Raw genomic sequence first — 72,089 nt, 5'->3', positions numbered from 1 at the left:
ACATAGAAGGGAATGAATGATAGAATGAAAAGTTTGAAATTCGTAAATAGGTACGAATCAAGTAAGTAAGAATGAATGACAAGAATGAAAGGTTCAAAATTGTAAGTAATTACAGATCAAACGAGTAAATATTCTTTAAAAGTGGATATTTTCCAAGTTATGTTTCGAATACATATATATGAATATAATTATGCTCATGAATTGTATGCAAGAATGGTTGAAAGAATAAATGGGTCATATGGGTCATATGGTGATCGCCATTTGGACTCGGTATCTAATGTTTTGATCTGTTAAGTTTCATACGCATATGTACGAATGAATTTACAAATTGGACTTCCGAAAGTCAAACAAAATAAAATGATAAGTAATAAAACAAGTAATAAAAGAATGGATAGAGCGGTATGGTCCATTAAGTAAGTAAGTATAAAACATTGAAAACGGTTGATGTGGCAAGAAGCTTTAGTTGTAAGAAATAAACATTAGATAAATTACAAGCATGAGATATGTTAATACTCGACTCTAGAGAGTCAAAGTGAATGACGGGTTACGACCCGGGCAGAAGCCTTAAGTTTTAATGGAAAGGACAAGCATACGTGAGAAACACTAAGACATGAAGCGATGAAATTGTATGAATGCTTGAATCGACAAGAAGTACAAATATGTGCATTGTTATGTGTATTTATAATAAGAAGGAAGTGACAAACTGACTTTGAAAAGTCAAACTGTAAGGGTTGACGAAATAAGTAACCAGAGTAAAAGAATTGCATGTAAGTGATGAAATGTGGGATGTGTTATAGCATGTATGTAGAAAAATGTAAAAGGATTATAGGTGAGTAATCACCTAGTATAATGAATGTTTGAATGAAAGATGCTAACCGCCGATTTTATAGATGTTAATGGTAGAATTCTTAACGAGATGAATCCAATCGAATTGGTGAAAGAATGTGCACGAGTGGAAGCCCATTACAAGGATGAATGAAAGCTGGCCTGGTACGGTTAGTACTCGTGAAGGAGCGGATCGACCTGGTTTACGGATCGCTAAAGTATGATATGAAATCGAGGTGAGTAAAATGTTTTAACTCATGCCGGATTGATATGAATTAGTAAATTGAAAACGACTTGTGAGATGAATGATGGAATAGGTTTGGTATTGTATGGTATGGAATGTTTGACTTTTAATACTTGACGTAAGAAGAAAACTATGTCATTAAGAACTAAATCTTAAAGGTTTTGAGTGAAAATTTCAGGTATTGGTTAAACTCTCGCCTAATGAACTTGCATGACACTTCTGCTTATGCAAATTAAGTAATGCATGAAATGAGAGTAATAGTAATGTAAAATGAATGAGATGATTTGAAGGTGACGTAAAGGTATGCATTGTACAAATAACTATAGAAATGTAGAATGATGTTAACTTGGGAGTTAAGCATGTATGTGTAATAGAGAAATAGTAGTTTCATTGCGACAACAAAACAATAATTGAATGTTATATAACATATGAATAGAATATAACCTAAGAGGTGGGACGAAGGTATTAGATCTGTTATGAACGGATCATACGAATATAGGTACTATTACATGTGTGAAGAAGTGTGTATATTGACCCATTGCAAACGGATCAAGGGAAATAGGAATGCCATGTGAAAGTAAGGTATGGGCGGTATGGACTTGTTAGAAAATAGTCAATTATATGAATAGTTATGAATAGAGAATGGATAGTTACCTTTTATTATGATGTACCTACCAAAGTTAAACATAGAGGTGTATGTATAAATTACAAAGTGGGATCGTATAATCAACGAAAACTATATGAATATTGGAAATGAATAAAAAGGAATGTTATTAATGAGATTGTTTCAAGTAAACAAAATGGTATATTGTACGTGATATACGAGCATTGGAATGATGAATAAACCGCTAGCTATGAAGTGCGATAGACACTAGCAATATTGGTGAAAGTGACACTAATAAGAACTCCGGGACGGGTTCTTGAGAATAGAAGGTCATCATTAGATAGGCTCATGGTCTTGTTGTTGGGCGGGAAGGAAAGATAATTAGTTTTTAATAGGAATGAGAAAGGTTTCAGGGACGAAACCTCATTTAAGGGGGTAGACTTGTAACACCCCAAAACCCGAATGTTTATATTTGCCATATGTTCCTATATGACATATCATGAAATAAATGACTAGGCTATTTAGCCTAGTGAAGTGTATGGCAAATACTATTTAAATGAAAGTTGTGCCAATCATGTTTTAGTGGCAAACAAGGAGGGGCTAAATGGACTAAGATGAAAGTTGAGTTACTAAATAACAAAACTCACACACACATCGTGTGTTCGAGAAGGAGCAGGAGGCTCCCATGGAGCCAAAAACCCTAACTTCATCAATTTCATCAAATTGAAATGCTAAATGAAGCTTAAATTCATAACCGAGCATGGATTAATGATTACCTTCACAAGGGGATCATAAGGTATGTCTTAAAATCTAGATTGGTAATTATGCACGAAGTGGGTTAAGTTGGAAATCGCGAAATTGTAGGAAATTGAGTATGAGTATGTGTTAAAATCACCATATAGGTCTTGGGTTATGAACGATTTGGAGTAATTTGATGTTTGGAGGTGAAACCCACTTCTAGTGGTGAAGATGGCGACATGGGTGTGTCACCCATGTCCAATCCTTGTTCAATCTTGTTGTGCTATGTTGTATGTAATGCGTTCTTGTTAGGTAGATTGAATGTGATATGAATTTGTTGATGTTTTTGTGTTAATTGATGAATGAAAGCATGAAGTAGGAAGCAAAGCATGAAACACTTGTACATTATGCATAAGTTGTGGCATGCACACCAAGTGTTTGATGAAATGCCTAGGTAAGATTAATAGATGAAATGGTATGTAAGTAATGGATGAAATCGTATAATATGGGGATATGATGTATTTGATGATAAATAAACATGAGAAATCTATTTTTAGATGGAATTCATGTAGGATTTGGTTGGCCATGTTATTTGGTAAAAGTATGCATTAGAATATTGTACTCTATGTTGGAGTGGTATGATGTTTACTACATGTTTGAATAATTTCTTAATCAAAATTGATAAGTAAAAGCAAGGTTGGAGAACTCGCTAGTCGCTAGCGGGTCGGTGAGGTAGGGACTAGCGACTACTCGGGATTACTCGGGATTAATCGGATCAGACTTTTTACATATAATTTTAAGTTTTTATACATATATACATATATTTTTATACGTAATTTTTTTAAGTTGACAAGTTTTGACCGGAATCTGGGAGGTTTTGGCTGGAATATGTGTTTTTTTCCGAATGTTTCTGATTTTTCTGATTTTTTCCGATTTTTTCCGATTTTTATTTTGTTTTTTCTCGATTTTTTCCGATTTTTCACGACCGACTAGTCGCGATTAGGCCCGACTAGGGCCGATTAGGGCCGACTAGGCCGACTAGCGATTTTTTTACTGATTAGCTGAAAATTACTCAGTTGATGGGCGAGTAGCGACTAGTCAGCGATTAATCGCCGACTAGTCGCGATTTTTGCAACCATGAGTAAAAGTACTATAAATGTGAAGCATATGAGATCATTAGAACATGATGAAGTTAGAATGATGTTGGGTTGTTAAGCATAGGTCATGGTGTTAGTTGTAGAATTATGTTACTAGAATGAACGGAATTGAATATGTTTGGTGTGTGCATATAACTAGATGATCATCTGGTTGTATGCTTATTGCGTCGTGAGTAAAATGTATATAGTGACATTAGTATAGTATACTATAATGACATGGATGTATGAGGTTAAGTCGAAATTGTGGTTGTATGCTTTTTGTCACAATTGTAATATTATAGAAAGTCATATGATGCGTGTTATATCCATATGTATTATATGTGATGACGTGATGAATTATATGAGTTTGAAAAGATTGACTTGTGGAAATATGCCTTATGCTTGTTGGAATTGACTAATAAAAGTCAAATGTGAAACATGAATTTGATATGATCGTTACTATGTACAATCATGTAGGCTAACAAGAATGTGAATGTGATGACATGAAAGTATAGGGATCATGTCAAGATGGATGGAAGCATGGAAGGCTAACGGGTCAAAAGGAGGCGAGGAAACGGATGCGAATACGGACACTTAAGGTAAGTGATTTCCGGAATCACTTCTTATTTATAAATGAAGTTTGGTATGTTGTATATAGGGAACCATGTAAGAATTTACGAGTAAGGGTAAGTACCAAGGTAAGTTCATATGAACTTCGTCTATCCTTAATATAAATTAAGATGCTAGTCTCATCGTGTTAATGGAATGTTCATTGTGTTGCTGAATGTTCATCATGTTAATGGAATGTTCATTATGTTGCTGAATGTTCATCGTGTTGATGGAATGTTCATTATGTTGCTGAATGTCCATCGTGTTAATGGAATATTCATTGTGGTGCTGAATGTCCATCGTGTTAATGGAATGTTCATTGTGGTGCTGAATGTCCATCGTGTTAATGGAATCTTCATTGTGGTGCTGAATGTCCATCGTGTTAATGAAATGTTCATTATGTTGCTGAATGTGCATCGTGTTAATGGAATGTTCATTATGTTGCTGAATGTCCATCGTGTTAATGGAATGTTCATTATGTTGCTGAATGTCCATCGTGTTAATGGAATGTTCATTATGTTGCTGAATGTCCATCGTGTTAATGGAATGTTCATTATGTTGCTGAATGTCCATCGTGTTAATGGAATGTTCATTATGTTGTTGAATGTCCATCGTGTTAATGGAATGTTCATTATGTTGCTGAATGTTCATCATGTTAATGGAATGTTCATTATGTTGCTGAATGTTCATCGTGTTAATGGAATGTTCATCATGTTTGTTGGAAGTTAGTCGGTTATGTTTGTTTGTAATTGCATTGATTTGTGTTGATATGATTGTAGATAAGACTCAACTTACAAATAAATGAAAGTGACTTGTATGTATGTATGTATGTATGTATGTATGTATGCATGCATGCATGCATGCATGCATGCATGTATGTATGTATGTATGTATGTATGTATGTATGTATGTATGTATGTATGTATGTATGTATGTATGTATGTATGTATGTATGTATGTATGTATGTATGTATGTATGTATGTATGTATGTATGTATGTATGTATTTCTGTATGTATGTGTGTGTATGTGTGTATGTATGTATGTATGTATGTATGTATGTATGTATGTATGTATGTATGTATGTATGTATGTATGTAATGTATGTATGTATGTATGTATGTATGTATGTATGTATGTATGTATGTATGTATGTATGTATGTATGTATGTATGTATGTATGTATGTATGTATGTATGTATGTATGTATGTATGTATGTATGTATGTATGTATGTATGTATGTATGTATGTATGTATGTATGTATGTATGTATGTATGTATGTATGTATGTATGTATGTATGTATGTATGTATGTATGTGTGTGTGTGTGTATGTATGTATGTATGTATGTATGTATGTATGTATGTATGTATGTATGTATGTATGTATGTATGTATGTATGTATGTATGTATGTATGTATGTGTGTATGTGTGTATGTATGTATGTATGTATGTATGTATGTATGTATGTATGTATGTATGTATGTATGTATGTATGTATGTATGTATGTATGTATGTATGTATGTATGTATGTATGTATGTATGTATGTATGTATGTATGTATGTATGTATGTATGTATGTATGTATGTATGTATGTATGTATGTATGTATGTATGTATGTATGTAGATATAGATCTGTAGCGTGTGTAAGTAGTGTGAACTTGTATGTACGTACATATGAATGGGATACGTATGAATGTACTTAGATATATTAAAGTGTATACACGCGTTGTAATCTAATGATTGTAGATCACTGGTATACGTATATGCGAAGACGTGAGTTTTCAATATGTTTGAGATTACGTACTCCTAACCATGTTACTATTGAGAATGAAATAAATGGAGTGCAGGTATGGGAACACCGGACTCTCGAGGAATTGATGTCGGACTCGAGTAAATAAAATTGAGAGGATGTTTCAATGGAATACCTTACGTATTTAGAATGTGATATAGCCTTTTAAGTATATGTATTAAATTATATATGATGTTACCATGTACTAACGTGTTGGTTCTATCTGGTGACCGCAGGTTAATCAGATATTCATGATGGACATGTGAACGAGGATCAAGTTGAAGATCATGGATTGTACGGGAAAGCGGTCACGTTGTTTGTAATCATTTTTTATCATAGTTACATTAAATAAATGATGAATGATGTATGTTAGAAGGGTTGACCTAAACGATATTTAAGTTTGTTAGAGTAGTTAAAAGAAAGAAAATTTACGGTTCATTTTCCGTTGCGTCGTTTTGGGTCAAATCGTGAATAGGGTCTTGCACAACCAGTTCATGCATGTTCATTAACTAGCCACACAAAAGTGCAACATCTAAATCGTATCTAAATTATACACCAAACGTGAGCAAGTTACAATGAAACGAGTTACATTAATCAACTACTAAACACTCTACAAACGAATAGCGTGTCGAGTAAGGGCCTTGAAAACTCCGGTTGTCACAGATGACCTCGACTTTTGTTGAGGATAATAATCTAACATTCTAACCAACCGAACAATGCATACCGTGGCAATGCCTGTGTTCCCCGCCGCATCGCGCATGCACCTATCGATTATTAACCATAACCGGTTATCGGTGAGCAATAACTAAATCGTTAACCTAAACCAAACCGAAAACAGACGAAACCGAACCGAATCAACCAAAAACTGAAAACTGAAAACCGAATTAACGAAAAATCGGTTATCAATTTTTTTGTACTCTCGTTTAACCAAAATTACCTGAACTGAACCGAATGATTCGTATTTTCATAATTTCTAACTTTTATACCTTTAGTTCATATATTTCATATTTTATATCTCCATTTAATATATTTATACTTTCATGTCATGTATTTATACCCTGATTTCATATATTTCTAAGCAAAAATTTTAGCTCAAGTTTGGTTTTCGCTATTAACTAAAATTAAATGAACCAAACCAAAAACAGTTAATCTAACCGAACAAATTAAAGTGATTAACCGAAAATCGATTGGTTAATATAATAGACTAACCGATGACTTTGGTTTCGATTTCGGTTGAGGATAATAACCGAACCAGGCAAATCACAACGAAATGGATTACCCGATTACTTCGCTTTTGATGTATATCTATCACAATTGATGCTGCAATAAATATTATATAAATAAACAAAACTATAAAAAACGAGTATCGCAATGCGATATGCCACTCTCACCGCATTACGCGGGCATCCTGCTAGTACTAAATTAAAAACGATAAAATGCATCATCGGAAATCCATTCAAAATATAGTACGTTGCAAAGTCCGTCGTCATTGTCCTTTTTGGATCCGTTGATATCCACCGGAAATCATTGGATACTGCATTTTGTTGTGCAATATTGCATTTAGTCTTTATAAGTATCAAATGAATATATGAACTTTTTCTTGGTAAAAGCCTTAGAACCTAAAAAGTACAAACTATAAATAACTTTAATTGTCTATGTCTAGTCAAAAATGTAATATAATGTCCCAAACCTTCTTTTAATAACTAACTAGCTAGGTCCTAGCAACGTCCTTAATGTCACTATAACTATTCGTTTAACAAACCTCGTGCAACATACTTAGATACCAACAAATCAGTTATTCTATCCCACATATAATCATAGATCACTGATTTCGTTATGTATTGGACTCATCATGAAAGTGACCGTAGGCCTACACACATTTCGACATTTTTGGAGTAGATATAAATAGTATGTATTTTAGCATAATAAACCTAAAATATGATTTATTAATAGGCTTACCATTTAGATCATCTGATATGGGGTGTCCACGAACGTGAGGTGAAAGAGAGAGGGAGCTGATGTGGAGGAGTGAGAGCGACTATCAAGGGAAGGCTTGTTTGAATGGACGATCTATGGAAGAGATAAACCAATTATATGAGAGGAGGGAAATGAGAGAAAAGGGGGGATGAGGTCCATGAAAGGAGAAGTTATTGTGCTCCTTGAGGCAATTTGCATACAACTCTAACGTGAAGGTCCTTAGATTGGGTTATGGATGCTAGTTTTCAAATGTCTATAAATATCATTATTGAAATTCATATACAAACTATGATATCAACGCAATACATAAAGTATCTATAAGAGTAGTTTATACTTATAATTTATGTGGTCATCATTGTAATTCATACATCATATATAGGACACTATATATGCAAAGATTGTTTTCATAAATTTGTCCGGAGTCATAAAAATATTTATGAAATATCAATTAATAAAATTTGTGGACATTTTGCTAATTTTTAGAATTTGTGGTCATTTTACAAGTATCAGCCTTCATGTAACTTAATGAGATTAGATGGTGACCAAAATCTATTTGTATCAACTGCAAGTCTGCATGGCTGTTCTTGGAATTATCTAAAACATTAATAATTTTTTTTTTTTTTTTTTGAACGGCTTACGGTTAGGATATCGCTAACCAGGTTAGTAGTTAGTATCACCAAGTTAGTATAAAACCCCCTTGCCTGGACTTGAACCCAGGACCTCCAAGAGAAGCAAAGCTTCCCACCTCCCCCTTAACCACTAGGCCAAGAGATCATTGGTTAAAAACATTAATGATTAACAACTTTATGTCTAAAACAATAAGCCCACCTGGTAACAAGTAACAGGCCACGCCTGCTTATGCCTAGCAACTCTCGGCCCAAGTCGGAGATGACACTCCCCATAATCCCCTTTGGCCATGTTTGGTATGTTTGGCCCAAAGACTCATCATCACATCGTGTTTCTTCATTATTTTGTACGCACTCGTAAATCGTAATACACTATTATACCATGTATAGTGGTGAGGTATATGGTTTGGTTTTTTTAAATATGCCGTCTACGTCATCTTAAGCAAACCACTTGGTAAAAAGGTGTAGTGGCGACAATGGCATTTCTGAGAATTCATGTACCATGTTCGAGCTCGAAAAAATGTACCATTCCGTAATGTTTTATTATTATTTTTTAAAATTAAATGGTTTTTGGGTTCACTAAACCTAATGCCAAAGGATCTAACTTCTAAACCGTAAAAAATGTTTTGTAAATGGGCCTATCTTGGAGTTGCTATGAGTATATTATTTAAAAAAAATAACATATATATATATATATATATATATCGGATTTTTTTTAAAAAAAACATGTGCTTCTCTAAATCACGGGCCCTGTGCAGTTGTCCTCCCCACACACCCTCATCACCGCCTCTGAGTGGCGAGCATGTGGTACCACTTGGTTTAGATTAAATAAAAAAAGGGATGGGATAATAAACTAGCCTTGATTTGTACAACAAGCATCTCGTGGCCTCAACAACGAGCACCAGCTAAATTTTGTAATCCACAAGTAGTGGGGATGGTGTGTTGCTCGTGGTGGCCTCATGGTCCACCCAACCACGAGCCACTATGGATGGTCTTAATACTTTGCAATCACTAATTCGTTATCCCAGTCGCCATCAAAATTGTCGCACTCTGTCTTACCACCACTACCATTGTTGCCAATCGCACTTCTACCGTAGATTCTCCACCACAAATACCCGTTGTTGTGCCTTTGTAAAAAGAAATACAGTGAGTGAAACCATTTTGATATTTGTATCTTGAACGATCCGTTTTTGAGACTTACATAACTCAACTCACTTGTTTTACGACATAACCATAGAAAGTGATTTTGTTTTTAAATGGTGTCGTCTAACATTTAAACTTAGATGTGACACATATTCAAACTACATCGGTGTAGCATATTTATATTACAAAAACTACGACAATTTGGTCAAATAATGTTTCCTAATTATACTTCACAAAATTAAAATTTCCATTAATATCAATGAATTACGGACTTGAAAAGTTATACTTATTAATTACCTAACAATCTTAACGTTACACAAGACAGTGGTTTGATAGGAGAAACATTATAAACGAAATAAACTTTGATGTGAAGAGTAAAATTAGGAAATAGTTTGTTCGCTTTTGACTAAAATGACTAGTTTTATACTATTCCTTGTCGTGTTATGAATTTACATCGAGATAGTTGGTAAACGGCCAACAAGCTGACAAAAAATTAACTAAATCCATATGATTTTAAAATCGCATCCAAGTATACATAATTGACACCACTGGCAAATAATAAGCATATGATTATTGCAAAACCGTACCAAGAATTACAACTCTAGTCAGTGATTAGTGTTTAGTGTTTAAATTTTAGTCAAAACATGTCCCTTTTCTTCGTGAAGGCTTGTGTTATACTTGTAACCTGGAAATACAATTTTGTTATTCATTTTAGAAAAAAAAAAAAATAGGTCATTTAGTTTACTTACTATTTTATTAACTATATTATAAACATACACTAGGTTACAATCTCGTATATTACAGAGTTATATAATTAAAATATTATATGCTTTGTAATAAAAAGGTTATGTTTTAAAAATTAAAACATATGCATTACATGGTTGAATAAACTCGTATATTATACTAACTATATATAATATAAGGTAATTGTTTAACACATACAATCGTCAAGATATGTGTTTAAAGAAAATGAATATTGACTTAATTGCTTTAAATTTTGTTAAGCTTATGCAGTCGTCAAGATCATCATCATCATACTTAGTAAATCAAACCAATAACAAGGTTAAGGTAGGGTCTGAGGAGGGTAAGATGTAGACAACTTTATCTCTACCCCGTAGGGATATAGAGCTTGCTTCCAGTGAGACCCCCGGCTCGATAGTAGTTTTGCATCAAGCCTTGGACATAAGGCACATAACACTCAACAATTGGGACAAAGGCCAATTAGTGCATGTACCCCCTAATCTTTCGGTTATCAACGCCACCACATGATGCATGATTAACCATCCCCGTTACTTTCATGAACTTAGTAAAAACGCTAAAATTAGTGCACTTTGACTTTTGAAAATTATTTCTTTAAATTGTGTATTAAAGATATGTATTTAAAAAAATGAACATTAACGTGACAATATAAAATGTTGTTAAGTTAATTTTTAAAAATTATTTCTTTAAATTGTGTATTAACTTTGACTTTTTAATACCACCTATTTTTATTTATTTAAAATGTTGTATATGTACCATTCTTACCATCTAATCAAATTAAATATTTGAGAATTTTAGAAATCACTCATAAACAATTATCATCATTATTCTTTGTTTTTTTTTAATATTTTAAGCAAAATAATTTGAATTTGGTCACATTTTTAAGTAAAAAAAATATAAATTTATTTAAAAATTTAATATTTAATTTCATATTAAATTTATTTGGTTATATAATAATTATCTTTAATTAGAAAAATAAGCATTCATAATTAAATATGAGATAGGCAAAAAAAACCAAAAAAATAGATGGGCACATGTCCCCTCATTGATTTTGTTTTATTATATAATACAGATATAAATATAGATTTTATAGTATATTTTTGCTTGGTAATTATCATATTTATATTTATAAACTATAGGATATTACAATTCAACAACTCATAACTTCATATATCGTCTACTAAATATAATTGAAGAAACACCAATCTAATCATATAGACTAGATAATGCCTGTTTGCGTAAATGGGCTCTGGTCTTCACAAGTTCTTTATGTGAATTGATTTCAAAACTAACAACACAGTGAGTCTCATTACGAGAAGGAGGGGTTGGGGTTCTTCTTCTAACCACCAACCGGCGTGAGAATAAGTATTATTCTTGAGATAGTAATAAGTAAATGTGAGTAGAGAGGATGGAATTCAGTGTATTATTTATAGCTGGAATGGCGGGAGATAATTGGGCGAGACATCACTACCAGAATATCCATTTGTTCCCCCCTCATCTGAGCGTTAGTGGTGGCAAAAGAGGATTCGTGTCCACGGCTTGCTATTGGTTATACGTCGCTTTCTGGATGTCTTTGTGGTCTCTTATGTAGCAACCGCTAATAGAGGTTGAGAGGGAGTAAATCTGCAGGCCGTGATTGGCTAGATGTTGTTATCCATTCCACTTCTTGTCTCCCCTGCGATGATCGTTAGTGGAGATATGTGGTACAATGGCTCCGCATAGTGTCATTAGCCACACGTTTGATATAAGATTGGGCTTTTCCGGGACCCATAGAGGGGGGGGGGGTTGGGCCCATATCTCTTCACTAATTAAACAAATGACTATATTTGAATTGAATTTTTACCTTTGGTTTCCACATTATCTCAAACATTTACATAATCTTGTGAACGTATCCAACAAATCTTTTTTTACTTTGGATAGGGTCCCGTGTTTGCCCAGGGTTCGAGAGGAGCCAAATCCCTTGAACCTTACATTAGACTTTTGTGTAAGAGGTTGTTTCCGCGGCTTGAACCCGTCACACCTTTTTGTCACACCCCGATTTCCACACGCTTCACCGGTGGGCCCGGTGGGGGATTACCGTGACGTAGTTGGCAACAATACAGTCAAACAACACAGGGGATCAAAATAAAATAGGAATAATGTTCAACAGTTTGACGTCCAAGCTTGCGAGACTTATTGCGGACGCTAGGAGAAAGCCAGCCTAGTTCGTTTAGTACCTGCAGTTAACCTTTTTGGGAAAATACGTCAGTTTACACTGGTAAATACATTCAACCGACACTTTTGTAAAAGGTTTAATAAAATTGATTTGAATGCACGTGGCACAAACTTTTATAACTTGGGATAATTATTTTAATATAATACTTGTAAACGAATTACATGTTTCTTTGCGTTCAGTAGCCCGTTCCGTAGACCGGGTTAAAGACTAATAGACACACCACTTGTATAATACCCACAAGATTATTCCTTAAGTGAGATACCGTTTTTCATATGCACTTGTCAGGTGTACGCCTACACCCCGTGCTTAGGTCGTGGCCATCTCGTAAGATGATGCCAGGGATATCCGGGACATGGTCATTAACCCCCCAAAGGCTTTAAGCAAACAAATCAAATTTTTAACGGGTCATCTTGATAATACTTAATCACTAATCGATTAAGGTCAAATGCCCGACCAAGCGGTATTCTATATACCGTACCCCAAGCCCGTATAGGGAAATAAGTTAAAAGTATTTACCTTTGCAAGTATAATTCACAAACAGCTAATGCAAGTAGCTTTTACCGGGTCTCCTATTCTGGAAGGAAGGTTTATAATAACCTATTAGAATCCTAACGGGTCTTTGATTAAGCTTAAGCTTAGACCGGTTAGTTTTAATGAAAAGATACGGTTCGAACGCACGATTAAGCGAAGACCGGAATAAAATGTGATTTAGACCCTACAAGTTTGAAGACTTGTTTAATATGGGTAATCCAATCACATTCTGGATTTTGAGATAAAAACGAAAAGGTTTGACCCGTTTCGGCTAATTTATGTGAACTAGTTACATAACCCGAACCGAACGCGTAAATGGCGTAACGGGTAACCATAAGAGTCCTACACAGGTTTCCTAAGTTAATATGCTCTAAAGAGGTTGTGGTATCAGTAGGATACCTTCCATTATGCCCATAACGAGTTTAATCCCAATATACGCCCCGAAGGGGTATTTTGGTCATTTTAAAGATTATAAAAGAGATTTCCGGGTCATACAGGAAATCTGAGTTTTCTGATCAGGTTATAAAGTTCAAAATACTTTATTTATTATATGAAATCACTAGCAATTGGATTCGGGTCAAAATACCATGTAGAACTCATTTTAGGTCCGAAAAGGGTATATTCGGTATTTACCGAATCAATGCCATAACCACATGTTATGAGCAGGTTAAAATAATTAAAAATCTTTAAAAATTATTTTACATCAGTGTGTAAAAGGTTTGGTGTCGAAATCCGGGTTTAGATAGGCTTTATGCTAATTGCACCGTTAAATTACAAAAGTTTTCTTAATTGTGCTATTTAGCATAACTCCTATTCTAGACCTCGGATTGACATGAAATTTTAGGGACATGCTTAGAATTCAGTAACTAAGGTTATTGTCCTTTCACATATTCAAAATTCTCGTTTTAAGGTCAAAAGGGCATTATGGTCAACTTTAAGCATATAACGGAAATGTGCAAACGACTCGGACAAACAACGGACCAGCCACAGAGGGTCATACCATCATGTAACCTGGTCCTAAGAGAGTCCTAAGGCATATCTAAAACATACCAAATCGGGTCAGAACTGAAGTCAAAGCAAAAGTCAAAGTTTTGCGTCTTTCGGTTCCGAACCGGGTCAAAATAGCAAATGGTTGGATCAAACAAGCTTAGACCAGTTATAATACTTATTATCAAGTTATATGAGTGATAAAATAGGTTACATGCCATCTACATTGTTAATTATGCATTAAATCCAAAATTAGCATTCTGTTGACTTTTTCTAAGCAACTTTGACCCGACATTTGGACTAGTTAGAGTGGGAATCAGAGGGTGCCCTTTTAAGGGTTTAATGCCCACATAATTACCAACATATAACTACCTTTGATTCGACTAATCACCGGACCATTTGTGATTAATCGTTAAGTCAACCGTTAATTACGATGGATTGACTTTTAAGCTAAAACTAAGCAAAAACTTAACTAAGAAAGGTTAAGGGTGCTTACCAAAGTCTTATGCACGACTAGGGATGACTTGGTTCTGCTTTGGAGCTCCAGAAGTCTTCACAAATACAGATTGAAGTTGTGAACACAATGTTGCACATGAGGGCCTTTTATAGTGCTTATAAATCACTAGATTGTTGACAACCAAGGCTACAATGATCATTGATCATCAACAAGTGTCCCTAAGGGCTCTAAAGCATGTAGGGGGCGCCCATGCTGCATCATTTATGGTTCTATGTCGGTTTGAATGAAAAAGGCAGACATGAAGCAAAGTTTTCGGATCAGATAGGCCCTCGCGCCACGCGAAGCCCCCCAGGGACCATCGCGTCGCGCGATGCCCCTTCTGATCAAATCTTCAACTTTTGATTTTTAAGCTTTGGTCCTTGCCCTTTCAAAACTTTGTTTCGACTTTATTTCTTGCATTTTGAGCCTTCCAAGTTGACTTATAAGGGGTTCAAGATATATACCCACTTTGTTAAGTCCTCGGTTAACTGTATTGTCACCCGAAAGTCACAAACTTCATCGTTGACGCTTTCAACCCCTCGTATACGTATTTGATCATAACTTTCTCATACGATAACGAAACCTTATGAAATTTTTGTCATGTATTCTAGTGAGCATAATTTACCGTTACAACGCCTCGGGTTTGCTAAAAGGTCACTCAGAGGTATGACTTAAACATGTTGACACATTTAACCCCTGTAGTTTGTAATCTCTCACTTTCTTCCACTTTTAGTTCCGTATGATCCACGATTCATTCGTTTGAAGGTACGAGCATCATGTAGGGTTACTGTAAAGTATATTTATCCCTTGTTGACATTTTGAATCCTCGAATTCACATACTTTCTATGTTTGTCAACCTTAGTCCCTCTATGGTATTTGTTATCACGTTCACACTTATGACACGTGTCAATACATTATAGGACGCAAATTTTCGAGGTGTTACACTTTTGGTCACAAAGTAGGAACTTTACCGGTTGTTCCAAGGTTCGTCCTCATATTCTGGATAGGCAACAAGCTTAATCTCTATTTTCTATATTTCATAAGTCATTCATTATATGGTATAATAATATGACTTTTTTAGCACGATAATATCAACACCAACTTATAATTTAAAACCGCTTCTCCTCGAAATGATTAAATTTACCAAATTGTAAAGCTAACAATTTAGTAAGTCTAGTTGGTTAGAATTTTTTTCAAACTAGTGGATTCTCGCGACGAGCATTCGATCGGTATTGATTTGGTTCGTCACAATACTGGTACGATGTCGACACCAGAATTCGATATAGCAGGAAAAGATATATGCTCAAGATGATACTTGTTAGGGCATAGGTTTTGCTAACTATGGAGCATTTATCCTTAAGTGGTGTCTGGATCACTTATCCTTAGCGGATAGTGCAGGAAGCCCGAGGATCAATGATCCTTATATTTACTTACGTTTGCAAACAATTGTTCTCTGTGTTTTCAAATGTTCTATGCAGGTTGTGGACGACGTGGACATAGTCATAGCTGGAATCTCAGTCAATATTCTGATACATTATTTCGAGAACCGACTAGCAACCGTCTTGGAAGAGGGGGACCAAGAAACCAATCATCTCTACTCTAAACAGCAACTAATAAGGCCGAATCTTTAACTCGTCGTCAATCGAGAATCCAACTTCATCATGTCAATACTTAATTAAAAACACAAACACACGTGACAAAACTCCATCACACACGAGCCTTTTCATGCACAAGCTTTAGATTAACGAAGAAAATAGGAAAATTTTTAACTGATAAAGCACAGTTACCAGCAGGAGCTGCACTTACACCATCTAAAGAGTGTGTAGTAGTCTCAGGATCCAAGATTGATCGTAAGAGTTTTTGTTAAACAAAGGCCATGTTTGGCTAATCTCTTATATCACTTGGTGAAGACAACTCATTTATGTATTACTTTTAATTTCCAAACTCTGGTTAACTTTTTAATTGGATTTGTATTAATGACTTTAATATTTAGTTTTTTATATTAAAAGTGAACTTTATTCTATCATTTCTTCATGTTTTGTTGATTCACTCATTCATGTCTATACGGTCTATATAAAACGCGTTAACTACCTAGAAGGGGGTTAGAAGGGTGGTTTAGGTAAAGTTTGTGCCTCGTTCAATTTATAGATCCTGCGAGGACTTGATTCAAGCTTATTAGGACTTCCTTTGAGGCAGATAGCATCAAATCGGGGGAAGTAAGAACGGCTTGAATCCCTTATAAACAAACTACTATTAAAACTTTAAACCGGCCTTACCAGACTGTATCCCTGATTACTCAGACCAATATGGCCGAGGGTAACGTTGCTTCCAAAAGATGGATATGCCACATTTTGCATTAATAACTTACTTAATTATCTTTCAATATTCCGGCCTTGCGGGACTGTATCCCTGCTGACTCAGACCAATATGGCCGAGGGTAGCGTTGCCTTCAAAAGAGAGACATGCCACTATAACTAAGATAATCTCTTAAAAAACCCAAAGTGCGGAAATCATCAAAGGATACATAAAAGATGAGTCGGAACCAAGTGATTCTATCTTCTCTATTTGTTTCTTTTATTTATTTAGTTTCTTTCTTTATTTTACTTTTTTTTATAAACCTTTTCTCAAAATTGGGTTAGATTAGACGTTGATGATATTCCGCTATTAAAAGCTCTTGTGTCCTTGGACGACCTCGGTATCTTACCATCACTATACTATGCCAACGATGGGTGCGCTTGCCCTAAGCGTGTTGTAGAGAGTGATAGTGTTATATCGTGTTTTATAAATTTAAAGCTTGATAAACAAGTAAAAGGTACTTAAAAATATATTAAAAATATAAACACCCTCCCTCACGTCAGCTACCTACTATGCAAAATGAAATAAACAAATATTGAAACATCAAATTGTTGAAACAAAGAATCGAGATCATTTCGGCACATCCACAACACAACAGTTCAGGTTGTATGCATAAACAACCATATCAAAGTGTTCCAAGAAGCCAAACTATTAAGAATCGACATGGCTATCACACATAACATAATCACATCACTAGGTCATATACCCCGCCAAGATACGTATTATCTTAAGCGGATAAATACGCTATAGTTGCATACCTAACGACGACAATGGGAACGACAAATAAAGCACATGACCATTATTAATAATGCACCGAATATGCACAAACAGCCATGACCCTCATAAAAACAGTTAAATAGCTTATAGGTGTATGATGGTAGCATCATACAGTACCAAGCCAAATCCTCGCCAACATCATAGCTTTGACTTTAGAAGAAAACTGTTTTTAACCACTTAGTCAACCAAGATGCACATCAGCCAATAACAACACGATATGATAAACAAAGAGCATGCAAATAACAGCGCACACCCAAATGCCATAATCAACATCAGAACAACCATAAAAAAAGCTCATAAGCAATAGCAGGCTGCACTTTCGGTTACCAAGCCAAGTCTAAAGCGACATCATACTCAATACTCTCACATGAGCCATAAGTCATCTTCATGGACCTAACAAATAAACATCACAAAGACTAACAACAACTGCAAAAAACCAAAAATCTCGGATGAACTTTATCGTTAAACCTTCATAGATGCTTGATATGAACAATCAAACAAAAGAATGTTCAAGCAATAGACGGCTACAGTCTAGGTTACCAAGCCAAGCCTAAAGGCACATCATAGACTGTTTTGAGCCACTTAGGCTAATCAACTTGAACTCAAGACAACAATGGAACCCAAATGCCCATAATCAACATCAAAGCAACCATAAAACAAAGCTCATAAGCAATAGACGGCTGCAACATAAGTTGCCAAGCCAAGTCCAAAGCAACGTCATAACCAACGGTCTCCAATGAGCCATAGACCATCTTCATCGACCCAAGAAACAAACGTCACAAAAATATACAACAACAGTAAAATCACAAAGGATCTTTGGTGAACATTATCGTTACAACATCACAGACCCTTAAATAACTCAAAAAGCTCTCATCCAAACATCCAAAAGCAACTCTAAACGAAAATCAAGGTTAAACCACAACATCAGATATTCAATAATGAGACCCTAATTCACATAGACACAAAACCCAGATCAGAAAGTCGAAAACAAAACGATGAATCGAAATCCGTCGTCTACAACAACGGACAAACACCCCCCCCCCCCCCCCCCCAAAAAAAAATACCATGCAACAAGAAATCGTTAAAAGCCACACAAAACCCAAACATTTATATACTATTATTTTGTAACATTTGTATGCATTTGTAGTTGTAAATTGAGCTTAAGTTGTTGTACCTTATTTATATACTATTATTTTTTAACATTTGTATGCAATCTATGGTTGTAAATTGAGCTTAAGTTGTTGTACATTAATCAAATAATGGTTTCATTATCTTACCAAATTCAATATATTTTATATGTATGTATGGTTGTAAATTGTGCTTAAGTGGTTGTACCATAATCAAATAATGGTTTCATTATCTTACTAAATTCAATCGGTTTGATCCATTTAATGTTGTGTTGTTTTATTTGTAAATTATTATTATTTATAATAGTCTAATTAATTTAGCCAAAATCTTATATAAATAGAATTTGCAACATATTGATGCAATTGTTGTTGTAATGTATGCATTATGGTTTGTATAGTGATAATGATATATATTATATATAGATTACGATGAACCTGTTAAACTGAAAAAAATAGACACGGGTTTATCGTAACACACAAGTCCTAGATCAACTTAGTTATTTTATTCTATATTTTACGTTTCGGTTTAATTTCTTCGCATTAACACGCCGTAACTTCAGTGTCGTTAGTTGCTGGCATTAGTGTTCGCCCCCGCCGCAACGCGGGGGTGCGTAATACTAGTTAAACTCTAAAAGGGAACTCTGAAGCGTAATATGTCAGTCCTAACAATGTGAAAACACGTAAAAACGTAAGGAAGACAACAACAACAACAAGACTCTACCTGTAAACATCGCGGGGGCCAACGATTGGAGCGACTCCGGCCATCACAGGTGGAGGTTGTCTAAGAAGCAGTGAGAGTTCGTTGGTCACCCGCGCACACACACACACACACAGAGCGTGTGTATGTGTGTGGAAACTCTGAGTGAAGTCAGAACCCACTAAAACCCCAACTTAGATACCCACTAAAGAAAACAACTCACTAAGCCAATGTTACAAACCTGAGATGCATACTAAAGCCCTAAGGGTAGGGGGTATAATGCTCGGTGATTGGTGCGGGGAGTGGGAGTCACCGATCGGTGACTATACCCACTTGATGAACATGATCGGTGAGTTGGAGAGAAGTGAGCAAAATTGGTGTAAAGTCACTGGATGATGGAGAAGGGTGATGGAGGAGAAAGAGAGAGAGGAGAGAGGAACCAATAAAAAATATATAACTCAAACACCCTAGGGTGATTAACCGTACCCCCTGATTGAGTGCAAAATGGGGAGTTGACATGGCATAATATTATTGGGTAGGATTTCACTCAATCACCCTAGAGTGATTAACCATACCCTCCACCCTAATATGTGAGGTACAACCAATAGAAGTACAAGTATGTTGGAAATTGATAATATATATAGGTTTTTATACTAGATACTAATTGGATGCTTACGGAATGTTCATGACCTTGTAACTTGTATATATAGTTAACCAAGAATCGATTGTCATATGGTGAAATTTATTAAGTTTGGCAAAAATTACATAATTTCTCAAAAGGTCTATATATACATAAAAATGTAATTGTAAAGGAAATATTCCAAAGGGGTTGTTTGGTAGCATGGAATCATTAAGAATTTTACCAATGAGAAGATAGAAGAATGTGATATGTGATGATTTACCATTCAGATGTTATCTCTTAACCATTCAGACTTGAGATTACCTCTTATTCATTCAAAGGTTTTAAACCATTAAAAGATAGCATTTGAATGGTCATTAAGAGGCTACCAAACAACCCCTAAATGTTTTAAACACTTTTAAGGAAGCCAAATTATATTCCTCTTAAATTCGTGAATTTTTTTAGTTTGGTTATGAGTGGTTTACATATACTTGCTTGAAAAACCAAAAACTAGATAAAGTACTTGATTAAATCCAGGTAAGATAACTAAAGTTGATATGCACAATTAACTTAGATAAATAGCCTCTTACAGTTATTGTATAAATAAACTTAACGTACTGAACGTACAAACTGAAGGAAAAGACAAAACCACGCGGTGGCATTTTTGTAATTATCTGCTTGTAGGGTAATTATCAAAATTACTCTACAAATGATACTGTAGAGTAATATTGATCTTTTGTAGAGTAATTTTGTAAAATGTTCTTTTAGAGTAATTTTAATCTTTTGTAGAGTAATTTTGATAAAAAAAAACTATACCTCAGATGTCACTGTAACAAGTAATCAATATAATTGGAAAAGTAGATGGTGATATTTGTTAAAATTCAATTAATAAGTAACAAAAAGCAAATCTAATGTACATGGTGAAATTGATTACGTAATTTAATCTTTTGTAGAGTAATTTTTAATGAACTAGGGATTTTGTACCATAAGATACCAATGTGCATAGGGGGATTGGCCGGTAGGAAACGTAATAGTGTTGCAAGGGACCACCAAAGCGTACAATGGTGCATACATTGACCCGTACATGTTACGCAACACCGGCACATACAGTTGGTGACATGCCACATTCGGATGTTCAAAGCCAGAGACGTCTCTAAAAATTCACGTACCATGTTCGAGCTTGAAAAAATGTGCCCTTCTGCAATGTTTTACTATTATTTAAAAAAAAACAAATTAGTATTGGGCTCAAAAAACCTAATGCCAAGTGGGGCTAAATTCTAACCATAAAAAATGATTTGTAAATGGACCAGTATTGGAATTGGTATGTGTTTACTATTTAAAAAAATAACATATATATATCGGAATTTTTGTTTTTAAATCGCGTGCCCCTCGAAATCACGGGCCTTATGCGGGGGTCCTCCCTGCACACCATCAAAGCCGCCACTGTTCAAAGCGATTGAACAATTGATATCTAACTTATAATAAAAGACTCCAAATAATGCCACATGGCATTCTCTCCTTCAACCTCCTTACATTTATTTATATTTGTTTAATAAATTTCTTTTAATATTAATATTAACTAATAACCAATATATAGATATCACTTATTTTTATCCTTATCTTTATCTAAAATTAATAAATAACTTCAATTTTACAATTAGACCCTTTATTTTTTACTTTTAACCCAAAGTTTTTCATCTTTTTCAATTTAATCCTAACTCTTTTTTATTTTCAATTTTGGTCCACCATACTTTTCATCTTTCCCAAGTTTTTCGTTTCGTTCTAAATTTTGTGAGTTAACGCACCACAATGTGCGTGTGGGGTTCAACATTTTTTTTTCATATATTTTTTCCCGTTTGACTGGCCCGTCGCGTCACATCTATTTTTCTGCGTTTGACAAGTTCGTCCAACATGCGGGTCCTGTATGGACTTAGTTATTTTTTTCTATGTTTTACGTTTCGGTTTAATTTCTCAGCAACGAGCATGCGTGGTTCAAAGATTTTACGTCTGCTTTTCGCCCGGCATTATTTTTTTCCTGTTTTTATTTATTTTGTTTTTACGAGTTTTTCCGGTGTTGGTGGTCGCTGACAATGCTATAGCATTGCTACTACTTAACATAGTATTATTACAACCGCTGCAACGCAGGAGGTTAATACTAGTTAAGTAACAAAGCATATAAACTTTCGCTAGGACTCGTGACAAATATATGCTTTGGTGGAATGCATGCTCACTAGGGTATTGTGGGATTATCTTGAATTGTCTGTGAATGTTTAACTATAACTACCAAGTTGTTAAACCGCCCATAGTGGGGCGTGATTTATAAAAATTTTTCAAAAAAAACGCTTTAAAACGCCCCGGCCACCATTACATGGGGCGTGACCGGGCGTTTATGAAACCGGCGTTTTAATTAAAACGCTGAAATGTTGAGGGGATCGAGACTTTTGACCGTTGGCAAACGGTCAAAAATGTTTATTTTTTTTAATTTAAAAATTTACCCCACTATATATATCCACCCACTTTATCATATTTTTTATACCACTACACCCACTTTCTCCAACTTTCTTTTATTTTTTATAAAAAAAACACCCACTTTCTCCTACTTTTTTATACAATCATGCATCCATACCGACCCCCTTTTGGTGTCCCCGCAAGACCCACGAACCCGAACACAACCCAACCGCAAAACCCGTATAACCTTCAAGACATGGACCCGAGCTTTTTAACGTACGCGGCTTACTTGAGTGGCGCCACTCCGTTTGTGCCTCCCCCTTTCGGCTATGGTCAAGCCGGCGGGTCTCAACCGTCACAACCCGAACCCGAACCCGAACCCGATGTCGATGTCGTGCCGGAGACGCAACCCGAACCGGAACGGGTGCAAGATAAATCGAAACGCGGCAAAAGGTCGCATAAGAAGAAGGAAAAAGACGCACCTCGGCGTACAAAAAATATCATTAAATGGACGAAGGAAGAGGAATTCACGTTGACTCGGGCGTGGCTCGACATTTCGGAGGACGAAGATACCGGTAACTATTATATATATATATATATATATTATTTTACTTATTTTGTTACTTTAATTTCGGAGGACGAAGATACCGGTAACTAGTTAATCCAATGACGTCTAGTAGTAGACGTCGAGCTAAAATGTCAAAAACATCATCCTCCGTTGACCCGTCAACTCCGACATCGGATGCCCGCAATATTGATTTAAATGAGGCGGTGGACGTTGACGAGGAAATTCAAGAAGAGTTTGTCCGACCCACCGGTAGAAGAAAGGGAACCGGGAAAAAAACGGTCGAGTCGTCTTCCGATCTCGAGTTAAAGGAAGATTTCGAGGAGATGAACCGTCGTCTCCAAGACATTCGCGACCTCGGCCACCAACGTTATGGATTATGAAAGAACGAGTGGCCGAAACCAAAAAGTTTAACGAGATGCAAGAGGCGAGGCAAATGGAAAAGGACATTGAGTTTTTGTCCAAACCTATCGACCACCTACAAGGCGATGTGTTGATCCTTGCGCAAATGCGTCGCCAAAAAATTAGAGAAAAATATGGACTCTAGATCATGTTCTTTTTTTTTTTTAACTTTATTTTATTTTTTCGGTTTTTTTGTTTCTGTTTTTTTATTTTCTGTTTTTTTTTCAGTTTTTTTTTTTTAGTTTCAAGTAGTGTAATTTTTTTTTAAATTAATGAAGTTTTTTATGTTTTAAATTAAAAAAAATAATTGTGAAATGATTGTGAAATGATTGAATGAGGTTATTGGCATAATGCCCCACTACGCCACTTTTGCTATAATGCCCCAACGCTGACTAGGATGCCACGTATCAAATAATGCCCCATGATAAGAGCATTATATCAACTTACCACTACACATGTTATTATAGTTTCATGAAACTAGGTACTGAAAAGATTGAAACACCTAAAGGTACTAAACATCAATATGTTTTTTTAAATGACATTTGACATGGAAAAATGGGTCTCCTTTGACTTTTGGGTAACTTATGGTTATGCTTATCGTGCAGCATTCTATTTTTTTAATACTATTCCTATAGGACACATTTGCATTACACGAGTACTATAAATGTAAAGTTACTTTACCATAGCCTTATGTTAAACCCATTTCAGCTTTTAAACATTTTAACTTGGTAAGTTATTAAACTTCATTGTATGTATTTACCTTTTTAAGTGTGTATGACACGTGATTCAGTGTTCTTCATGGGATAGAGATAAAATGTTGTGAAACTTGTCACGTCAATTAGCATTATTTGTGTAGTATGACTAGCATCTTTTCCCCTATTTTGTAGATCAACTAATATTGTGTGTTCCGCTGACAAGATGCCCACGACTTCGTTTTTGGTTGTATGAGTGGAGATTTCACAGGAGATCACAAATCCTAGTATAACTCCCTCTCAAGTACGATTACTTTGAAGTTTTCTTCTCACCCATAGCCAAGCGTTGATGATATTTAAGGAGGGGTGATCATATGATGACCTAGCATTGCTTGTTTAGACAAAAACGATGATAGATTTGCCTAAGTATCACACTATGATAACTTTGATAACGATGGCTCTAACATTGATCTAAACTATCATGTGAGGCTATGAATTATCAAAACTTCTATACACTGATCTTGATCATTTACAATGTTTACTCAAAACTGTTCACTTTCAGTAAACACTACTTGTAGGTACCCTTGTTGCTTCTTTTCAAGAATGATAGATCTTTTCCTAATCTAGACTGCCAAAGTCAATTGTTTCAAAACTAAACCTCAAAAAGTAATATATAGCTTATTATGATGTTACGACTAGTCATAATATATAAATCATCATGAAAAATTCCTATATAAAAGGTCCAACGGAAACCAACATATAACTAACACATGTTAGGTCATTGAGTCGTAATAGGTTACGTACAATGACGGACATTTAGGATCTAGAAAACGTTGAAAAACTAACATAACCCACCATGTTAGGTCATGGATTTGTCATTTTAGTATTATTAGAATGATAAGAAAAAATCATACCATATCTTGAACATAAATTTTGCTTTAATGAGTGGCTATGATTTAAACAATCTTAAATAGACATGAAACTTTGTCTGTGTGGTTAGGGTTTTAAAGAGCAATTGGTGTGGTATGTACTAGATGTGGAAGGAGTTGTCACTATTCCTTGCCAAACAAGGAGACATGGGGTTTGACATGCCACTTGATTCTCTAGTAAATGTGGTGATTTGAATGGACATGATGCATGTTTGTGAAAGCTAACAAATGCCACTCTAACCTAGTTGATTGGAACATGATTTTGGATCCGTTGGTGGTGATTATAACATTTTAATCAACACATGTATGGTCTTTTGTTTAAGAAATATGATTTTTATTTGTGGCATTCGGGCCGTTTTAATCCAATCTAATGTTTCATATTATATATATATATATATATATATATATATAGGGGAGGGTTATCTTGAGAACGCTAAATATTGCGAGAACCGTGAGAACGAATGAAAAAACTAATCAAAACCAATTTTTTTAATACAAACCTCATTGTAGTTAAGATACAACATCAAAAAAAGAATTTACAATATCAAATAATTCATTTCTCCTTTCAAAATCACACTTTTTAGATTTTTTTACACATGTGTAAATATAACATATTTACACATGTGTAAATGGCAAACTTACACATGTGTAAATTTTCTTTATTTACGAATTCACGTCAATTTAAATGTGTAAATTAAATTTCTAAGATTGTATTCGAATAATAATGATAAGTGTGGAAAAAGAATTTGAATTTGAATTGTTTTTGACCAAGTTCTCGCGGTTTTTTCATTTGTTTTCACGGTTCTCACAATATTTAGCGTTCTCATTTAAACCTTCCCATATATATATATATAAGGAAAAGTGAATATGGGGCTGTTACACATCTAAGCTTAGATGTGAAACCTCTCAAAACTACGTAGTTTTTATTAATTTGATCTAATGTGTAACTTAAAATCTTTTTGTTTCTTTATTTACTCTCCGTCAATCTCCCCATGTTCATATTTTACCAGTTAATCTCCAAATTACGTTCTTTGTTTTGATTGATGAATCACACATTAATCACTCTTTATATCCAATTCAATAAAAAGCATCACATATAGAGCTTTCTTTGGCATTGAAAAAACAATGAATTATTTATAAACCAAAGTCTAGTTTAGTTTGAAGGGATACAAACCAAACACTAGATTAGTTAAAGGTGATGGGAGTGTTGCGCACAGCCGTAGAATTTCAATTCCCAACTCACGAAATTATTCATAGATTCTAATTCATGAATTGGTTGCGCACAAACAGTAAAAACTGAATTTCCAAATCACAATAACTTTAATACTTCTCGATTGATTGAATTCACAGAGCACAGGCGTAAAGTAGAATTCCTAAATCTAAAAAAGTATTCATAGTTTTAGTGAAATTGGATCTACGGAGCCATTATAGGGTTAGGCTTATCATTGTTAATTGTTTTTCAAATTCCAACGGAAGTACTCAAAGTTAGTTTTAGTGAATTAATTTGTTTTTAGGTTTTAGTTTGGAGATAAAATTAATCAAAACTACATCGTTTTGAGAGGTTTCTCATCTAAGCTTAGATATGTAACAGCCCCATGTTCACTTTCCCCATATATATATATATATATATATATATATATATATATATATATATATATATATATATATATATAGGGAGGGGTTCATGCGAGAACCACCCTTATTGCGAGAACCGCGAGAACCAATGTGAACAGAGGGCATTAGTGTAAATACATAACAAAAATTAAATTACATGCCCATCCTCCTCCTACTGGACTTCAAAGAACAATTAAATCATATTTTTTCATTCAGTTCATGTCCGATACTCCAACATCTCCAGAATTCATCATCTCAATTCACGTCTACACACCAAAATCTCTGAAATTCGTCATCTCAATCTTACCATTCATGGTGTATTCGTCATATAATCGAAATTAGGGCAATAAGAACAGAATCATCTATCATATATTCGTCATCTGCTCGTCATCTGCTCGAAATTAGGGCAATAAGAACCATAATCATCGAAGACTGTGACACAATTAGGAGAATCTGAAGAACAGACGTCCAACGGACTTGCCGTAATCTAGTTGTTGTCGGGTTATTCAGTGTCGCTACACCGTTTCGTGAATTTGTAAGTTTATACTCTTTGTTTTGCACTTTTATATGATAACATGACGCTTAATCGTCGATTCAGATTTTTATATGTTAATATGACGCTTAAATCGTTGTTTCATATCTGCACTAGTGAAAATCGTTCGATATATATGATTTTTGAGAGATTAGAGGTGACTGTTGTGATAGAACTATATGTAATGTGGTATTTATGTGTTTTTTGTATGTAGTTTTGTTACTGATTAATGTTAGATATGATTTGTGGTAATACGAAATTTGATTTGGTAAGGGTTAGGGTTTTTTTATTGAAGCAAACCTGTTGATAAGGTAAGTCGTGTTAATGCACATGTGCATAGTTATGCACATATGTATATTTTGCCAGATTAGGTTAATAAGGTCAATCATGTTGTGCAAATGTATATAATTATGCATATGTGCATAATTTTCCAGAATTGGTTAATAAGATCATTCATGTTGATGCACATGTGCATAATAATGATATGCACGTGTACACAGTCTGCTAGAATTTGTCAACAAGGTCAATTTTTTCGTTGTACATGTGCATAGTTATACACATTTGAAGAATTTTCCATAATAGTTTTATTAGTGATTAATGTTAATTATGATTGGTGGTAATATGAAATTTGATTTGGTAAGAGTTAGGGTTTTTTCATTGAAACAAATCTGTTGATAAGGTAAGTCATGTTAATGCAGATGTGCATAGTCATACGCATATTTTGCCAATGTAGGGTAGGTCAATACGATTATGTGTTTGTGATTGATTTGGAATGCACATGTGCATACGATTATGTGTTTGTGATTGTTTTGGAATGCTTGTGATTGATTTGGAATGCACATGTGCATAATATTAGTATGTAAATACGATTATGTGTTTGTGTTTGTCTTGGAATGCACATGTGCATAATATTGTTCATGTAAATTACAGCAAATGTTGTGCATATGTGTTGGTGTTTGGTTTGGAATGTACATGTGCATAATATTGGTAATGTAGATTACAGATGAGCCGATGTTGTGCATATGTGTTTGTGTTTGATTTGGAATGCACATGTGCATAATATTGGTAATCTAGATTACAGATGATGTAAGGAAAATAGATGATGTAAGGTTAATACGATTATAGGTTGGCGTTCGATTTGGAATGCACATGTGCATAATATTGTTCATGTAGATTACAGCCTCATGTAGATTACAGTCGATATAAGTTCATACGATTATGTGCTTGTGTTTGATTTGGAATGCACATGTGCATAATGTGATAACTTATGGTTGTACTTATGGTTTTGGTTCATATTTATGCTTGATTGGTATGCATGTGTATAATATTGTTCATGTAGATTACAGATGTAAGTAGATTACAGCCTATGTAAGATCATACGATTATGTGTTTGTGTTTGATTTGGAATGCACATGTGCATAATGTGATAACTTATGGTTGTACTTATGGTTCTGGTTCATATTTATGCTTGATTGGTATGCACATGTGCAAAACGTGTTGGAATGCACATGTACATAATGTGATAACTTATGGTTTTATTGATAACTTATGGTTTTACTTATGGTTTTGGTTCATATTTATGTTTGATTGGTATGCACATGTGCATAACATGATAAATTATTTTAAGTTGTAACCGAATTTGTTTTTTCGGGTCAATGTGTTAACATATGTATATATTGATAAATTATTTCATAGTTGTATGTATGCACATGTGCATAGTTATAGTTATGCGCGTGTGTTGGTTCATATATATTGTTGATAAGATATGTCATAGTTGTATGTATGCACATGTGCATATTTGACGTTGCATGCTATAGCTGTATAGATGCATATGCCAGATGTATAGCGTATTTTGTGAACGTATAGCGTATTTTGGGAACGTATAATGGATTTTGTATATGTAGTTTGAAATAACATACTAACAGAGTAATACAAATTAAAGTTAATATACATTCACATTGTATACAGTAAAATGGAAAAAAAACAAAGAAAGTTACGTTTTTCCTGAAGCCGAGAGATGAAGGGTCGAAAAGAATGCCAGATGCGACAGAAGACGAGCATGCGGTTGTTAAGCAAAAAGGTTAGAAAATGTTGAGAACTTACTGTTAATATTAGTATTGTTAATGACGCAATATGCATTTATGCACATGTGCATTATCAATTTTTTTTTTCAAATGTTATAACTCGAGTTTGAATGCGGTTTTAGTACGCAAAAAAATATTCAAGACATGCAATTGCAAAACCTGAGGATGAAGATTGCAACAAAACTGTTACTATCAGAGGCGAACGTGTACAGGGCAACAATTATGTACCTCGCAAGAAAAGCAACACAACATTTGGGAGATGAAAGAATGCGGAAATTGTTGGAAAAAGAGGGAGCAAAACAAGAAAAATGCTGGAACACTCTTAGCAAATGGAAGAATGGGGATAAAGTTTGAGGGTAGTAGTTCATGACACGTAGGTAGTATTTTTAGTTAATTAGTGATAGTTGAACATTAAACTGGTACTTTGGATTGTTTTGTTTGGTTAGGCATGTCAGATGGTTGTGTTGGGAAGGTAACAAGTTGGTACATTTATGATGCATGTTACAGTTTGGTTAGTTGTGGTTGGAATTAGATAATCATGTTACTAATATTTGTTGGTTGATGTATTGAGAAGTTGGAATTTTAGCAAATTGGTAATGTGTATTGTATAAATTGTTATGTTGGATGGGTGATATGGTGATCAATGTTTGGATTTATAGTTCATATAGTTTGTTGTTTATGCACACGTGAATTAATACGGTGAATTAATATGGTTACAGTAACAAGTTCATATTGTTTGTTGTTTATGCACATGTGCAATAATATGGTTAAATGACAATATGCACATGTGCATGAAGTAATATAAATGCACGTTATTAGTTATAAATTTATATGTTTCTTAAAATATGGCATGTTACGTTGATTAATAAGTTAAATGACCCGTATGCACATGTGCATACAGTGTTATTAGTTATAAATGTATATGTTTGTTAAAATATGGCATGTTACGTTGATTAGTAAGTTAAATGACTCGTATGCACATGTGCATATAGTGTTATTAGTTATAAATTTATATGTTTGTTAAAATATGGCATGTTACGTTGATTAGTAAGTTAAATGACCCGTATGCACATGTGCATACAGTATGTGCATGAAGTGATAAAACACACAGATTAAAGGTTGAGTTTGTATAATGTATTACAATTGGGTATAGCTAACAAATGGTTTTAAATTCATACTAGTAACATGTATAATAACATCATATTAAAGCCTTGAAATAAACTTGGAAATATTAGCTGAAAAAAAAAAAACAGAAAAAAAAAACAATCGAAAGCAAATTAAAGCAATAGGGGATCATGTATCCATAGATTCATAACATCATTTCTTTCTACAACTCCTCTTTTTATTCTTTATGCCCTTCCCTTTTTTTGTATTTTACTTCCTGAGTGTTCCAACCTGCATTTTGATTCTCGACCACAACTAGATCGTCACCCGTTAGGGCTGCTGCTTGCATTCTCATTTCCATGACCTGCAGCTTGACCCTGTCCACCACCATCATCTTTCTCAATCTCCACATGTGGGAAGCTGCTCTCCAGCATCTCATCGCCAATATCGACATCTTCTTCCCCTGCTTCCTTCTTGTTTTTCTTCATCCCCTCAACCTGAATTCAACACAACCATTCAAATAAAACAACAAGCAAGTCTTCCAGTTTTCCAACAATTGAAAAGCTTACATCATCAATGTCGACCGTTGCGCTGTTTACTAAAAGTGCTTGCCTTTTCGTCTTGCTCACTAGTTTCTTCCAGTTGGTGACAAACCGATCGAGCTCCCAGAGCATTTCTGTGTCCAAAGCCTCTATGTCAAGCTCTATTTCATCACCCTCTTGCGCCAACTAATCGTTCCTCATACGTATGATCTGCAACAACTGTGGCATCTTCTCTGGTGGCATACTTTGCAGCCCTAACCCCAATTTCTGTTTCTCTTCCATGTTTATGTCCCTCTTGTTCGGATCCTTGGCTCTGGGCTTGGGCAGCTTCGGCACAGTTTCTCGTGTCGCTGTTGATGACGGTTTGATCTGTTCTGGTTATGGTTCTGGTTCTGCAGCCTGCATTGGCGATTGCATCCGCATAGGCGGCTGAACAACAGGTGGTATGATCGGTTTAGATGCAGTCGAGTGATTTTGCTTGTTTAAAACAGGAGCAATCGGGTCACTAAATTTCGGCTTCTTGTATCTCTCAGGCATCTGTATATCGTCCCACGAACTTCAATCGAATTCATATACAGCAGAAAACTCATTCACACGCTGATTAGTAGGCAATTTCGCTTGAATCTGTCTAAAAAGCATCTCGAAATAGAACAGCAGCTGATGAGCCATTCCATGAACCTCATCCGTCTTGGGGTTATAAAGCATCGGATTCTCAAACACCAACCGAACATTGGAGGCAAAATCAAGTGGACTAGAATACATATTCTTGGAAAAATTCAACTTAACCAAACCCAAGTCCAGTAGTATAGGTTTATCTGTAAAAGTCGACTTATTTTCCGAGTGCCAACCCCACCCATATTGACCCGTCTTCATTCTGGTGTCTCTCAGCAGTGCCAAAAGCTGCATAAACTCCACCCATGCCTCCCCGGTTGTCGGCTTGTTCTTCCATTTGCAATCCCACATAGTCAACCTCCCTATTTTTTGTAGTTGTCCGCCACCCAAGACCCTTTGTTTGCTGCCATTCTGTACATAATTGGATAGTTATCCATAAGATTCAATACCACTCGAGGAAGACGACTCGCCACTGCTTGAACTGCTCGATCTGCTAGAGCTGTTGCTTGCATTCTCATTTCTATGACATGCAGCTTGACCCTGACCCCCACCACCATCATCTTTCTCAATCTCCACGTGTGGGAAGCTGCTCTCCAACATCTCATCGCCAATATCAACTCCCCTATTTTTTTGTAGTTGTCTGCCACCCAAGACCCTTTGTTTGCTGCCATTCTATACATAATTGGATAGTTATCCATAAGGCACTTGTTCATAATCCATAAATCAACGACATAGTCTAATTTTCAACATAATGCACATGTGCATATAATTTAATACAATATCATTTGCAATCAACATAATGCACATGTGCATATAATTTAATACAACATCATTTACAGTAAATATAATGCACATGTGCATATCACTTAATACAATATCATTTACAAAGTATATACATCATTTACAGTCAACATAATACCTTTTAGTCACAAATCGAATGAATTGCAACTCTTGATGTTCTGTATTTATAGGTGTATTGTGTCTGTCAACTGTATTATCGGAAGATGGACCAACAATGTCTGCATCAGATGTATGAGAAGGAAGGATTATCAGAGAATGTATGAGGAAGAACATCAGATGTAAATGGATGTTGTAGAGGATGCTGTAAACACCGTTTCCGGCTGCCACCGCTGTGAAATCCGGTGTGTTACGTGATTGCCGTCGTAAACACCGTGCCAACTGCAACCACCGTGAAATACGTGAACACCGACTATATATATGCGATGAAAACCACCGTGTACAACTCTCCGCCACCGTGAAACCGCCGTGAATTCCTCTCAGCCGATTGCCGATTGTGGAGACTATGAACTATTGAGCTGCTGAAACCCTAAAATGGAGACAAAAGTGACAGAAGGAAAAAAAAGAACGCGTGTATTTTTGTATAAAGAAGATAATTGTGTTCACACTGGTTCTCGCGGTTCTCGCAATAAGAGGTGGTTCTCGCATGATCTTCTCCCTATATATATATATATATATATATATATATATATATATATATATATATATATATAGGGTAGGGATATGGTAAAAAGTGTCTAAAATGTAAGAAGGGTAAGAAGTGTTTTAAACCATTGGATGTTTGATCTAATGGTTGAGATCAATAGGGTATAAAAATGTAAATTGTGTTTTAATTAGAGGGACCTTATGTAAAATTGAAGGGCAATAGTGTCTTTTTCAATGTTTGAAATATGGTAACCATATCATACACGACCAAAAACTCCTACATTCACTCCTTTTTCCTTAAATATCGGAATTAATGATTCACCTTAATTGTAGGAGGTCTTTGGTTGCATATTCGTCATACATTATCATAAAGAGAACTGTAATCAAATTCATGGCGTGGTGTTTTAAAACAACTGGATAAAATTGACTATGATTCAAGTCATGGTGTTTTATCTGGAGACATTGTTCATGGCGTGGTGTTTTAAACATCTATGATTCAAGTCATGGTGTTTTATCTGGATACATTGTTCATGGCGTGGTGTTTTAAACATCTATGATTCAAGTCATGGTGTTTTATCAATACAAAACATTCCCAGATTTTAAAACACCATGACTATGATTCAAGTCATGGTGTTTTATCTGGAGACATTGTTCATGGCGTGGTGTTTTAAACATCTATGATTCAAGTCATGGTGTTTTATCTGGAGACATTGTTCATGGCGTGGTGTTTTATCAATATAAAACATTCCCAGATTTTAAAACACCATCACTATGATTCAAGTCATGGTGTTTTATCTGGAGACATTGTTCATGGCGTGGTGTTTTAAACATCTATGATTCAAGTCATGGTGTTTTATCAATACGAAACATTCCCAGATTTTAAAACACCATGACTATGATTCAAGTCATGGTGTTTTATCTAGAATCCAAAAAACATTGTATAAGGTTTTTGCGAAAGATGTTGTGGGCTTGTGTCGAAAAGATAAGAACAGAAAGGGTGTTACGGTGTGTCATGGTGGTGAGAAGGTGTTTCACCGGAGAGAAGGGAGGGGCTTTGTGGGTGTCGGCTTGCCGGAAATACGGCCGGAGAAGGTCGTCGGACTTTACTTCGGTGACCGGAGTCTAGAGAGAGGCAGATTGTTTCATCTTGGGGGCTATGGTTTTGGTGGGGATGAGGAAAAAAGAATCGTAAGAAATAATATGTTTCCTAAAATTTCTCCTAAAATAGTTAACACATGATCTATTTTCCTTTAATTGACTTTAACTACTATTAGGAGTAAATTACATTATTACCCTTATTCGTTAATATAATTGATGGACACATGTCAACACCAGATTATTTCTTACACTTCTTACACTTTAGCCACTTTTTACAGGATCCTTTACCTATATATATATATAGGGTAAGGATAGTGTAAAAAGGGCCTAAAGTGTGAGAAGTGTGAGAAGAGTATTATTACACTATATATAACACTATATAATTATAAACACCGTATAACACTATGTAACACCATATAACACAATATAACACTATGTAACACTATATAACACTATACATCTATCAGAGACATGCTATCAGACAAACTATAGTGTTATATTTGTTATATAATGTTATATAGTGTTACATAGCGTTATATGGTATTATATGGTGTTACATATTGTTATGCGGTGTTTATATGGTGTTATATAGTATTATATATAGTGTTATAATACACTTCTCACACTTTGGGCACTTTTTACAGGATCCTCTACCTATATATATATATATATATATATATATATATAAAGAGAGAGAAAGAGAGGAAGGTTAACGTACATTATGGCTTAACGTACATCACGTACGACAGACTAATTACGCACATTCATTTAAAATCACGCACGTTATAATTCAAAAATCCAAAATCACGCATGTTGAAAACAATAATCACGCATGTTGAAACCATTAAGACCTTTGGGTATACTTTAACCTAACTTAACTCCACCTAAGTGACACATCAACTTTTTTTCCTCATTTCACTTTGTCCCACTCTAAGGAAATGGTTTAACATGTTAACACATAACTTATTTAATGCATTTTAACATTGGGTTTTTGTCTAAAAAGAAAATAATAAGTAATTCAATCTCTTAACATTGGGTTAACATGTTAACACATAACTCGTTTAATGCACTTTAACACAAAGAGGGAGTGAATTGCAATGTTAGTTAACATGTCATGTCATTGTTAACACTCTAGATGTTAGAGTACAGCACATGGCCTAATCACGCATGTTATAGAACAAAATCACGCACGTTGTCGTACGTGATGTACGTTAAGCCGTAATGTATTTTACACTTTCTCTCTATTTCTCTCTCTCTCTCTCTCTCTCTCTATATATATATATATATATATATATATATATATATATATATAGAGAGAGAGAGAGAGGCCGGTTAACGTACAATAGGGCTTATCGTACATTACGTACGCGATAACCCCAGCTGTCAGATCTTCATCTCCCATGCGATTTCATACCTCCATGCGAACTGTACGAACTGTGCGAATTCAATCTTCCACATGCGATTTTCTCCATCTACACACCACATGCCATTTTTCACATTACCCCATGCTAACCATTTTTTCACATGCGATATTCAATCTTCCACATGCGATTCTACACACCCCATGCCATTTTTCACATTACCCCATGCTAGTCATTTTTCCACATGCGCGCGATATTCAATCTTCCACATGCGATTCTACACACCCATGCCATTTTTCACATTACCCCATGTTGCCATTTTTTCACATGCGATATTCAATCTTCCACATGCGATTTTGTCCATCTACACACCCCGTGCCATTTTTCACACTACCCCATGCTAACCATTTTTTCACATGCGATACGTATTGAATTCGCACCTGATCGAACGGCTGGGATGATCGCGTACGTATCGTACGATAAGCGCATTTGTATTTTACACTTTACCTATATATATATATATATATATATATATATATAGGGTGAGGTTCAAATGAGAACTCAAAAATTTCGTGAGAACTATGACAACTCGGTGAAACAACATATCAAAATTAAAAAAAAAACAATTATACAGCTACCATTATTATATTATTAAAATACAAAATTGGAAAAAAAAACGAACAATTTTTTTGTCTCCCATAAATTCATTGCTTCTCTATCCCTATGGATAGAGGCAAGGACTGTCTACATCCCACCCTCCCTAGACCCTATAAGTAGCTTTGCTATTTGTGGCATTTACTGGGTATGGTTGTTGTTGTTGTTGTATTAATTCATTGCTTCTAAAATTACACGTAACAAGTATTTTACACGTGGAAATAGTAAACATAAACATCTCTCTACTTTTGTTATATACCGATATACGTATACATGTAATTTTTTAATGTTGTATTTTAATAATAATAATAATAATAATTATAATAATAATAATAATAATAATAATAATAATAATAATAATAATAATAATAATGGTGATGATGATGGTAGTATAAATGATTGATTATGATAGGGGTTTTTCACGAGTTTTCACACAAAACGGGAGTTCCTATTGTCCTTAAAGAAGCAATGGACCATTACCACAAAACAAAACCATAGCTTAGGATCGATCAAATGAGATGTTACCCATGACCAAAGTGTAAGACGTGTAACAACCCTAACTAACATCGCTTTCATCCTTTGTTTTTGTTCTTGGTAGATTGTATATTTGTATATGCAAAACGTCAATTTTTTTATTTAGATGACCTTATTCGAATCGCACGCACGCTTGGTCACTCATCAATTTAGGCCTAGAGTTAAATGCACCACGCGTACCCAATATAATATAATGATAGGTTCAACCCTAAAGATGCCTTGAAATGCTTACACAAAAAAATAAAGTGTACAAAGTTGTCACCTTTTTAACTTCTTGTACTAATTTTAGATTATTTTTCATGACGGTAAAAATCTTTTTAGTACTTGTTAACCGAGTTTGTCAATCTATCTAGTACGTTATTATTATAATTATTTCGTTGGTTTTTTATCTTTAACTTTGTTAGTCACTATTCTATCTCTAATTTGAATATTATCATAGTTATTTGTGTTTTATCATAATCATTGGTTGGTTATGTTTATCATTAGTTTGTTAACTCTTATCAATATCTTTTCATTGTAATCTTTGTAATTTTGTATATAAACAGATCCGTTTTCGGCTATTAAATACACCAGAAAAATATTATTCATCAACATCGTTTTGTTATTCGTTTCAATTCTCAGTACTAAAAACACCTTATCAGGTAGCGCATTCGCGGTTCAGCCACCACTAAATGGTAGGATGAGATACTCTGACTAGAGACTTATAAACTTTCCTTTAAAAAACACCAAACAAAACCAACACTTGGAGAATTTAGTCTCTAGACTCTGGATTTGGAACCGGGTCTAGGTATTATTATACAGTCAAAAAATTGTGCAATTTCCTTACAGAATTTAAATAAATAAAAACAACTTTTTGAGAATGAAAATGAAAAAGAACATGACTTAAATTTATAAGAATTGCAGGCAAAGTACCAAGCCCTACCTTTGAGCTATTTAAGACTCCACTTGAATGTTGGGTAGATGAAGGGACCAAGAACTATGCTCAAAATGGAAATATGGTTTTAAGACTACTTAAATGAATGTCGTAAAATCGGTATACATGTAATAAATAAACACAACAACACCATTTTCTGGTGTGTATATCAAATTAGGGAAGAAATCATATGCAAGAAGGCAGAAATGGATAACCTACATGCAAATATAAGGCAAAGAAAATCATGAGTTATAAGTATGTATATCTTTTATTCAAATACTTCACAAACAAGTGAAACTCCATTGAATTGATCTTTCCTTAAATATCATTCATTTCGTAGTTTTAATCATCCAAACTCGGGTTGAACCAAAATCATCCGATAAATAGTTTTCAAAAGTCCGCTACTTTAAGACTTACATAAGAAAACGTTACAAGTAAAATGATAAAGCTTGTGCACCATATCCCCTACTTCCTTAACTGGTACATAGTTGATATCAACATCTAAAGATATTTGGTCTCTCAGAATATTGATGATTTTTGTTAAATTTGGCATAAATTAAACCAACTTTATACTCAAGTAGTCTATAATTGTGTTTTGATATTATGTCGTGTGACCTTGGTATTACTTTTTGGAAAACTATGGTGGCCTAAGATCCCGAAATTGCAAACGCATTCGACCCTGAAGAAAAATCCTGAGACCCAAAATATTTGGGACATGTATGTGGGTATGGGAACGAGTATGAAACTGTTAAGAAAAATTGTTGGTCTAGGAAGAGTACGGTATCATGTGATATTTGTTTGGTTTCCGGAACCTGTTCATCCACATCTAAACTGATCGAAATACTATGTAATCTTAGAACATGTAATAACTAGTATGTTAATTCGTTTAAGTTGTTACATACTTCGAATGTTTTGAAAGTATAGGATTGCCAGAAGTGTAGTTGGATATTTAAACTTCCTAAATCGCTTTATGATATAAGATTATGAATTAAGATCAGGTTTCGAGTAATGGGCATTCCAACAGGTATAATTTTTGACCAAATCAAATCACAAATGAGCATACCCACAAAACTGATGGGTTATAAGTAATGAGTACTCGACGTATATGGGACATCATTTTATATTGTCAGCTTGTCGGGTTGGGGTATTAGATTATTGACCCAAACTTGTTTATTTTAACTAAAAGAGTTAAACAGATAAACCAGATAACGACAAGCGAAAACCTAATTATATTGATGTCAAGGTGATGTCAGGAATTTTCACACCAGTTATACCAACTATACTAGTATTATATTTATAGGTAAAGGATCAAATAAAAATAATATTAACGTACGAAACGTACGTATTGAGGGAAAAAGCAAAAAGTGACGGTGTCATTTTGGTAATTATCAGCAACTTCAAAATTACTGGGGAAAAAGCAAAAAGTGTCTTGTAGAGTAATTTTGAGCATCTGTAGAGTAATTTTGGGAAATGTAGGGTAATTATCAAATTAATCTAGTAGAGTAATTTTGACTTCTGTAGAGTAATTTTGGAAAATGTCTTGTAGAGTAATTTTGTTAGCATTTAGTTATGGGGTTTAGCTTTATGGTTTAGTTTATAGCTTTTAGGGGGGGGGGAGGGTGGTTTAGGTTTTTGGGGGTGTGGGGGGGGGGGGGGGGAGTTAGTGTAATTTTAATAATTACCCTACAATTTTGATAATTACCCTACACGACCAAAATTACTCTACATGAACTTTTACAAAATTACTCTACAGAACCTCAAAATTACTGTCTACTAGAGTAATTTTGAAGTTGCTGATAATTACCAAAATGTCACCGCCACTTTTTTTTTACTTTCTTTCAATTCGTATGTTTCGTACGTTTATTTTACTTTCACAGGAACTTAGCTCTATATTTATATATACACACATACATATTACAATAAAAAATGTATAACTTGAGATTGCTGATTATTTACACCAAGTAACAAATGACAAGAGGTAAACATTAGTCTTGACGTATTGTGTTCTTATCTTCATCCACATTAAGTTTGTTACTTGTCCAATCAGTGAGAGCCCATCAATGGCCCCCCTTTCATTGTCCCATATTCCCCATCCAATGTCATTTTCACTAAACCAGTGCTTTCACAAACTACAAATTAATTCACATTTCGTAATATAATTTTCTTTGATTAATCACAGGTCACACTAGAAGCAATAAATGATACCAAACACCACATCCTAAGCCATATAAAGAACTATTTTCAGATTACTTGAACAAGCCAAAGGTTTAGATGCGCGATGAACGGTTGTTACTACTTGTATCAGAATCGTCTCCTTTGCACATGCTGGTTAGCCCGAAACATTTCAACAGCTGGAACTTCCAATGGTTGTTATGGTTAATAGAATTGTATATTGATTCCAACCGCACGATTATCTGCCTGAATGATGGTCTTTTCGATGGAGTCTCATGCCAACATTCTTCAATCAACCTGTTGGCAATACAATTACAGATGAGAAAAAAACTACAAGACATCTTATGATATTGAATTTATAAACAAAAACTGAATATCGGGCCAAAACTGGTGCGAGTAGAATCGGGTCATTTTTAATGCGGGTCAAAATGGGAGATCGTCCATTTTCTTCAGAAATTTGTGGATGAAAAATGTTTATTATGATCACAAAACAATATCCTTACAATAACTGTCTTTGACTAAAACTTCTAAACCAGTTGTATTTAGGCCTGTAAACAAACCGAACGTTCATGAACTGTCCGTGAACTTGTCCGGCGGGAAGTTCGTTTGTGTTTGTTTATTTAATAAACGAACAAACATGAACACAATTTTTTGTTCATTTAATTAAACGAGCGAACATGAACACACGTTTTGTTTGTTCATTTATGTTCGGGGAACGACCGTTTATGTTCGTTTATTAACATTTGTTTATGCTCGTTCATTTATGTTTGTTTCATTTTAAATACATAAGTAGTTATATTTATATAAAAAATTACTTTGTGTTCATTTATGTTTAGTCAATTATGTTCATTTATATTTGTTCAATTCTGTTGGTTACTGTTTGTTAAATTACGTTTGTTTAAGTTTGTTTGTTTATGTTCGTTTACGTTCATGAATTGTTCATTTAGGTTTTAAACGAACGAACATAAACGAACACAAACATGCCCATTTTTCTTAATAAACGAACATGAACAAAAAAATGTGTTCGATTATATGTTTGTGTTTGGTTAAAGTTAAATGAAAGAACACAAACATACCTCTGTTCGTGTTCGTTCGGTTCATTTACAGGCCTAGTTGTATGGACTAAAAATAGATTTCAGGCAACTTTTAACCCACATGACCCATTAAACCTGCTTCTAACTTAGCTGAAAACTATTTGGCCCGTTTAAGATAAAATAAGATATAAGAAAAGGAATAAAAAGAACGTACTGTTTAAGGCCATGGGGGTAACTCTTTGATGGAGCATTAAAAGGAGGACGTCTTTTTTCAGCGTACAATGAAGGGACATCTTTTTCATCCTTTGTAGCAAACGGTTGGCAGCCTTCAATCATCTTCACCAAATTGCAAGGCACTTAATTAGCATATTGAAAACACATGGCCAATGGAAGGTATAGTCATATATCACATAATGAAGCAATATTAAGTAACTATTTAAACATTATTTATATAAATAGAACACATTACCATTCTTGAATATATATATCCAAGAGATGAAATTTAATGGTTCCCGTTTCTTTTGACTTTCATGAATAAGTTATGTATTAAATATTTAAACATGATTGCAAAATAATGAGTTAATTTTTTTTAATAGCGCTATTTAGAACGTTGTATTGTAACCATTAAAACACAGTTTGGGCTGTTCACCCTTTCGACCCACTTCATTTATAGTCAACTTTTTTACCCGTTTGGGAAAGAAGATGACCCAAATCGACCCCTTTCATAGAAATGGGCAATACTTAGGGCTGTCCAAAAAGCTCGCACGCAGCTTAGAGCTCGCTCGGATTTAGCTCGGAAAAAGCTCATATGGCTCGGTTTGAAAGTGAGCCGAGCCAGCTCGGCTCGGCTCGTAACGAGCCGAATTGGCTCGGTTTCGCTCGCTTGGTAGCTCGGCTCGGCTTAGTTCGGATAATTTTCTTTATAATATATTTATTTTTATTTACATTATAATATATTACAAAAAACTTGTGATTATTTATATGTATTTTGATATCCATGGCATATTTGAATCTTAATAACCTTGTTAATGAACTAATATTGTATTTCATTGAAATTTAAAACTTATTTTTCTTTGTCGAACATGATTTTGGCTTGTAATGTATTAGGATAAACTTATTTTGAATATGTTTTTTGAAGTATTGAATAAAATTTTAGGCTACTGAATTTTGAGAGCTATATATTATATTTTGCTTTTTAAAATCGAACCAAACCAAGCCGAGCCAGCTCGGTTTAAAACCAGGCCGAGCCCGAGTTTAGATTTTCAGCTCGGTTTCAAATCCGAGCCGAGCCAGCTCAGTTTATAATCGAGCCGAGCCCAAGCTTACCCTGGCTCGGCTCGGCTCGGCTCATGAACAGCCTAGGCCAATACTTGCCATCTCTACATTTCATTAAAAAAAATTGTGTGCTTGTTTAATTAGAAAATTAGGAATAGCAAACGATCAAAAATCCGAAAAAAAACTAAATTGAGAACCTGAGTAACAAAGTCTAATATATAACCAAGCACATTAAATACATTATATCAACATAGGCATCCACACTACCTCAAATTCTTCATTGATAATAAGACCAACATTTTCATAATTATATGTAAAAGTCTGATCTGTGGTTAATTCACTATGGTTAACCAGACTCCACGGTATATACAGTTTACAAAACACAATATGCAGCTATCGACATATGTTTTTTAGAAGGAATATGCAAGTTAACCAAATACTTAATTAATCATCCATTTTCTTAGAATTGGTTAAGTAAAAACTCATAACAATTAACTCATCCATTTTCTTAGGCATCATAGGGGTTGAAAGTCATACCTCTTGCAAAATTAAAGCAAACGAGAAAACATCCACTTTGGTGTCGTAGTCTTCATTTTTGAACACCTCTGGAGCAACATATCGCCTTGCTGTCAACGCACATATAACCCAAATTAATAAACTTCGGATACAACTACTAGTCTACAATAGTTATAATTTTTAATAAAACAAACTGCAAGACAATGCAATGTACTTTTCCCTTTTTTCAATGTATGCAACAAACTTCTATTAAACAATTTTAATAAAAAATGCACTTTATAATATACGACTTTTACCATTAAATCCAACAAACTGACTACTTTTGTAACGAATGGTTACTATGCTACACAACCTGGTGAAATTGTATATTGCATACTTCTGTAATAAGTAAATATTCATAGTTGTTAATAGCGCTCATAGCGAGCGCTATATATAGCGAATAGCGTAGCGAAGCGCTCATGTGTCGCTATCTGATTTTGGCGCCTCCATAGCAGGTAAATCGGCGGGATTTTAGGTTGTGTTGTTTTTTTCTGCTTTAATATAAATAGCGGGATTTTAGTTTTTTGTTAAGTATACATATAAAAAGGCGTATAAAACAGTGTGTTTGGATTTAATATACATATAAAATATTTCCAATTTTTTTAGTGTGTCGCTGAACATAAAATAGCGCCCGCTATATCATCGCTATCACTAGGTAGCGTATAGGTAGCTTGTCGCTATTGTCCGCTATTCACTACTAACAACTATGAGTAAATAATACAATACGGTGTTTGCATTTCCCCTTTCTAACGTTAAATGATAGAAACAATAGTTTCTGGTTTTTGATAACCGCAAACAAGACTCACAGGTAGTATCTTGATAGTTCATAAGCTTTTTATGTTTGGCTGCATTTGTTCCTTTCAGTAACTCGCTGACTCCAAAGTCTGCAACTTTCAGATGCCCAGAATCATCCAGCAAAATATTTCTGTTCATTTAATCACACACAATAAGAAGCTATCTAAGAAATTCATTACTCATGATTGATCTTTTTAATATCAAAACTTACGAAGGTTCAAGATCTCTGTGAATGATTGGTTCTGGCTTAATCTCATGCAAATAACCCATCCCCCTAAACATTCATCCAAAAGTTAATCACATTTTATTAACCAGTTAAATTCCCAACAATAAAGAGTAAAATGCCAACTTTGTCCCTGAGGTTTGGCCAGTTTTGCGACTTTCGTCCAGAGGTTTGTTTTTCCGCATCCGGATCCAAAAGGTTTGAAACCTTGCCATTTTTCATCCGGCACGTTAACTCCATCCATTTTTCTCCGTTAAGTCAGAGGTATTTCCGTCTTGTTTGCTAACTTAAAGGGCAATTCAGTCTTTTTCCCTTTATGTAAAAAGAACGAACACCTCTGAAAAAGACCGAATTGCCCTTTAAGTTAACAAAAAAGACTGAAATACCCCTGACTTAGCCGAGAAAAACGGATGGAGTTAACGAGCCGGATGAAAATGGCAAGATTTCAAACCTTTTGAATCCAAATGCGGAAAAACAAACCTATGGACCAAAGTCGCAAAACTGGCCAAGCCTCAAGGACGAAAATAGCATTTTACTCCAACAATAAATCAATTGTATGATTAAACTCGGAAAAGCTAAGTACCTGGCAATATCCATCGCAAATTTTAACGCAATTAACGGCTTTAGTGCTCCTTTTCTTTTCAAATATGCCTTAAGATCACCCTGAAATATAGCATAAGTTTACGACAAATTAAAATGGTGCAAATATGGCAATGGTTTATGAAATAATGAAATGCACACCTTTGGTAAATATTCTATCACAATCATCATTGGACTACTTTGAGTTACAGCCCCGAGAAACTGAACCACATTCGGGTGCCGTATCTTTTGAAGTAATTCAAGTTCATCCCTAAAAGCCGCCCTGCACGAAACCAGAAATAATTTCATAAAAAGTTTTAACCAAAAAGGGCATTTGAAAAGATCATCTGTTTACAACAACTCACACTTTGTCCTCATCGGTAAACAATTCATCCCCAAGCTTTTTAACGGCAACTTGTGTTCCACGCCATGAAGCCATGGAAAACGTTCCCTGATAAAGTTAAACATATATAAACTATACATACACACATATATACATGGGAAATATCCAAACGAGAACCACAAAAAAATAACCATGAGAACTTCATATTCACGCTTTGCAGTTAATATCGGTGATATATCATCGATATATCGGTTATTGGTCCCCATGTAATATATCGGTGTCAAGTATCGGTCAGATTGTCAGAATATCGACACCGATATTATCGGCGATATTGACCGATATCTGACTGATATTTGACCAATATACCACCGATTTTCCAGATATCCTTAGCTTTCTTCTTAGTTCTACCATCCGTCTTTCTTCTTATTGCTGCTATTAGTGTTTTAAGTCTTCATCAGTTCCTACTCGCTACAATTGTTAGTGTTTTGAAAGTTGAAAAAGGTTAATTTGTTAATGGTAGGAGAGTATACTGAATTGTTAGTGTTAAATTGATATATATAAATTCTGCATGATATTAAAATTACCGATATCCCACCGTGATAAATGACATCTCAAATATCGGTCCTTGACCGATATCTGATTTTTACCGCATTAACTGCATAGTATTCACGTGGTAATTCACATGTAATGATGTGCTTTTTAACTTTTTTTTAGTTCTCATTTGAACCTCCACTAACTTTCACAAATGAATCAAATTAAACGCATTTGAATTAACATATAATTTTGAAGTTATCATGCCGTCATTGTTCACAACCTTTTTGTGGTTCTCATTCTAACCATCCCCCATATACATCAACTATATGACCGACGATTTACCTTAGTAATGTCGATGCTGTTTGTGAAATCAAGTTCTTTGGCATCTATTTCATATTCTGGAATTTCACGAGAATTGTTTACATGCATGGGAGCCATCTATTAAAAACAGAAAACAACAAAATAGACTTTTATAAGGACACTTGACGTATAAAATAAAATAAAAAGAAAAATACTATACACATGCAACATGAAACAAACTATAATGACGCACGAAAAGAAAACTTACCAGATGTTTGGCACCATGTTTCTCCAGAAGTTTAACCACACCTTGATTCTTGTAATGGATTGCATCAGCAAGAGGCTGTTAAATCAACATCAGATTACAAGAAAAGTAATAGACAAAATATTGCTAAAGAAAAGAAAGAGTAAAATGCCATTTTCGTCCCTGAGGTTTGGCCAGTTTTGCGACTTTCGTCCAAAGGTTTGTTTTTTCGCATCTGGATCCAAAAGGTTTGAAATCTTGCCATTTTCCTCCGGCTCGTTAACTCCATTCATTTTTTCTCCATTAAGTCAGGACTCAGGAGTAATTCCCTCTTTTTTGTCAGGGCAATTCAGTCTTTTTCACTTTATGTAAAAAGACCGAATTGCCCTTTAAGTTAACAAAAAAGATGGATATACCCCTGACTTAACGGAGAAAAATGGATGGAGTCAATGAGCCGAATGAAAATGGCAAGATTTCAAGCCTTTTGGATGCAGATGCGGAAAAACATACCTTTGGACGAAAGTCTCAAAACTGGCCAAACCTCAGGGATGAAAATGGCTTTTTATTCGAAAAGAAATGTAAATTTTGTGATAGTATAGTGTAACATATCAAGATAATGTTGAAAACTTCAAGGGGATATAAGAATAAAGAGAAACCATTTCATTATCTTTTATTTCTCTGTTAGTTTTTCTTCTTATAACCTGCTTGTAAATCTAAATTTATTTTTCACTACTATATTTGTTTTTAAAAGATATACACACATGATATTCCAAATTGGGCTACTTTTCACCTCTTGTTGTGAGGCCACATCAATTTCTCATAATGAAGGGATATTCTTGGTTTGAGTTGATGTGGTAGTAGACTAAGATCCTATTGAGGAGGTCAAATAAAGGCAAGATGCCAAAGTCAACAAAAGAAGCTCATCAAGGTGTCATTTTCGAGGTTTATAGCTTATATTTAAAGATGACAAGATCCTAGTGGGTTTAGCTTAAGAAAGGTCAACTAATTAAAAGACTTTAATATGCATTTAATTACAATCATTCTATCGAATACATCAAGAGACGCTAAATCAAATTGCATGCATAGGGGATAGGTTATGCTATCACATAATGTCTACAAGTTGTGCTGACCTATATCCAAAAAATAAATATTCTCTTTCTATAGTTTGTCATCCATAGTTTGACTTGTTCTACAATGATACAAACCACAAACCACAACAAGGACATATTTAAACGGTCAACATGTCGGCTGTCACAATGATTCTTTGCTCTGATTCTGTATAAATTTCAATAAAGTACAACTGGAACTATTTATACAGATAGATATGGAATTATGGTTTAATTTTGGATATATAATACAATCAGCTTGACAACAAAAGTCAAACCATATCCTTAAATTTGGAGCTGACATTAGCAAGCATTTTAACCTAGTACTATTTGACACCATAACGTTATAGCTAATCTTTTAGTTGTCTGTCGCTAATGTTAACTGCCCCTATATGATCGTATGATTATTGTTCTTTATAAAACGTGTATAAAATGTGTTCATGCCTTTGAAAACTCTTAACAGTTCTATGATTAACAGCACATTATATAAAATCAACTTAACAGATATATAAACGAACGAAAAGTCGAACGAGAAACGAAATCATACCGTACTACCCCATTTATCTTTAGGATCAACTTCAGCACCACCTTCCAGCAACAACTCAGCAACATCAGTAAACCCTTGGCAAGCCGCCACATGCAAAGCCGTCCGATTATCAATATCTCTAAAATTCACATCCGTTCCGGACTTCATAAGCTTCTTAATCCCTTCCAAATCCCCCTCACTCGCGAAAAACATTAACCTAACCCTAGGATCAATCTCCTCCATTCCGTCATCCGAATCCGACTCCAATTCCCTCTCCGGCGCCATCGATGACTGTTTCCCTAACGTAAACCTCACTTTCCCCTTTCCTTCCATCCTTAAATCCAACAATTCCACCACTCAAACAACCAAATTCACTTTCAATTCCAAATTCAATAGATGCACTATCGATAAACTCTACTTGTAAATTGAATTCTCCTTCAATTGTGAAACAAACTAACCCTAATTATTGGGGAAACACAACTGAAATTAACCTCAAACTCAAATTCAAATTCAGTAAATGTACGATTGAAAATCTCTACTTGTGAATTGAATTCTGTTTCGATAGTGAAACGAACTAACCCTAATAATTCGGGAAGCAAACACACCTGAAATTCAGACTGAAATTAAACAGATGAAGTGTAATTGTGAATTGAAATCAAACCTAAATGAGTGGAGAAAGAGAATTGAAGATTGGAATATATTTAGGGTTCCAGTTGTGGTGGAGAATAATGGGGATTATGCGTAAAGTTGGTGAGTAGTGTTGATTGTTGAAGCGGCAAACAGGAGGAAGATATGCTTTGAATATATATGGACGAAGAATAAATCAAATGCGCGTAAACTAAAACCCAAAAGAGCGCCCAGCATATTGACTATTTTGTGTTGCGTAGTTGTCAGCATTACGCCACCAAATTAAGATACTTTTTTTTGTACTTTTTCCTAACAAATTGCGTGGAATTAAAATAGAAATAGAAGAATGCGGTGCAGCCGCTGCCTTAAAAAGGTTAGTAACACTGGATAATTGTTTGAGAACTATCTGCTAAAAAGTTCGTTTGTTTTCGTTCGTTTATTAAATAAATGAATATGAATAAGAAATTTCGTGCGTTTTGTTAAATAAACAAACATGAACAGGAGTCTTGTTAGTTCGTTTATGTTTATTAGTGTTTTTAGTCTTTATATTTATTTAAATACTTCAAAATTCTGACAAATTAAATATCTAATAAATGTTAGTCTATTATATATTTTGTTCATGAACGATTGTTTGTGTTCGTTTGTTTCCATTTGTGTTCATGAACATTAGTTTGTGCTCATTTGTGTTAGTCGACATTCGTTTTTGTTTGTTGCCTAAAATTAACAAACAAACACAAACGAACATGAACAATTTCATTTCCTTAACAAACGAACATAAACATAAAATCTCGTTCAATAAGTGTTCGTGAACGCTTCGCGAACACATATATTTTTTAACAAACGAACACGAACAAGGTCCTGTTCATGTTCGTTTGGTTCGTTTGCAGCCCTAAAGGTTATAGTAAAAGGTGTGGAGGACGTCTCAGGGTCGTCCACACCAACCCCTTTTGGTTCGTCCCTGTCCCTATCGTCTCTCTATTGCCGCTTGTGACAGGCCCAATGCTTTTTTATCCAACACACACATATACATACATACATACATACATATGTATATATAAAGGAGCTCATCACCACACCATTGGTCAGGGGCTCATCATCACACCCGATGACGTGGCCGCCTACGTGACAGATCATCCCTATGAATTAACATAGTATTTGGTTAAGCTGTCTTGTTATTCTTGTCGAATATAAAATTTTGAATCCGTCACTGTAGGACAAAACGGTTAAAACAGATTTATAAATGGGAAAAGTTATACTTAGTTGTGAAATGACATAAAAATAGTGTTAATATACACGGAGATCTCAATCGCTTCTCGTAAAAGTTTAATTAAGCTTTCTTTGTTGCCCCTATGAAAATAAAAATCTTAAGTTTGTTACTACTGGACGAATTGGTTGAAGGGGATAATGTTATACTTAGTTTTAAAGTTGTTTAAATATAAGAAAAGGTTCGACTAATCAATAACTATATTATCTAAGCGATAGAATATCAAAATAGATAAGGAAAAGAATAATTAATTTAGTTTGTATCTAAAAGAACAAAAGAATATACTGTTGTCAAGAGAAAAAAATTGTTTTCAAGAAGAAAAAAAATAGTTATTAGACTTTTTCAAGTGAGTGGATCTAACTTAGCTACCAAGAATATAATATTAATATTTTCCTAAAAACATTTTCATATGTTTACGAGAGAATAGAGTTTATATCTTACATTGTAAAGGACTTTTTAAATTACTCAAAATATTCTTTTTTTCTAGAAATTACTCAAAAACTAACCCGTTCAGTAAACCAATTAACCAGTTCAACTGCCAATCATGAAAGCGGCCAATCCAGCTATTGCCAGTTCAATGGATGTCAACTAAACCTGTTTGTTACTGGTTGGGTTTCTGATTCGACTGGCATGACCATCCAGTCTAGTTTTAACTAGCGGTGTCAATTGTATCGAGTTGACAGGTTGCATTGTCCAACATGAAGACAACCCATATTTTTCTTTTTGTGTTAAAAAAATAACCATAAAATTGTTCATACTTAAAATCATCTAATTTAAACAAAACAAATCTAATCTGTTTGTCTAAATATGTCAAACAAGTGACAAGTTGGCATGTAGTAATCAAGTTTTAAGCATGTTAATCTAGGTTATGGGTTGTAAAAATGAGTTAAACGGGTCATAAATAGGGTCCACATATTTAAATTTTCCAAGTTTGCAGGACATGTTTAATGAGTTAAGCATGTCAAATTAAACTGGTCCATGTCTCATTTACAACCTAAACACTTGATTTTTTTTATATTAGTATTGAAATATTTAAATGAGTATGATATTTGTATTCTTTATTTATGGATGACGGCGCAGTTTGTTGCTCGTTTATCTGCTATCTTTATGTAATTTGCCCTGATGATTGAAATGAAATTGCTTTTTTGGGAAAAAAAAATATTAATAAAAGTATATGATGATGTATGACTTGCTTTGTAAATTTCATACCGTGGAAGGTTTCTTAATTAAGTTGTTACATGGATGTATGAGATATAACAGACCGATCTAAAAATAGTTTTCCTTACACTGATGGGTTGGAGCTTCAACCGACTATGTATCTATCAAGATAATTCCTCATCTATATATTAATTCTATTGAGGAGTTTTTAAACATCGGGATGAGAAACGGAACAGAATGGATTATTGAAAGGAAATGAAGAAAAAAGTGTTTGGTTGGTCAATGGAATGAAGTCAACCATTACATAAGACATTTCATTCCTTCAAAATCATTCCATCTGCTAACCATGTTTTTTTCCACTCCATTCTCTCTTTCATCATTCATTAACAACACCACCACCGCCATCCACAAGCATCACCACCACTAACACCCACCTCTACCGTCCACTACCGTCTGCCGCCGCCACCCACCATCGGCATGTTCACCACTACCACCTGCTGCCGCTGCCACCACCCACCGACGTCCACCATCGCCACCACGGCACCACCCACCTCTGTCGCCGCCGCCACCATCCACCATCCACCAACGTCGCCACCACCTACCCACCGCCGCTGCCACCTACCTCCGCTACCACCACGACCCACCTTGTCGTCACCACTGCTGCCCCAACCACCGCCACCCACTCACCCTCACCGTCACCCTCACTCCCACCACCTATCACCACCATCACTCACCACCAATTTTATTTCTTCGTCTTTTTTTGTCTACCAAATAACACAAAATAATGACTCATTCATTCCATTCCATTACATACTTATGTGGTAACTAGACAAGACATGGAAAGGAAATAATCCATTCCATTACCTATCTTTATAAATTTTCTTACACTACTTAAGCAAAACACATTTTTAAGGTATCCTCCCTATAATGCCATATTACATTTTCAATCATTGTATTAGAGAAAAGTGTCCGGATAGTCTATAACAACTCTCCCAAAATCCTTAAACATATCCTATACGTCCTAAAATACACCCCGTATACGAAAAAGGGCCCTGAAATACCTTTATATTAATAAAAATCAAATAAAACAAATAATTATAGGGCCTCTCGGCCTGCGACGGAGGAGGCTTAAGTCTGTCGCGGGCCGCGACGGAGTGACACCAGGCGACTTCTCAGACTGCCACGTGTCCCATCTCGTGTCGAACCTACATGCTGATTCGCCAAGCCTAGGGTCCTCGCGGGCCGCGAGGGACTAAGCCCTGGAGCTTCGCGGGGCGCGACAGACTTCGAGATCAGCTATAAATAGGGCTGCATCGGCACAGTTTACTTCCGTTCAAAAATCTCTTTCTCTCTCAAAGATATAACTCGAAAATAATAAGTATAATACCCCCTAAAAAGCGAAGCTCTGCCTCGTTGTAAGTATTACAACCCCCGGTTACGTATTAGTTACTCTGATTGATCTGGAGCTCCGTAACGCATGTCAAGGCTCTGCCTGACTCAGTCGTTGGAGTTCTGTCTCGGGGGGAGGGTATAGCTAATTTAAATTGGGTTATCTTACTAACGCGTGTGCATTGTTTAATTTTAATAGATTATAACCAGGAAGTCACCAGGAATTATCTAAAATAGCAATGTGAGTCATTCCCCTTTTTGTAAACTGTTTTTACAAAACCTCAATTGTTTAAAATATATTTAACAGTGATTGAGTATGTGTGATTCTACAATTACTGTTGGTATGTTAGGGTTTTGTATACATTACTTGTTACTACACTGTGAGTAGTAGCATGACCATAAGTTAGGATTGACAGTACCGTGGGTGGTAATTTGATAGATGTAAACAAATGTAATTGCGAATGCCCTCAATACTGTAAAATGATAAAACTTGTTTTGATTAAACTTGGATTCACTCGCCAATATTTCTTGCTGATAAAACTTTTTAAAACGCGTTTCAGGTAACAAAATGTGAAAGCCAAACAGAAGCCAGCTGGAGAGCACTGAAGGCTTGGAAAAGTGGCTATAAAAGTTACCTAAACAAGAAAGAAGTTTTATTTCAATAAATTAGGGTTTATGTTTATAAACATGTTTGTAATTGAAACTTGGGTTTTTCCCATGTATTTATTATTTATAAAAGTGTGGTGTTTTACTCTAATAAACTATTTCCTAACTACGGTCCTGACGTATTTTCCACTGCCAAATTAATAAACACCGATACCACCCGCTCTGAGAATCGCGGCCGCCCGCTCCCGGGGTAGGGTTCGGGGGTTGCGACATAGTCCCTGTGGTTTGCTACGTTTTCGCCTATAGTCCCTACACTTCTAAAATTACAGCTATAGTCCCCAACTTTTGCATTTTCGTTCTCGGATAGTCCATAGCGTGGATGAGGGTTAGTTTTCTCAGTTAAGTGGTTGTAAAATGACGAAATTATCCTTAATATAAAACAAAATAAATTAATTAAATACATATATATTTATGTGGGACCCACTAACTATAAAAAAACCAACCCCACCCCCACCCCAATCCCCCCTCTCTTCCCGTTGGTTTCCCCATCTTCCGTCCGTCACTGGATTCTTCTCCGGCCCAACCTTTTTGCTTCTTCCGGCTAATCTCCTCTCTCTCTATCTCTCTCTCTCTCTCAGTTTCTGTCACGGCCCCAGCCCCGGTTTGACCCGGTTAGGAGCCGCGGGACAGGAACCCGTGGTATTTTAATTTATGCGACAGCGGAAGATTTTAAAACAGGATCTTTTAAAACTTTGAAATGCCCGATTATTTTATTTTATAATTCGGGATAAACCCTGTAATTTACAATAGAGGAATTTTACTAGGAAATTCCATGATTTATTTAAAACATGTTTATAACTGAGCCTCCTCTTCAAGCTGGTTAGTGCTTCGTAGCACGTTTTCCTTGATTTACAGCTGGTCGCCTGAAACATGTTTTTAAAAATATTTTGTCAGCGGGGAAATACTGAGTGAATCATTCATTTGATAAAATGACACATAGTTATAATTTACAACATAAGAGCGATTACAATGGCTTCTATCTTATTTTTATCTGGCACTTTGTCACTTGCTGACGATGGTCATATCATTATTGGGTCCCTCCCCAAGTAGTGACGTTTATCACAGTGAGGATTTATTAGCCTAACCCGTGAGAAATTAATAATGTGCACAATACCCCACTAGCCAGTGATTAAGATAACCACGACTTAATCCTTGTAATTATAACCTTTGAAAATAATTTGAGGTATTGTAAAACAGTTGATAAAAAGAGAATGACTCACATTGTAAGTTTAATGCGGGCAGAGTTTAGCCTACTGATTAGCCTGATAACCTAATTTAAATAACAATGCACACGAACTAGGTTAGTAACTAATATAGCATTTACGATAACTCACGAGATTAAACCCTCACAACGAATGACAAAGTGCAATACTTAAACATCCATCGAATTAATGACGAATGACAAAGTATAAACCCAATTTGAGCAGCACTTAAACATCCATTGGATTGTTTTAATCGATCGGACATTGAATCGTAGTAGCGATTGAGTTATTACCCTGTTGGTGCGGCAGCGTTTCGTGTTTGTGTGTGTTTTGAAGTAAACAGTGTATAACTCAGTGTATGAATTGAACTTTAACGTCGAAACAAGCAAACTGATCAAGTCCCAAGCCCCTGTATTTATACCCGAATTTGGACCTGCCCGCGTGTCGCGAAGGGGTACCCTTCCCTTGTCGCGAGTCGCGGGGTACACCCCTTAGCCTAGGGCTGCCTTGTCACTTGTATAGCCCTGGTGAGTCGACGTTTTATAAAAACTCAATTTCGACAACGAATTGTGAAGATAATTTCAATTTAGGGAATACCCCCCTTGAGTTTTAGGGGCCCTAATCCTGATTCTGATTATTCTGAAAATTTTAGGGGTTATGCAGGATTACTTGGGGGTCTTAATTAGGGTTTCCTATTGGGAAAAATAAAATTAGAAATAATACTTTTAATGAGAGTTGTTACATCCTCCCCACCTTAGTAAAAATCTCGTCCTCGAGATCTACTGGAATAGATGAGGATATTTCCGCTTCATTTATGATTCTAATTCCCAAGTGTATTCTAGTCCTCTTTTTGAATTCCACTTGACTTTGACTAGAACTAGTCGTTTGTGCTTGAGAAACTTAATCTTTCTATCCTCTATCTGCAGTGGTTTCTCTACAAATTTCAGCTTTTCATTTACCTCCACATCTTGAAGAGGTACTACCAGGGATTCGTCAGATAAACATTTCTTGAGGTTGGATACATGAAATACATCATGTACTCCAACTAACTCTTCCGGTAGTTGTAAACGATAAGCAACCGGTCCTATTCATTGGATTACGGGAAATGGTCCTACGTACCTTGGACTCAGCTTTCCTTTCTTACCGAACCGTACTACTCCTTTCCAAGGAGAAACTTTCAAGAGTACCTTGTCTCCAACTTGAAACTCTAGTGGCTTGCGTCGATGGTCAGCATAGCTCTTTTGGCGATCTCGAGCAGTTTTCAGTCTTTCCTTAATCTGAGTGATCTTGTCGGTAGTTTCTTGTACAATTTCAGGACCTGATAGCTGACTTTCTCCTATTTCTGCCCAACAAACTGGAGTTCTACACTTGTGTCCATAAAGTACTTCAAATGGGGCAGCTTCAATGCTTGAATGATAACTACTGTTATAGGAGAATTCGATTAAAGATAGGTGATCGTCCCAATTTCCACCATAATCTATCACACATGCTCGGAGCATGTCTTCCAGGGTTTGTATTGTCCTTTCACTTTGTCCGTCTATTTGTGGATGATATGCAGTACTTAAATTTAGTCGGGTTCCCATTGCTTCCTGGAAGCTAGTCCAGAATTGGGAAGTGAAACGACTATCTCTATCCGATACAATGGAGAATGGAACTCCATGTAAGGATAGTACTTCGTCTACATACAACTTGGCTAACCTCTCCATACTAAAGGTTTCTTTCATGGGTAGAAAATGAGCTGATTTGGTTAATCGATCCACAATTACTCAAATCGCATCATTACCTTTTCTGGTTTTGGGTAACTTAGTAACAAAGTCCATTGTTATGAGTTCCCATTTCCATACATGCATTTCTAATTGTTGTAATAGTCCCGAAGGTTTCTGATGTTCTGCTTTTACTTGCGAACAAGTAAGACACTTAGATACATATTCAGCTATATCCTTTTTCATTCCTATCCACCAGAAATTATTTCTTAAATCTTGGTACATCTTATTGTTTCCCGGATGTATGGTATACCTAGATTTATGAGTTTCTTCTAAAATTTTATTTCTTAATTTTCCTTGTCTAGGTACCCAAATTCTTTTCTTGTGGAATCTCCAAATTCCATCACTTCCTTGCTCTAATTCTTTTATTCGTCCTTTCATTCCTTCAGCATTGTCTTCGATTGCTGTTTCTTGAACCTTTTTCAGTTGTTCCATTAAATCTAACTATAGATTTAATCTAAGAGCACAGACTCGTTTGTGCTTTTCATGATACTTAGGACTTAAAGCATCTGCGACTACATTTGCTTTTCCTTCATGATATTGAATATCACAGTCGTAGTCACTTAAAATTTCCATCCATCTTCTTTGCCTCATGTTTAATTCTTTTTGCCCAAATATGTATCTTAAACTTTTATGATCTGTATAAATAGTAAACTTACTTCCATACAGATAATGTCTCCAAATCTTAAGGGCGAATATTATGGCTCCTAATTCTAAGTCATGAGTTGTATAGTTTTCCTCGTGCTTCTTCAATTGCCTTGAGACATACGCAATTACCTTCTTGCGTTGCATTAGTACACATCCTAATCCTAGCTTTGAAGCATCACAGTACACTTCAAAATCTTCCGTCCCTTCTGGCAAGGCTAAAATTGGAACATTTGTTAACTTTTGCTTTAAAATCCTAAAAGCCTCTTCTTGCTTAGGTCCCCATTCGAACTTAACTGCTTTACAGGTTAGCTTAGTTAATGGCACAGCTATCTTAGAAAAATCTTTAATGAATCGCCTATAGTATCCGGCTAATCCTATAAAACTTCTAACTTCCATAGCCGATTGCGGAACCTTCCATTTGGTAATTGCTTCTATTTTGGAGGGATCTACATGAATACCTTCGTGATTTACCATATGACCCAAAAATTGCACCTCCTGTAGCCAAAATTCACACTTCGAGAATTTGGCGTAAAGTTTTTCCCTTCTTAACAAAGTTAAGAGTGCATGCAAGTGCTGAGAATGCTCGTCCTGAGTTTTGGAATAAATAAGAATATCGTCGATGAAGACAATTACAAATTTATCCAAATAGGGTTTACAGATCTGATTCATCATGTCCATGAATGCCGCAGGTGCATTCGTTAATCCGAAGGACATGACTGTAAACTCATAATGACCATACCTAGTTCTAAAAGCAGTTTTAGGTATGTCTTCTTCTTGTACTTTCAACTGATGGTATCCGGAGCCCTAGCTCCCTGGAGTTGATAAAAAAGATCATCAATCCTAGGTAATGGGTATCGATTCTTAATTGTAACCTTATTCAATTCCCTATAATCAATACACATTCTCATTGATCCATCTTTCTTTCTTTTTCACAAACAATACGGGAGCTCCCCACGGGGATGAACTAGGTTGTATGAATCTTTTACTTAGCAATTCATCTAACTGTGTTTTTAATTCTAGCATTTCAGTGGGTGCTAACCGGTAAGGTGCTTTAGCTATTGGTGTAGTTCCCGGAATTAGATGAATCCTAAATTCTACTTCCCTATCGGGTGGTAATCCAGGTAGTTCTTCTGGAAATATATCGGGGTATTTTGAGACTACTGGGATTTCCTTAAGTTCCTTACTTTTCGTGTTAATGATTACTGAAATCATATACACCATTTCTTGTTTTCTTGCATAACTGTCCAACTTCATTATCGAAATGAATTTCAATGGCTTTCGTGGTTTATCTCCTGTAATCACCACTAATTCTCCAGTAGGTATATGAATTTCTATGGAATTCTTATCACAAAGAATTCGAGCATGATTGGTTACCAACCAATCCATTCCTAATACAATGTTGAATCCAGCTAAATTCATAGGTAATAGGTTTGCAGAAAATTTATGACTTAAGAGTTCTATCTTTACATTTTGCAAAACCTTATCTATGTTAACAGAATTTCCATCTGCCGTTTCGACTGTAAAAATCTGCTTAAGATTGGTCAATGGTAATTTAAGAGCTTGACAGAATGAAGTATTGATAAAACTTTGGTTTGCACCAGAGTCAAATAATACTTTTGCATACACATTGTGAACTAGGAACGTACCAGCTATCACATCGGGAATGAGTTCTGCTTCTTGGGTGGTCAGCTGGAAAGCTCTGGCATTCTTCTTAGTAGTTCCGTCGGTCGTCTTGGCTTTGTTGTCTGCTGGTTTGACTAATTTTGGGCAATCTGGCCTAAGATGTCCAGCGTCTCCACAATTATAGCAGACCGTAGCTTTCTTCTTCCTGCAATCCTCTTCTTGATGCCCTGGAATTTTACAGAAATTGCAATACCCCTTGCATCTTCCAAAATGCTTCCTTTTACAGGCATTGCAAAGTGGAACAGTGGAAGATTGCCAAGTTCCTTTTCTCCGAAAATTATTGCGGTCACACGAAATCCTTGGGTAATCTTTTGGGCTACTTCCTTTTTCCGATTTTCTTCACTTGTGCGTACCAATTCGTCAGTTAGGGTATTAGCTAATTCTACCGCATCGTCAATAGTGCGAGGTCTCACAGCTTTAACGATATTACGGATTTCGCCAATCAATCCCCAAATATAGCGGGAAATAAGCACCGGTTCTGGCGAAGCCAGGGTTGGTACCACTCTCGCATACTCGAAGAATGTTGAAGTATATCCTCGACAGTCTACCCCCATCATCCGATGGTTCAGGAACTTATTTGCCATTTGTTCCTTTTCATATTCGGGACAGAATTTTCTTTCCATTAGCTGCTTAAATTCCTCCCAATTCATGGCATAGGCCTTATTTCTTCCTTTGGCTTGAAGTACCGTATTCCACCATTCTAGCGCCCATTCTTTAAAAAGATGCGAAGGATACATAACCTTGTCTTCTTCAGCACATTTACTTATCATAAGTACTGCTTCGGTTTTCTCTAACCAACGCAGTGCCGCAGTCGCCCCTTCATTGCCTGCAAATTCTGCTGGTTTACACGCAAGAAATTCTTTGTAAGTGTAACTAAGCGTTGCAGCTTTCATTTCCTTAGGGAGTGGGGCCTGTCGTGGATCATTATTGTGATTAGTATGGTCGCCGCCTCCGTTTACGCTATTACTGAAGTTATCTTCTTGAGTACGTTTACTAGGAATAATTTGTTGAGGTTCAACAGGTTTCTGGGCAGCAGCCAGGATTGCTGGAATAACAGGCTATCCCCTGAGCAACGATATTCTCGATATCTTGCCTAGTCATAAATTGACCTTCCTGATTTTGCTCTGATTGATTAATTTCGTTAACTGGTTCATTACTAGCGTTTGCCATCTGATAATTAATTTATATAAATAATTAGCATAAAATAATTGATAACCAATATAACAAAACAATTGCACATAATCACACAAATTTTACAACACACGTATAGCCAAAATTATCGATTTCTTGACTTCCATTTTTATAGATTATATTAGGCATCCGTACACACTTGTTATTTTACAAAAGTTTTATTTTTAAGCTATTCTACAGAGTTATATTTTTATTACTAATGTTATTATAAAAACACAACCTCCCAACCACACTATCCTTTGTCAGCTGGCATTTTAGAAACGACGTTCACTCTCGTCGTACTTCCAGGAGATTTGTTCTCCCACCTCCCGGATCCTATTCCCTGCACCTATCAGTTCCTCGCCAATATGGCGGAGTTCAACTAAGTTTTCATTACTCATCGGTGGGTTTGGTATAGGTTCTGGGTCGAACTGAGGGAAAAAAGGTATAAGGGTTATTAAGGAGGTTTTGAAACTGTCAGTCGTTAGTCCACCACTCGTCCATTTCTCCTAAAGGTTGGGTGTGGATTAGAGGGTCTGGAATAGCTGGTTCCAAATTTATTGGAAGTTGGGTTTCAGCAGGATAAGGGTAGAGGTTATTGGTGATAGGTCTAATGATATCACAGCTTGCCCATAGGTGATCTAATTCTTCCTGAAATGGTAATTCTTCAGTTTGCTTAGAACTTTCCCCAATTTCTATTCCTGCTGTCCTAGAATTTTCTCCGATCTCGATCCCTTTTCCTTTATCCATAGGATTCTCTATTTTGGGAACTTTCCTAGTTGCTGGTTTCCTCCTGCGTACCCGTCTCCAACCTACAAATCTTCTCCTTTTCTTAGGCTTTGGTTTCTCCGGAGGTGGAGCTTGAAATTCCATAGGTTCCTCCACATCGGCAAAGTAACCAGTAAAGTCGTTGGAAACTTCCACTTTTACAGGATAGAGATTGAGATTCTCAAGGGCTTCAGATAACTCATTCATGCTGTTTAACATATATGCAAAATGCACACAAAATGCTAAGTTAAAATTTTATAATAATATTTTCACAGATAAACATTTAAGTATTATTGCATACCGTGGGACTAGTTTAATACAAAGAACAACTGAAAATTAAAACATACTAGGGTTTATTGTAAATTTATTTATTTACTGGGTAAAATTTTCTTGAGAGTTTCTGGATTGTAGCTGATATGGTGCTAATACTGGGTAAGGGTATTGGTAGTTTTAAAGATTAGTATTTACGGCTACAGTGGCTAACATATAAAGATCTGCCCATTTTTCATCTAGCTCATCTTCCCAAGGTGGATTATTCCCTATTTCCTATGTCTTTTTAGGCATCCCTTTTGGTTGTGGCTTCTATATTTTCTCTTGACTTTTCCTAATAATCAAACTTCTTTTATTAGGAGAAAGTGGCTTCTCAAACTATGCCTTACGGACAAATATTCCTTCCTCAGTATCAATGGATTGTTTTGAGGATGATGATCCCTTAACTTTTGGTGCATTATCTAATTGACGATAAATGTCTGAAAGTCTTTGCTTACCCATACTGTAAACAAATATTCAAATAATAAAACATATAATCACAAAATGGCAATCAGTAAAATTAAGTATTCTCTAAATACTTAATTGGCTTAAATCAGTGGCTCTGATACCACCTTTTCCTGTCACGGCCCCAGCCCCGGTTTGACCCGGTCAGGAGCCGCGGGCAGGAACCAGTGGTATTTTAATTTATGCGATAGCAGAAGATTTTAAAACAAGATCTTTTAACACTTTGAAATGCCCGATTATTCTATTTTATAATTCGGGATAAACCCTGTAATTTTCAATAGAGGAATTTTACTAGAAAATTCCCTGATTTATTTAAAACATGTTTATTTATTTTAACTGAGCCACCTCTTCAAGCTGGTTAGTGCTCCGTAGCACGTTTTCCTTGATTTACAGCAGGTCGCCTGAAACATGTTTTTAAAAATATTTTGTCAGCGGGGAAATACTGAGTGAATCATTCATTTTGATAAAATGACACATAGTTATAATTTACAGCATAAGAGCGATTACAATGGCTTCTATCTTATTTTTATCTGGCACTTTGTCACTTGCTGAATATGGTCATATCACTATTGGGTCCCTCCCCAAGTAGTGACGTTTATCACGGTGAGGATTTATTAGCCTAACCCGTGAGAAATTAGTAATGTGCACAATACCCCACTAGCCAGTGATTAAGATAACCACGACTTAATCCTTGTAATTATAACCTGTGAAAATAATTTGAGGTATTGTAAAACAGTTGATAAAAAGAGAATGACTCACATTGTAAGTTTAATGCGGGCAGAGTTTAGCCTACTGATTAGCCTGATAACCTAATTTAAATAACAATGCACATGAACTAGGTTAGTAACTAATACAGCATTTACGATAACTCATGAGATTGAACCCTCACAACGAATGACAAAGTGCAATACTTAAACATCCATCGAATTAACGACGAATGACAAAGTATAAACCCAATTTGAGTAGCACTTAAACATCCGTTGGATAGTTTTAATCGATCGGACATTGAATCGTAGTAGCGATTGAGTTATTACCCTGTTGGTGTGGCAGCGTTTCGTGTTCGTGTGTGTTTTGAAGTAAACAGTGTATAACTCAGTGTATGAATTGAAATTTAACGTCGAAACAAGCAAACTGATCAAGTCCCAAGCCCCTGTATTTATACCCGAATTTGGACCCGCCCGCGTGCCGCGAAGGGGTACCCTTCCCTTGTCGCGAGTCGCGGGGCACACCCCCCTAGCCTAGGGCTGCCTTGTCACTTGTATAGCCCTGGTGAGTCGACGTTTTATAAAAACTCAATTTCGACAACGAATTGTGAAGATAATTTCAATTTAGGGAATACCCCCTTGAGTTTTAGGGGCCCTGATCCTGATTCTGATTATTCTGAAAATTTTAGGGGTTATGCAGGATTACTTGGGGGTCTTAATTAGGGTTTCCTATTGGGCAAAATAAAATAAGAAATAGTACTTTTAATGAGAGTTGTTACCGTTTCAATTTGAATTTCATTTTCAATTTACCCACACAGGTTCGTTTAGCCTTTACGGTTTTCTTTTGCAACACCACCATGGTTTCTGTAACAACGATGTTATAAATTTAAACTCTTAATATTTAAACAACACATTTCATACAAAATGCGTCCTTACAAAAACGTTTTAAATTGATAAACTTACATAACCAAATTATCCAAGTCGACTACCCGACTAATATAATGTAACAACCCGCACCTTCGTGCGTTGTTACTCCTCGTTACACTCGTTATGCCTAGCACCAGAGATTCGGATCATAATATAACTATATCGGATACATCGCTAAATCGAAGTATAATCGAATTATTACGCATATTCTATCGCTATTACAAGCTATTTTTCGTAAATAAAAACACTCACGATGGTGTTGAGTGAGGACCTATTCTGCCCTCCTCGATAGCCGTGAGGTGTCAAAACGTAAACAATCAACACTAACATGGACTGTCGGGTGAGTACCATGCCTCCAGCCATCGTGATGATGCTGGCAATACGAGCAAGTAGTGCCCCAATAATCCTTGTGGCTCATCACATCGAAGAACGCACTCGAAGGCACGCGTGACTCGATCATCGCATCGAATGTTGAATATATATATATACGTATATACGACCCTTTTGTGATTAATTATAATAAATAAATAAATAAATAATATAAATACATGAAAATGTGGCCTAAAATATCGCAACGCACCAAAAAAGAGGATCGAAAGGCCTCCGTACGGATTGGCCAGCCGATCGGACAGGCCAGCCGAACGGCTGGGCCGGCCGATCGAACGGGCCGTCCGATCCAGGCCAACTTGCCCTCCTTTACCTTCTTCCTTGCCTATAAATACCCCTCATTCACCTCCAAGACACTTGTGTCACTGTTGCTGTCACACCCCCAAAATACCACCTAGGGAATGTCCCTGTTAGGCGTGTGACGTACCAATAACGAGCCACTAATTACATTGAACGCGTACAAGTTTCAAAATAAAATCCTTAATTATTAATGTAAAATACCATCAACGAGTTTAAATGAAAACCAACATGTCCAGCGGAAGCAAATAGTGAACCAATGTTAAACTGTTTCAAAAACCAATGTATGATATCAATAGTTCAGTCACATGAATCCCTCCATTCGACCCATGACCACTCCAGCTACTCCAGACAGCAAGTTCCAATCCAAGACATCTAACGACCTACAAGCATGCAGACAAGTGTATCAGACAACGCTGGTGAGTTCAAAGTTTTGTTAACGTGTTTAGTTACCAGATATGTGTATAAAACAGTTCAACAGTTCAATAGTTCAATAATTTGATTTGATGTTGTTATTAACTCGATTACCGCAGATGGCTACAAGATGTATTTGCCCAACCCCAATGTCTCTATCAAAACATTGGTCATGCTTTAAGGAAATTAGTTCACGCCCGTCCTCCCAGGTACGGTGTGAGGGTGCCAAACCTAATAGCGCTATCAACTAATAACCTCGTTGCCTCCTCGGCAACTGTCGGTAGATGTAAGGGGTCTTATATGATAGATACTGAGTTTAATAACCAACATCCCAGTTTAATAGTTTACACAGCATTCCTCCGAGGAACGTTTACCAGGTGTCCCAAACCACCAGGACGCATGCTTAGAAAAGAGCAGTGAACTCACCTTTGATTTGCTCGGTATGTTAAGTTACTTTGTTTCACGTTGATCAACCAAATCCTAGTACGATTATCATTACAATCAATTTCGCATGTCCTTAAATCACATAATCAACATTTTGCATACAGTGTACATCAGCCAACAACACATATTAAACATTCAGCATGCACACAAGTTCACTCACTAGTCCACATTCAATCCATAAACCTTAACAGTGTTACCAGTTCAGGGCCCGTTAAAATGGTGTGCGATCCATACATGTTCTCGGCCCATTTGGGACTTGTGCGATTCATGAGGGTTTGTGCGAAGTGAAATAAGTGTGCGACAATGCTATTTCCATTTTATGTACAGATTAGAGGCATTCAGTTCAAATATATATTTCATGAGTTGTGCGAGTTCAGTTATATACGTTTCCCACATTTCCACTCAATCAGTTACATTCCCAAAGCCACTTTCCAATCATTCACGAAACCTCTACTCATCAATAACCTATTAACAAAATTTAGATTAAGCATTTATTTGGATCAAATCATCACAGTCAACGCCTACTAAGATCCTAATCATTCATCATAATCATGTGATCAATATGGTAATAATCATTCGATTAACACAAAGCTTATCATTCAGATCCAAGTTTCATATAAATAATCTAGGTTTCATGATTCTCATGTACGTAACACCATTGTTCATCAGTTAACAATATCAATACCCATTGCAAATATACAACACAGCCAAGTTAATCTCATGCACTCTTTCCTGAACATCTATCAATCTTTACAAGGCACATGATTCAATCATATACGTAACACATACAACACCGATATCACTAGCCGTCACGTCTAACCCCTATGCTATCAGTTTCATCCTACGACAGAAAACGCAGCCATGATTCACACATTAAATCAGTAAATAACGAGACTACACAACTATCGTATACTAACCGCGATATGTAAAGTGAGGAGGGAAGATCATGCTAGAATGAGGGAGAGCTTCAGAAGGGAAAAGGAGTCTTCCAAGCTGCCATCGACAATCCTCCTTGCTGTCGTCGATCACCGAATAGAAATGAGGGGCTAGGGTTTTCTTATTTATTACGTTCAGGAAGATTATGAGGGCATGAGGGTGTGCGAGACATATAGTGTTTCGGGCCAGGTCTTCGGGCTTTATTTGGGCCACGAATCGTGCTGGGCTAAGGCCCCTTCTCGACGAAAGTCCATTGAAGGTTTAGTGGTGGTGACGAAACACCACCTTTGGCGAAACTCTACTCACTATTATGTTGTCGGGTCCTTTAACACTGATTGGACCGAGATCAGTTATGGATATCGAGTATTGGGCGAGTATTGGGCCTCATACTCTCAACACATGGGCTTTACAAAAGAAATATTAAAATCAAATCAAACATTAAATTCACGTGATGTGCTGACACTTACACGCAAACTTATCACAACTACTCTCAATATGGGCAACAATTATATGAATATCAAAGGCTTATTGGACCGTTATATTTTGAAACAATGAAAGATCTCATGTGATCACATGCTTATGAACCAATGATGGACTTTAACAGTGGCCGTCAAAATTAATTCACATGCAATCTGAATAACTCTTATTAAAATCACATGGGTCACTTGTGATGTAATGATATTCTAAACAAGTTTATTAATGGCCGACAATCATATATAACAATTATCTCTTATTGGACTGCCATATATTGTAGAAGAAAACAACAGCCTTTTATTAATTGTGCTAGTATTTTCTTGGGCCGAGAGACTTAATGGACCTGTCATACGAGTTGTCACAGTTGCTGCTCGACCAGACGTTCCAACCCCTTTATCTCTCGATTTCTCGATATTCTTGTAAGTTTTCAACCCAAATCTTGTACTTCCTTGATCTATATGCATTCCTCGACCTTCCTATCTTTCGAATCTCAACTTGTAACCATGAAATCTTTGGATTTTGGGCAGTCTAGGGTGATGTCACCATGGAGTTCTTATGAACTTCAAGAGTGATGTCATCCCATGAAGAACGACCCGGATCCGAGTGGTTTCCATACGTTTTTACATAAATCTCGTCTAACCTATGTTTTCTAAACAAGAAGTTATGTGATTTCTATGGATTTGAGATGTTTCAAGGATGATGTCATCATGAGTTCACATGAACATCGAAGAATGGCCTCATTTTTACCCTAAACAGCTCGAATCTAAGTGACTTCACTCGTTTTATAATAAATCTCACCTAGATCTACGTAACTTAGCCAAGGTGTGTGTATCTGGGATAAACATGAGTGAAACCATCAAGAACGGCCAGATCTGATGGAACGGGGTGGTTCCCGGCCGTTAGAACGGGTCGGATTTGATGGGACTTCAGTGGTTTAACACGATGACATGCCACCTCAGTCTGATCACCTGAAATCTTTTCAAAACCCATTAAGTATGACATAACCAGGACGATGGAACGAATTGCCGTTCGATCCGACTACTGTCCGATCGAACAGCAACCAAGGTTCAACCGTCCGATCGGACAATGTGTTAACCGAACAAACCACACGTTAACCGATCAGACAGCATGCTAACCGATCGGCCAGCATGCTAACCGATCGGCCGGCATGCTAACCGATCGGCCAGCATGCCAACCGATCGGACAACATGCTAATCGATCGGCCAGCATGCCAACCGATCGGACAACATGGTAATCGATCGACCCACATGTCCAGCCGACCGAACGAGCCCAAGCATCAATGTCCAAACCAATTTTGGTTCTCCCGCCACTATTTAACGCGTTATTCATCACTTAACAATCTGTAAACCAGGATAACTCAGACGCACACTTAACCGATCCAAATCAAGTTGTGGTTACTTGCCAAATACGCACTGTGAGTATACTTGACCCCTTTTTAACGAATTTTGGGTGTAACATACGTTCCTTATAAATCGAACTTATCAACGAATGATTCAATTAGTCAATTTATCACTTGCGAATAACTGCTTGCATAGATATACGTGATGCTAGTTGCATGTATGCTAGGACTTATACTTGTGACGTCCCACCACAACTAGTATAGTACTATTGCGCCCGACGAGGTCTAATTATGCCACCGAAGAATCGAGCATCGAGGACTTAGCTGGTAGTATCAGTTTTGTGAGTATATATGCCGTGTATTACGTTTCTGCGTGTGGAAATTTGCAACACTTTTAATCTAATATACTATTACACATCAAACCTGTATACTCGCCAATACTTTTGTATTGACATTATTTTAACGTATGTTGCAGGTTTAGTTGAAGTCTACATCAAATCAAGCTAGGAAGTCTAGAAACTCACCTAAAATCTAGGTTGTCGGATTTGAATTGTTCGAGAGGACAACAAATCTGTGATGACTTATGTGATTGTATTATTTGTTAGTATGGGATAACAAATGTAATGAATATTATCGTAATATAGTTGTTATGGATTCTCTTGAGGCAACTGATTCGCCTAGTGCCGCGCCCCGATGATTTCGCCATCGGTTGGGGTGTGACAGATTGGTATCAGAGCCATAACTATAGGGAATTAGGCAAGACTCGACCTAGTCCGGGTCGATGTCTTAGAAATAGATCTAGTCTATAGTCTAAGCACCCACAGGCTGACTCGTACGAACCCAGTGGGGTTTGTATTGCGCCTACCTGATGCTTTCGATCAAAATAGCAAAAAATTACGACTTTGTGTGAACCCCGCATACTACAACTTCACACAAAGAAGCCTTTCCTAAGGCTGAAATACTACTTAGCCTTTCCTAAGGCTGAAATACTACTTAGCCTTTCCTAAGGCTGACACAAAACACATGTTTTCGAAAATACTCGTATCTCACAACCGAGCGATCCAGTCGAGACCAGGTGTGAAAACCAATAACTCTCGATAGGATTGCTCACTCAGCGCATTTTTCTAGCACGAGAATCTTCCGTTGAGTTAGGAGTGACATCCATACCTCGACGAAAGCCTCCATTTCGAAATTCTAGTGGAGCTCTCGGATTCATTCGATTAGCGCAACCACAATTGGGAACGAAACTGTTAAGTAAGGGGTGAAACCCGTACCTTAATGAACCGTTCCACTCTCTAAAATAGTTTTCAAAAGCTCTCACCAAGGACTCGACCACCACAATGACTCGAGCGACGCGATGACTAAGAGGACAAATGCCATGAACTGCATCCCAGTGGAAGCATGAGTCTCCAAAGTCAACGCGCGTGCACGAACTTGTTGGGTATGATTGGGTTACCTTGGATAGCCGACGCCTAAACACCCGAGGCACTCCGAGTACTTTATCAAGCCTACGACTCGTCGGATTTTACGATTCGATGAACTTAGTTACGTTTTATGTGTTTAATTACGATTATCAATTTTCGCTCTCTGTTTTACAAAACGCACAACTCGCATAGCCATCGCAATCCAAAACAAAGACCGAATGTTCGCAACAAAACTAATGTCTAATTGCTCGCTTTCTCTCTCATTCTCTCTCTCAACGCGTCCTCGCGCATACTAAACCATAATATATGTGTGTAAGTATAAACTACAACTATCTATATCTAAGTACAAACAAAACATTTTGTGAGAATCTAGGAAGTTTCGTGTCTCCTATGTGGCTCCTATGTGAAGTCTAATTATATTACACGTTACAAGTTTCGATCGCGCTCCATCGCATCGTAAACTCAAAATCGTTATGATCGAATCTCATTCCAAATCTATCTGTCTAGATGCCTTCCAACAACTCTGCCTCGAGACGAACAGCTAGGAGAAGAGCCAAACGAAGCGCCGATAGGAGGATTGCCTCGCTTGTGACCAAGGAAGTGGTCAAGCTCATCCCTCAAATTGTCGCTCAAGTGCACTCTCTCAGCAACTCTCGAGCCGCGAAGGACTCTAAGATGGAAGCGCCACAATCTACTTTCCTCTACAAACACTTCAAGGCCTGTGACCCGATGGAATTCACAGGTGAAGGAGGTGTGACCCAACTACTCCAGTGGTTCGACTCTATCGAAGTTACCCTTCGTCAAAGTGGGTGTCCCGATAGTTTCCGTACCACGTGTGCTACCGGAGTATTTCAATCCCGAGCACTCGACTGGTGGACCGCCGAACGCAACAAGCGTGGGATCTCCGCAGCTTATGCCCTCTCTTGGGACGAGCTGAAGATACTCATGAAGAAAGAATATGTCCTCCTCACGAAGTCCAGAAGCTAGAAAATGAATTTTGGGAAATCAAGCAAACCGAAGGTGACAATGTTGGCTATACCGCAAGGTTCAAGCAACTTAGCACAATCTACCCAAGTTAAGTTAACACTTCAGAGAAAGCCATTCCAAAGTACATCCGCGGCTTGCCTGAGTGTGTGGGTGATTTTGTCGAAGCTGCAAGACCTGCTACCATCGAAGGGACCTACCGCTTAGCCGCAGAGATCAACAGCAAAAGAGTCTTGGACGGGTTCTTCTCCAAGAAGCCTGTCAAACAAGCTCATCAAGCAATCATCATCAACTCTTCCGACGGTTCCTCTGGCGAATCGGTCGATGGTTCATCTGACAACTCCTCTGAAGGTTCTTCTAAGGATTGCTCCAACAATGTCTTCGTCAAATCATCAGGCGAATCCGACAACGACACTGCATCATCTCAGGAAGCACAACCGAGCCGCAAACGAAAGACCGTGAGCCCAGACTCTTCGACAACTGGACTGTCACAACCAGAACCCCTCCGAGCTGTCCCAGTTCAACTGAAACGTGCTTACAATGGGCCTCATCCCCTGTGTTTCACGTGCACGTATCATCACCCGCCAGAAGCAAATTGTCGCTATTGCACCAATTGCAAATGGTATGGTCATCATACACAGCACTGCCGCGCAGGACCGCAGCTTTGAGGAATTTCAGCAACAACTGCAGTTTCCGCAGAAGTACTCCTCAACAACGTTATTTTGTTTCTAATGTTGTTGTAATAATACAACTTATCGCCGCCATTTTCTTTTATGTGTGGAACTTATTTCATCTATCGTTGCCTGTGGATTCTATTTCTCTTATACTCACGCACCATCTAAACGCTAGCACTATGTACTATACAATGTATTTTACCCTTACAACACTCTTAGAACGAAGTACGATAGACGTGCAAGGAACAACTAATCGCGGGTGCACACGGGATTATTTTGGTCTGTGCACGGGGATCGTAGTAAAATTCTAACGGTGCCATAACGTTTAAAAGCATGGTCAAGTGTGGTGGATACGCCGTTGGTACTTCCTATATATAAGCGTCTTGGCCGTGTCAACAAAGCATGACACCAAACCACGGGACATAAGTAGTAGGGGTAACGCAAGGTGTGCTTTACCATACTACCGAAGCTTCGTGAAGAAAGTGCCATGTTGAGTTGGACGTTATTAGACCTATTATAGTAATATGATTATTTTGACACAATACAAATCGATCGCAAGGCGTAACAAAACTAAGTCGCATCGCTGCGAGACTTTTCGTAAGTCTGCGTACGCGACGCAATTGCCACATCGATGGACTTGGGTAAGTTCACCCCGAAGAGCAATTGGAGCAACGCAAGACTGGTCGTAAGTCTATAACGCAACTCAATCGCAGTTTTGCTAGATCTATCTCGCAACCAAAATCACTCGAAATGTCGCTCGAAATCGCAATCGCATCTTGTGTTTATCTCGCAATCTCTAACGCCGGTTATCAACCATTGTGTGAACCTCTACCGGTTGGTGTGGATCGCTTATCGTGAATCGCTAGACGAGTATCGAAAATCACTCGCCGCTCTTCACTTTAACGCATTTCGCGCCTATCTCATCACCCCGATACCCTTATCGCATGTCACTATCACTTATCGATGAACGTGCTTTCTGTGTTATGTTAGCACGCACGACCTCGCTTCACGAGACAAAACTAATAGGGCTGAAACATGGTGATGTTTTAACCATATTAGCAAACTTTCGTGGAAAAGGGCCATGCGGGCTAATATTAGTTAATGGTTGTGGTGTATTCAACTCAATCGAATCGCATATCGCTCGCAACGCAACAGTTGTCGCTTATCATTTGTTAGGGTCAAACTGCTTATCGTCATTCTTATCATCGCTCATCGCTTTGGAGTCATTTCAGTTGTGTGGTATTAGGGTACATGACATCGCTTCACGAGACGAAACTAATACGGGAAACGTGGCGTTTGCCGTATTAGCAACTCTCGTGGAAATATGCCATGTGGGTTTTATGTGGAATCAAATCGAAATCGCATTATTCGCAATCGAAATCACGTCATTCACCATCGTTTAACGATCGTCGTATCGATGTTTCGTGTCATCGAACTACTCGCACTCACTATCAACGCTTTGTCTGCATCCAATTCGCTTCTATTTACGAGTCGGTCTAGCATCCTATCGCTTGGACCGACGGAACAAAAATTCTATCTGTGTCTTATCGGCGCGCGTGACACCGCTTCACGAAACAGAGGTAATATGGGCAAAACATGGTGGATACGCCGCTGGTACTTCCTATATATAAGTGTTTTAATCATATTAACAAACTTTCGTGGGAAAGAGCCACGTGGGGCTTGATGTAAATTATTTTTCCGTACTGTTAAAGAAAACCAATTTTTATAAAATTTTTATTAAAACCGTGGGACAAGTGAAATTTCCTTACAACATGGAGAAAACATCGAATCAGGTTAGCTCCGTGCCCAATGGAAGTTTCATAAGTCCAGTTTTCCTTAAAACTTTTGCAACAACAAAAAGAAATCTTCCCGAAAACGATGGTTCGACAATCGAGTTTCAGCTCGAACCTACGTTGTAGGAGAGTTTTTCTTAAAACTAATTTTACCACTAAATCCTTTAAAATGTATAAGTCTTTTACTAAATTAACAAAAACCCTTCCCATAGCGCCGGTGTGGACATCGAAGCAGTTAACGCCGCGCCGTGGGGAGATTTTCTTAAAAGCGTCTTCGAAGATTAACCGACTATCTGTAAATTCAAAACGCTATGGAGTCACTTTTGTGTGTGTTATCGCTTGGGTTGGTCTAATCGTATCTTCTCACCGCTCTCGCTCATCGAATCTTAATCGATCGCCCGCTTATCAAGACGCTTTTAATCGCTACTCGCATTCGCCTCAACTCTTATGACCCTACTGGTGGATTAATTTCGGGACGAAATTTCCTAAAGCAGGGGAGACTGTAACAACCCGCACCTTCGTGCGTTGTTACTCTTCGTTACACTCGTTACGTCTAGCACCAGAGATTCGGATCATAATATAACTATATCGGATACATCGCTAAATCGAAGTATAATCGAATAATTACGCATATTCTATCGCTATTACAAGCAATTTTTCGTAAATAATAACACTCACGTTGGTGTT

General features: G+C 36.3%; 2 protein-coding genes and 1 long non-coding RNA gene across 3 annotated transcripts; 1 reads left to right on the top strand and 2 right to left on the bottom strand.

Annotated features, from left to right (window-relative positions):
* The first annotated feature begins 4,104 nt into the window (after positions 1-4,104).
* Positions 4,105-6,322, top strand: LOC110918778. Its single transcript, XR_002581540.1, has 2 exons — positions 4,105-4,146; positions 6,187-6,322. It is a non-coding gene; the product is annotated as an uncharacterized LOC110918778 (long non-coding RNA).
* Positions 6,323-30,952: 24,630 nt separating this feature from the next.
* On the bottom strand, positions 30,953-31,708 carry LOC110919810 (transcription factor GTE7). The gene is given in 3 exon segments (XM_035985538.1): positions 30,953-31,111; positions 31,157-31,540; positions 31,610-31,708. Coding segments are annotated over 3 exon segments (642 nt in total).
* An 8,052-nt stretch (positions 31,709-39,760) lies between these two features.
* On the bottom strand, positions 39,761-48,395 carry LOC110915220 (integrin-linked protein kinase 1). The gene is made up of 11 exons (XM_022159884.2): positions 47,494-48,395; positions 45,865-45,939; positions 45,639-45,734; positions 44,785-44,870; positions 44,582-44,702; positions 44,424-44,503; positions 43,829-43,891; positions 43,629-43,747; positions 42,805-42,893; positions 41,207-41,328; positions 39,761-40,255 (listed from the first exon to the last, which is right to left on the bottom strand). The coding sequence occupies exons 1-11, from the start codon at positions 47,803-47,805 to the stop codon at positions 40,054-40,056; spliced, it is 1,365 nt and encodes a 454-aa protein (XP_022015576.1). The 5' UTR covers positions 47,806-48,395; the 3' UTR covers positions 39,761-40,053.
* Positions 48,396-72,089: the final 23,694 nt, after the last annotated feature.

Source organism: Helianthus annuus, chromosome 16, assembly GCF_002127325.2.
Source record: "Helianthus annuus cultivar XRQ/B chromosome 16, HanXRQr2.0-SUNRISE, whole genome shotgun sequence".
Taxonomy (NCBI): Eukaryota; Viridiplantae; Streptophyta; class Magnoliopsida; order Asterales; family Asteraceae; genus Helianthus; species Helianthus annuus.
Note: the sequence above shows the minus strand (reverse complement) of the source record. Positions and strands in the feature narration are given on the sequence as shown.

Coding starts and splice junctions, on each gene's coding strand:
- LOC110915220 (XM_022159884.2), bottom strand. CDS start 47,805: ATGGAAGGAAAGGGGAAAGTGAGGTTTACGTTAGGGAAACAGTCATCG. Junction 43,892..44,423: donor TTTGCGATGGATATTGCCAG/GTACTTAGCTTT, acceptor ATGAATGTTTAG/GGGGATGGGTTATTTGCATG. Junction 42,894..43,628: donor GAACTATCAAGATACTACCT/GTGAGTCTTGTT, acceptor GTGCGTTGACAG/CAAGGCGATATGTTGCTCCA.